The 67,852-nt window shown below is 47.7% G+C and overlaps 1 protein-coding gene and 4 gene segments (V, D, J or C); 4 read left to right on the top strand and 1 right to left on the bottom strand.

The window, feature by feature from the left end:
• The first annotated feature begins 6,924 nt into the window (after positions 1 to 6,924).
• On the top strand, positions 6,925 to 7,745 carry LOC134524452 (T cell receptor beta variable 14-like). The segment is given in 2 exon segments: positions 6,925 to 7,011; positions 7,421 to 7,745. Coding segments are annotated over 2 exon segments (357 nt in total).
• Positions 7,746 to 26,244: 18,499 nt separating this feature from the next.
• On the top strand, positions 26,245 to 27,090 carry LOC134524463 (Ig kappa chain V region 3381-like). The segment is given in 2 exon segments: positions 26,245 to 26,346; positions 26,756 to 27,090. Coding segments are annotated over 2 exon segments (357 nt in total).
• A 1,315-nt stretch (positions 27,091 to 28,405) lies between these two features.
• LOC134524444 (T cell receptor beta variable 14-like) lies at positions 28,406 to 29,322 on the top strand. The segment is given in 2 exon segments: positions 28,406 to 28,505; positions 28,915 to 29,322. Coding segments are annotated over 2 exon segments (357 nt in total).
• A 3,102-nt stretch (positions 29,323 to 32,424) lies between these two features.
• Positions 32,425 to 47,557, bottom strand: LOC134524424 (trypsin I-P1-like). 2 transcript variants are annotated; one of them, XM_063354472.1, is made up of 5 exons: positions 47,359 to 47,557; positions 35,448 to 35,616; positions 34,586 to 34,839; positions 33,698 to 33,834; positions 32,425 to 32,954 (listed from the first exon to the last, which is right to left on the bottom strand). In XM_063354472.1, exons 1-5 carry the CDS (start codon positions 47,381 to 47,383, stop codon positions 32,805 to 32,807), a joined length of 735 nt encoding a protein of 244 aa, XP_063210542.1. In that variant the 5' UTR covers positions 47,384 to 47,557; the 3' UTR covers positions 32,425 to 32,804. The 2 variants fall into 2 exon arrangements, with proteins under 2 accessions (XP_063210542.1, XP_063210533.1); XM_063354463.1 differs by lacking the exon at positions 47,359 to 47,557 and adding an exon at positions 36,083 to 41,429.
• Positions 47,558 to 55,055: 7,498 nt separating this feature from the next.
• LOC134524436 (T-cell receptor beta-1 chain C region-like) lies at positions 55,056 to 63,429 on the top strand. The segment is given in 5 exon segments: positions 55,056 to 55,120; positions 59,058 to 59,393; positions 59,781 to 59,798; positions 60,873 to 60,979; positions 63,097 to 63,429. Coding segments are annotated over 5 exon segments (492 nt in total).
• Positions 63,430 to 67,852: the final 4,423 nt, after the last annotated feature.

Raw genomic sequence — 67,852 nt, 5'->3', positions numbered from 1 at the left:
GCATGAGGCAGGGAAACAGAGCTGATGCTGGGGGGAAGGATGGAATGCACCTCATCAGAGACACACTGAATTTCTGTGCTGCCTCTGTTTGTGCTGATATTGCCAGTACATCATCTGTGCATCATCATGAGGAAAATGTTAGCCACCTTGGAGAGGCAGAAAACGATCCCCACTTTTCTAGAGGCAAATGGGAGGAAAACTTCAATGTTAAGCATATCAGAGACTCCAGAGAGACCTACACACTCTATTCAGCTCGGGCTGTCTTTCTCCGTACCGTGCAGCTGTGTCATACCTGCAGAGCTGTAGCATGCCCATGCATGAAGCCCTTCCCAGTAACGCAGACTGCAGTCTCCCAAGCACAAAGCCAGGTGGCCCCAAGAATGAGGTGTCTCAGAAGTCTGATATATCAGGGTAAAGTCTCCCACTTATAGACATACGCCCACAGAATGAATAGACCCCTGTGTGCGCTCAGAGTCCAGAGATCTGTTCACACCAGCTGTCTGGGGACAGGCTTGCTCACTAATGACATTCTTGCTCCTCTGGCAGATTTTATCTTTCCTTCTCTGACACTTTTTTTTATTTGCTCTTTTTGGCCCTTTTTTTTGATCTTATGAGGATTTGCGCCCTTCTTCTGCATGAGGTGGGAGTACCAGCAGGGATCCTAGCCCATTGCCATTTCTTCTCTTTGCCTGTCACCAGGTAGAGCTCCAGGCACAGGCTCCGACAGTTCCTATGATGAGGGAAAGGTGCTGCCAGCAGCGCTGGGCATGGTGGAGACCTCTGTCATTTGTTGCCTGGGTTCCTTTCACTCTTGCCACTCTGCCAGCTGCGCATCCCTGCGCCGAGTTTGCCCCATTCAGGAGAGGCCATGTGGCTGTCCCCCTGGGCAGAGACACCCGAGGGCGCTGTGGGGAGGACGGCAGTGGCTGGAGTCCCCTGAGCCTGTGAGCAGAGCAGTAGAGCGGTGTCACTGGTGGAGCAGGAGTGAATGAAATCGCACTGTACAGCTGCAGCACCAGGCTGAGACAACCAAGGGTCCCCAGCTGGGTCCCAGAATCATCAGAGGAACAATCTCTGGAGGAAGCTGGGCTACTGCCTGTCAGCAAGGAAAGTGGAGGGAGAAGCCACCCTAGCCCCAGTCCTCAGCGCCTCTTCGGGGCTCATTGAGAGGGCTTTAAACTAGATCTGAAGGGGGGTGGGGATGGTACTGGGCTTGCTGGTGAGGTGCCAGGGTGTAGTTGCTCAGCGCTCGTGGGCCAGTGTGCCAGTATTTCTGAAAGCCAGAAGGCACACCACATCTCAAGGGTCAAAACTGCACACCACATCTCAAGGGTCAAAACTACACACACAACTCCCTCTCTGAAATGCTTATACACCAATGCACGCAGCATGGGGAATAAGCAGGAAGAGCTGGAGGTCTGTGTGCGGTTGCGGGGCCATGATCTCATTGCAATTACTGAGACATGGTGGGACAACTCGCATGACTGGAATGCTGTCATGGATGGCTATGTCCTTTTCAGGAAAGACAGACCAGCAAGGCGTGGTGGTGGAATTGCACTCTATGTGAGAGAGCATTTGGAATGCATTGAGCTCTCACTAGGGGCGGATGAAGAGCGGGTCGAGAGCTTATGGGTGAGGATTAAGGGACAGGCAAATATGAGGGACACTGTTGTGGGTGTTTATTACAGGCCACCTGATCAGGATGGGGAAACTGATGAGGCTTTCTACAGACAACTGAAGGTAGCCTCGCAAGCGCAGGCCCTGGTTCTCATGGGGGACTTCAATCACCCCGATATCTGCTGGGAAGACCACACAGCCAGGCATGCACAGTCCAGGAGGCTCCTCCAGTGCATTGATGACAACTTTTTGACACAGGTGGTACAGGAGCCAACAAGGAGAGGAGCACTTCTAGACCTGGTACTGACAAACACAGAGGGATTGGTGGAGGACATTAAGGTTGGGGGCACCCTAGGTTGTAGTGATCATGAAATGATTGAGTTCAGGATCATGGGTACTATCCACAAAACAACAACAAGAAGTAAAATTACAACCTTGGATTTCAGGAGGGCTAACTTTGACCTCTTCAAGAAACTGCTTGGAGAGATCCCGTGGGCTAGGGCTCTGGAAGGCAAAGGGGCTCAAGAAAGCTGGTTGATATTCAAAGACCACTTCCTCCAAGCTCAGGATCGGTGCATCCCTAAGAGAAAGAAATCGGCCAAGGGACGCAGGAGACCTGCATGGTTGAGCAGGGAGCTTCAGAAAAAGCTCAAGTGGAAGAAGGAAGTTTATAATAAGTGGAAGAAGGGACTGACCCCTTGGGAGGATTACAAGAATGCCACCAGAGCGTGCAGGGATGAAACAAGGAAAGCCAAGGCCGCCTTGGAATTAGACCTGGCTAGGGACATCAAGCACAACAAAAAGAGCTTCTACAAGTATATTGGAAGCAAAAGGAAGACCAGAGAAGTTGTAGGCCCACTGCTGAATGAGGCAGGAGTCATGGTGACGGAGGATGTGGAGAAGGCAGAGTTACTGAATGCCTTCTTTGCTTCGGTCTTTTCTGCTCGGCCCAGCCCTCAGGAGTCCCAGGCATTGAATAAAGTAACAGGGAAAGAAGACGGCTTCCCTTGGGTTGAGGAGGAGCAAGTGAGGGACCAATTAGATCATCTAGATATTCACAAGTCCATGGGCCCTGATGGGATGCACCCGAGAGTGCTGAGGGAGCTGGCAGAAGTCATTGCTGGGCCGCTCTCCATCATCTTTGAAAAGTCCTGGAGAACAGGCGAGGTGCCTGGGGACTGGAGGAAAGCCAATGTCACTCCAGTCTTCAAGAAAGGCAAGAAGGAGGAGCCGGGGAACTACAGGCCGGTCAGCCTCACCTCCATCCCTGGAAAGATGATGGAACAGCTCGTTCTGGGTGTCATCTCAAGGCACGTGGAGGAAAGGAAAGCAATCAGAAGTACTCAGCATGGATTCACCAAGGGGAAATCATGTCTGACTAACCTGATAGCCTTCTACGATGGCATGACTAGATGGATAGATGAGGGGAGGGCGGTAGATGTGGTCTACCTTGACTTAAGCAAGGCGTTTGACACGGTCTCCCACAGCATCCTCATAGGGAAGCTTAGGAAGTGTGGGTTAGATGAATGGACAGTGGGGTGGATAGAAAACTGGTTGAAAGATAGAGCTCAGAGGGTTGTGATTAGGGGCACAGAGTCTAGTTGGAGATCAGTGACGAGTGGTGTTCCCCAGGGGTTAGTACTGGGTCCAGTCCTGTTCAATATATTCATCAATGACCTGGATGAGGGGATAGAGTGCACCCTCAGCAAGTTTGCTGATGACACCAAGCTGGGTGGGGTGGCTGACACACCGGAAGGCTGTGCCACCATACAGAGAGACCTGGACAGGTTGGAGATCTGGGCAGAGAGAAACCTTATGAAATTCAACAAGGGCAAGTGTAGGGTGCTGCACCTGGGGAGGAACAACCCCATGCACCAGTACAGGTTGGGTGCTGACCTGCTGGAGAGCAGCTCTGTGGAAAGAGACCTGGGAGTCCTGGTGGACAACAGGATGACCATGAGCCAGCAATGTGCCCTTGAGGCCAAAAAGGCCAATGGCATCCTGGGGTGCATCAAGAGGAGCGTGGCCAGCAGGTCGAGGGAGGTCATCCTCCCCCTCTACTTTGCCTTGGTGAGGCCGCACCTGGAGTACTGTGTCCAGTTCTGGGCTCCCCGGTTCAAGAGGGACGGGGAACTGCTGGAAAGGGTGCAGCGGAGGGCTACAAAGATGATTAGGGGACTGGAACACCTCTCTTATGAGGAAAGGCTGAGGGATTTGGGTCTCTTCAGTCTGGAAAAAAGACGGCTGAGGGGGGACCTTATCAACACTTATAAATACTTACAGGGTGGGTGTCAGGAGGATGGGGCCAGGCTCTTTTCAATGGTGCCCGGGGACAGGACAAGAGGCAATGGGCACAAACTTGAACATAGGAAGTTCCACCTACACATGAGGAGGAACTTCTTTACCCTGAGGGTGGCAGAGCACTGGAACAGGCTGCCCAGAGAGGTGGTGGAGTCTCCGTCTCTGGAGACATTCAAAACCCACCTGGACATGTCCCTGTGTAACCTGCTCTAGGTGACCCTGCTCTGGCAGGGGGGTTGGACTAGATGATCTCCAGAGGTCCCTTCCAACCCTATGATTCTATGATTCTATGATTCTTCTCCCTCATGCCTCCGCCTTTGGGCCACACTCTTCAAAGGCATTTACCTTCCTCTCCAACTCCTCTCCCCAGCTCTGCTGAGCCAGGGCTGGAGGGAGCCCTGCACACCCCCACCTCCACCCCCACACCGAGTGACCCCTCATATACCTATAAAAAAAGAATGAGCCATGCCTGGGGGAGAGAGGGAAAATGCCTGGGGAAATGCAAGGGACCTGTGTGTGTTCTGCATAGCTCATGTCTCCAGCTCTCGAGGACTTCAGAAGCAGAAGGGGAACTCTCAGCATTTCTCTGCCTTGCACGCACTCAGACTCCCATGCAACCTCAGCACGGTCCTATCCATGCAACCCCCCTTCTCCCCTCCCCACGCACACACCCACCGCCCCCCATCTCTGCAGGGTTTATAGTTTCCTGTGACTGTGTGTGTCCTTCCCCACTGTTCCCAGCCAGCCAATCCTTTCTCATCTTTCATGTCCTGCCCAACCCCAGTATGTCTAATATGTCTCACCCTCCTCACCCAGGGCTTCCTCTTCCCATGTCTCTGGGCAGCGACAAAAGGCAGGTCCCTGAAAGGACAGGGGCTTTCCCCGCATGGCTCCCTGCTGGTTCTTTGTGGCCATGCTGGCCCCTGTGGGTAAGTGATCTCAAGTCACCCCTGAGCACCTACAGCGATTCCACTGCTGCTGTCCCAGCTGCATCCCCGCTTGCTGGCAGAGCTCCATTCCCCAAAGCTCCCAGTGCTGAGGACGGGCACTGAATGCCGTGGGCAGGAATCCCTGAATCTCCTGCAAGGGCTGTCTATTTTTTCTTCTGTGCTCAGCCCCCACATGGTTCATGTTTTGGACACAAACTGCCCAGGAATGTTTCTTGCCTCTTGGAGAGAGACTGGAAACTCCCCTGCTGATGGGAAGAGCTGTCCCATCCCTTCCACTGCTCCTTAATCTGTCCTGTTCCTTCCCACCCTCTTCTCTACAAACCCACAGTGCCCAGTTAAAGCTTTTCCATTTTTTCTCGTCCTCAATGTTCCTCCTTTTCTCTTCCAGTGCTGCCTCTGGAACAGTCCCCAGACACAGTGATACGAGAAGGCCAGTCCGTGAGTCTGAGCTGTTCCAAGAAGAAATCCACCAGCAGATATATGTCCTGGTACAAGGTTCCTTTGGGGAAGGACTCCAGGCTGATCTTCATGGCTTCAGCAGTAGAAGGTGGTAAAGCAGATGTGGAGGAGGATCTCCGCAGCCGTTTGAAGAGCAGTGGGATACAAGGAGACGCGATGACCATCTTGATCGAGCATGCCTTTCTGAATGACTCTGGCACGTATTACTGTGCTGAGAGTGAAACACAGTGGGTAGGCTGCTGAGGGAGCTGAGCGCAAACCTGCTCCTGCACAAAGGGGACCTGCTTTCCTCCTCGTCAGAGCTGCACAAGGCGGGATGATCCCTTTCCACTCCTTACCTCCTCTGCTTCCTAGCCTGCCCTTCATCCTCTTCTCAGACTCTGTGAGTTTATTTGTCCTGCTTTCTCTCCATGCCACCCCACTCCTCCTTGCCTCTGTCTCCGTTTAGCTCTCATTTCCATTATAGCCACTTCCCTCAACACTTCTTCCCCTCTCTGACTCCTTTCCTACCCCTGCCACCTTTTTTCTGTCTCTCCTCAATCTGCACTCTGCAGACCTCCTCTCATTTAACTCCAGGCAACCCTGGAGTTCATCATTCTCACCGTCACACAGAAAGGATGTTTGCATGAGAGGTTCTTGGTGCACCTTTAGATAAAGGCAAGGCCAGGCACGTGGCGTAAGAGCTGTTAACCGAGCGGGAGCTGCCCACGTCCTGCTCCGTTACAACGACCTGCCTGAGGTTATCCTGTGGCTAGGGAGAAAAGAAGGCTGTGGAAAGAAGGCTGGGAAAAGCAGCCAGGAAAGGGGGTCCTGGCCTGCCTTTTTCCTGCCCCTCCTGGTCCCAGGATGAGAGGTGTTCTGGGTAGGGATAGCATGGGGCAGCTGAGACCTCCATGGCTCTCTGTCCTTTGTGATGTCCTGGAACATTCCCAACTCTGCTGCAGAGAGTAAGAGAAACAAAGTGCAGTGGGATTCATAGTTCCCTGCAGGAGAGCAGCGGGAAGCTGCAGGTACAGTTTTGCTCTTCAGAGAACGGGATGGGGGAAGAGTTTCACTGCAAAGCCCATGAGAGCCCTCAGCAGGCAGAATGCTTGGGCTGTTGTGGTGTCTTTCCTGGTCCTGCCTCCCACTGATATTAATTGCTGTGCTCAGAGTACCGCAGAGAGAAAAAGTAGCCTCACACAGTCAGTGGAAAAAAGTAATAAAAAGAAGATAGAGCTATGGCTGGGGGAGAGAGGGAAAATGCCTGGGGAAGTGCAAGAGACCTCTGTATGTCCTGCATAGCTCATGTCTCCAGCTCTCGAGGACTTCAGAAGGAGAAGGGGAACTCTCAGCATTTCTCTGCCTTGCACGCACTCAGACTCCCATGCAACCTCAGCACGGTCCTCTCCATGCAACCCCCCTTCTCCCCTCCCCACACACACACCCACCGCCCCCCATCTCTGCAGGGTTTATAGTTTCCTGTGACTGTGTGTGTCCTTCCCCACTGTTCCCAGCCAGCCAATCCTTTCTCGCCTTTTATGTCCTGCCCAACCCCAATATGTCTAATATGTCTCACCCTCCTCACCCAGGGCTTCCTCTTCCCATGTCTCTGGGCAGCGACAAAAGGCAGGTCCCTGAAAGGACAGGGGCTTTTCCCGCATGGCTCCCTGCTGGTTCTTTGTGGCCATGCTGGCCCCTATGGGTAAGTGATCTCAACTCACCCCTGAGCACCTACAGCGATTCCACTGCTGCTGTCCCAGCTGCATCCCCGCTTGCTGGCAGAGCTGCATTCCCCAAAGCTCCCAGTGCTGAGGATGGGCACTGAACGCCGTGGGCAGGAATCCCTGAATCTCCTGCAAGGGCTGTCTATTTTTTCTTCTGTGCTCAGCCCCCACATGGTTCATGTTTTGGACACAAACTGCCCAGGAATGTTTCTTCCCTCTTGGAGAGAGATTGGATACTCCCCTGCTGATCGGAAGAGCTGTCCCATCCCTTCCACTGCTCCTTAATCTGTCCTGTTCCTTTCCACCCTCTTCTCTACAAACCCACAGTGCCCAGTTAAGCCTTTTCCATTTTTTCTCATCCTCAATGCTCTTCCTTTTCCCTTCCAGTGCTGGCTCTGGAACAGTCCCCAGACACAGTGATACGACAAGGCCAGTCCGTGAGTCTGAGCTGTTCCAAGAAGAAACCCTCCAACACCGAAATATACTGGTATAAGCTTCCTTTGGGGAAGGACTCCAGGCTGATCCTGGTGGTTTCTGCATTTGTCGGTGGTAAAGCAGATGTGGAGGAGGATCTCCGCAGCCGTTTGAAGAGCAGTGGGGTACAAGGAGACACGATGACCATCTCGATCGAGCATGCCTTTCTGAATGACTCTGGCACGTATTACTGTGCTGAGAGTGAAACACAGTGGGTAGGCTGCTGAGGGAGCTGAGCGCAAACCTGCTCCTGCACAAAGGGGACCTGCTTTCCTCCTCGTCAGAGCTGCACAAGGTGGGATGATCCCTTTCCACTCCTTACCTCCTCTGCTTCCTAGCCTGCCCTTCATCCTCTTAGGCTCTGTGTGTTTATTAATCCTGCTTTCTCTCCGTGCCACCGCACTCCTCCTTGCCTCTCTCTCCGTTTAGCTCTCATTTCCATTATAGCCACTTCCCTCAACGCTTTTTCCCCTCTCTGCCTTCCTTTCTCTCCCCACCTTCTTCTTTCTGTCTCTCTTCAATCTGCACTCTGCAGACCTCCTCTCATTTAACTCCAGGCCACCCTGCAGTTCATCATTCTCACCGTCACACAGAAAGGATGTTTGCATGAGAGGTTCTTCTACCTAAGGTGCACCTTTAGATAAAGACAAGGCCGGGCACGTGGCGTAAGAGCCGGTACCGAGTGGGAGCTGCCCACGTCCTGCTCCGTTACAACGACCTGCCTGAGGTTATCCTGTGGCCAGGGGGAATGTGCAGCACAGCACAGGCCTGAAGGCCATGTTGCAGGTGCAGCACAGCACAGGCGGGCGCGGGCGCGGGTTCACTGTTTTGTGCATCACTGACTCCTCCATCTACAGTGGTCTCTGGGTCAGGATCACTGCCTTCCACCCCCTCATCCTCACACAGTTTACCTTTCCCAAGGATATATCTAAATTCCAGATTACGTTAGCAAGCTGTGCAGCTAACAGAAGGTTTCCTGATGGGTTAGATCATTATCTCTGTCTTAACACACACCGGTGCGCAGCACAGGCCATCATGGGGCTCTCCAGCAGGTTCCCACAGTGCAGCTTCCCATGCTGACAGACGGGCTTCTCCAGCCCTAAGCACAAGGCCCAAGAGAGCAGGCGTGCCCCGTTTGACATCTCTAACTCCTCGCATCCCATGTGCCCTGCAGGGCTCCCAATGCCCTGCCCTGCCGCCTGCGCACCCCAGGGAACACCATGGGAAATGGAGACCCTTCCCATGGGCACATCAAGCCCAGCCTCCTCTCAGCTGGAGTGCTGCGGGTATTGTGGGGTATTGTGGGGTTTCTTCCTGTTGCCTGCACAGTGTAGCCCACCCTCTTGGTTCTTTCTCCCTTTTCTTTTGAGGAAGCTGGGGTCATTCCTGAATCTTCTACAGGCATTTTTGTGCTAATGAATGCGGTGGGATTTGCTTGGACCTGGAACAGAGGGTGTGGGAGCTGCTGGCATTGCTGCACCCTTCTGCATGGACACAGGGGTACATCTTCTCTGCAAAGCCCATGACAGCCTTGAGCAGCCAGATCCCTTGCTCTCTTGTATGGGCTGTCCATACACTGCCGTGCATTGCTGGGCCCACAGCATGGCAGAGACGTGCAGAAGCTCTGTCAGGCCTCTGACACACAGAGAGGGTGTCAGTGTGGACACAAAGCAAGTCAGATCTTGCCAGCAGTGATTTCTCACAGCGTTGGGTTGGTGAACCGTCTGTGCCCGAAGTAGAGAAGAAGACAGGATTTTCTCCAGCTCTGCCCATCCTCGTCCTGCTGCTCCTTTGCAGAATGCTCCAGAAAAGAGAGTGTCATCTCTTCTCTGGCATGGAGAAGGTAAGTCTGTACCAGCCTATCCCATGGTGAATAGCCTTCTCCTCAGAAATTGCTCTGTGGTGCAGTCTCTGAAGAGGCAGTCCCAGTGCAGAGCCAAAGGCAGCCTTTTCTCTCCTTGAGATGTCCCTTTGGAGGAAGAGAGGAACAGTTACAGAACTCCTCTCTGGCATACTACAGTAGACAGCAGGGTGAGAGGTCAGCAGCCTTTCCCATTCCTGGGCAACATGACAAGCAGCACTGGGATAAGCAGAGAAGATTCCACGATCCCAGCTCGAGTCCTGAACTTTGGGCTCAGCCCTGCCCTGAGATGCGGGGAGAGTGAGGTCTTCAAGGAGACCTCCCTCTCCACCTACCTGGTCCTTCTGTGTCTATGGTCTGTATCCCCCACAACAGGTTCATTACTCTTTGCACATTCTCTAGAGCATCACCGCAGCCTGACTCACCACTGCCCTGGGCTGGGTGCATTTTCACCTGGGCTTGTTGGAGAGGCCTTGGCCCCACTTCATGACCCCATGCAGTGCTTTCAGTCTGGTTGTAGGAAGGGACAACATTGTTTGCTTCTCAGCATGAGAAGAATGTGAAGTCTGGGTTCCCAGCACACGGGAAACTCTGAAGAGTAACACAAGGAGCAAAGCAGGTGTCTCACCACCACCTCCCACCCCCAATCCCAGGAGTGAGGAGGGACCGCAGCCGCATGCTGGCTGCCCATGGCCACCTTTCTGTTCCACCATTGTGCTGAAAGCTTTTGAACTCCACCCATGGAAGCTCTTGCCATGGAATGGTAAGGGTGGTAGATGGGGATGGAGGTGGAGGGGTATGGGTGTGGGGCTGTGTGTGCTCCCTGCTTCCCTAGGGCATGGGGGATCTTGACCTTTCCCCAGACCCACTCTCGGAATGACATGAACACACAGAGCCAGTCCCCAGGGATCCATGGAACCAAGATTTGACTGTCCCTATGAGCATCAAGAACACTGGACATTTGGAAGTAGATGCGATCCGTGTGAGGGAAAGGAAGTCTCCTGTTTGACCAGAAATAACCCACAAGGAGGAGGCAGGCATTAGATGTTACCTTGTTCTATGTCCTTGAGGGGGAATTCCTGAAGATCTTCTTCCTACTACCCTCACCCCCAAATAATCATTCTCACGGGGAAGTTTTCTTGGCACGGTCATTGGATCTCTACTCCTAGTCTAATGCCAAGGGTAGGTTTTTCTCCCTTCAGATCTCTCTCTGGAGGAAAAAGGTGCATTTCACAGAATCACAGAATCACAGAATCTTCAGAGTTGGAAGGGACCTCTAGAGATCATCTAGTCCAACTCCTCTGCTAGAGCAGGATTACCTAAAGCACATCCCTCAGGACTGCATCCAGGCGGGTCTTGAAAATATCCAGAGAAGGGGACTCCACAACCTCCCTGGGCAGCCTGTTCCAGTGCTCTGTCACCCTCACCGTAAAGAAGTTTTTCCGTGTATTTGAACGGAACTTCCTATGTTCTATCTTGTGCCCATTGCCCCTTGTCCAGTCACTGGGAACCATTGTAAAGAGCCTGGCTCTGTCCTCCTTAAACCCACACTTTAGGTGATTGTAAACATTAATCAGGTCCCCCCTCAATCTTCTCTTCTCCAGGCTAAAGGGTCCCAGCTCTTTCAGCCTGTCCTCATAAGGGAGGTGCTGCAGTCCCATAATCATCTTGGTTGCCCTTCGCTGGACTCGCTCCAGTAGTTCCCTGGAGCAACTCCTCTCTGTCAAGCTACAAGCCACGCCACGAGCGTTATGTCAGCAGCCTGCTTGGTGCCTGGGGCCATGGCATGCACAGCATAGGGCTGAGCAGAGACAACACCACGCTGTGGCTTGTGGGGTCAGGGCCTGTGAAGTTCCAGGGCGTCTGGAATGGCGTGTCAGCTGTGGGACAGCGAAGCAGAACCCGTGCCCCATATCTCTGTGTCCTTTGCGTAATACTTCTTTTCTGGAGATCTCAGCTGATGCCAAAGGAAGAAAGGGAAAACCCCCAGCATCCCCCCTGCCCTGCCTCAAACCCAGGCTCCCATCCAGCCCCATCATGTTCCTGTGATTGCACGCATAATCACACACACACACAGACACACAGCAAGACACCTGTGCAGGATTCATACCACCTATTGCTGTGTGTGAGTGTTCTCTCCCACTGATCCCAGCCAGCCATCTCCTTTCTCACATTTCAGGTGCTCTCCCACTGCCTTGCCCACCCCCAATGTCATGCCTATCTTCCTTCCTCAGCATTTCCTCCACACACGTCTCTGTGCCTGTGCTGCCTGTGCTGCCACCATGGGCAGATTTCCATCGCTGACTGCTCCTTTCTTCTGATTTCCTCCCCATTTCAAATATTGACATTTGCTGTCAGCTATTTCTCCTGGTCTTTCACAGACAGATGAGAAACTTGCCCATAGCTTTTAAACCCACCCCATCTCTTACCCCTGCTAGATTTTGTGGTTTTTTTTTCATCCCCTTCCTCCTCACACCATTTCACCTTCTGCCTAGACTCCCGCTACTTTTTTCTTTTGTTTTTCTTTTGTCCCGGCAGTGTGGGCCCTTCAACAGCCTCCTGATGTAGTCATCCGAGAGGGAGGAGCTGTGACTCTCAGCTGTTTCCAGATGGGAACCACACGCCCCTACATGCCATGGTAGGAGTAGGCTCAAAGAAAGGATGCCATACTGCAGCTGGTACCATACTGCAGTGTGTGGAGTGGAAAGGGAAAAGGCAGAGTTTGAGGACGAGTTTCAGAATGCCTTCAAGAGTTGTGGGAGTATGCGATATTGCGTGTCCTTTTCAATAGATTTTGCCTCAGTGAATGATTCTGGCACATATGACTGCGCTAGGATACACCTTGATTCAGATGCTGAGGCAGCTGAGCACAAATCTCTCTGTACGTGCAGCCTTCTCTCTGTTTCTATAGACAGCAGGGTAGACAGTGATGAGACGGGGTTACTTCCCAAGGCAGATGAGAGTCTGAATGTCTGGGATGTGCATCAGGTATTGTCTCTGTGGAGAAGGTAGGACCTTGCAGAGTGCTCAAGGCCAGCTGCGCTTCCTGCAAGCACCCAGAACCACTGGAAAAGCTGAGGACGGTTTGTGGAGGGAAAGAACCTCTAGATGTGCATGAGGCAGGGAAACAGAGCTGATGCTGGGGGGAAAGATGGAATGCACCTCATCAGAGACACGCTGAATTTCTGTGCTGCCTCTGTTTGTGCTGATATTGCCAGTACATCATCTGTGCATCATCATGAGGAAAATGTTAGCCACCTTGGAGAGGCAGACAACGATCCCCACTTTTCTAGAGGCAAACGGGAGGAAAACTTCAATGTTAAGCATATGAGACTCCAGAGAGACCTACACACTCTATTCAGCTCGGGCTGTCTTTCTCCGTACCGTGCAGCTGTGTCATACCTGCAGAGCTGTAGCATGCCCATGCATGAAGCCCTTCCCAGTAACGCAGACTGCAGTCTCCCAAGCACAAAGCCAGGTGGCCCCAAGAATGAGGTGTCTCAGAAGTCTGATATATCAGGGTAAAGTCTCCCACTTATAGGCATACGCCCACAGAATGAATAGACCCCTGTGTGCGCTCAGAGTCCAGAGATCTGTTCACACCAGCTGTCTGGGGACAGGCTTGCTCACTAATGACATTATTGCTCCTCTGGCAGATTTTATCTTTCCTTCTCTGTCACTTTTGTTTTCTTTGCTCTTTTTGGTCCTTTTTTTTTGATCTTATGAGGATTTGCGCCCTTCTTCTGCATGAGGTGGGAGTACCAGCAGGGATCCTAGCCCATTGCCATTTCTTCTCTTTGCCTGTCACCAGGTAGAGCTCCAGGCACAGGCTCCGACAGTTCCTATGAGGAGGGAAAGGTGCTGCCAGCAGCGCTGGGCATGGTGGAGACCTCTGTCATTTGTTGCCTGGGTTCCTTTCACTCTTGCCACTCTGCCAGCTGCGCATCCCTGCGCCGAGTTTGCCCCATTCAGGAGAGGCCATGTGGCTGTCCCCCTGGGCAGAGACACCCGAGGGCGCTGTGGGGAGGACGGCAGTGGCTGGAGTCCCCTGAGCCTGTGAGCAGAGCAGTAGAGCGGTGTCACTGGTGGAGCAGGAGTGAATGAAATCGCACTGTACAGCTGCAGCACCAGGCTGAGACAACAAAGGGTCCCCAGCTGGGTCCCAGGTCCCAGGGAGAAACAATCTCTGGAGGAAGCTGGGCTACTGCCTGTCAGCAAGGAAAGTGGAGAGAGAAGCCACCCTAGCCCCAGTCCTCAGCGCCTCTTCTCCCTCATGCCTCCGCCTTTGGGCCACACTCTTCAAAGGCATTTACCTTCCTCTCCTACTCCTCTCCTCAGGTCTGCTGAGCCAGGGCTGGAGGGAGCCCTGCACACACCCACACCGCCCACACAGAGTGACCCCTCATATACATTTAAAAAAAGAATAAGCCATGGCTGGGGGGAGAGTGGGAAAATGCCTGGGGAAACGCAAGGGAGCTCTGTGTGTCCTGCATAGCTCATGTCTCCAGCTCTTGAGGACTTCAGAAGCAGGAGGGGAACTCTCAGCATTTCTCTGCCTTGCACGCACTCAGACTCCCATGCAACCTCCGCATGGTCCTCTCCATGCAACCCCCCTTCTCCCCTCCCCACACACACACCCACCGCCCCCCATCTCTGCAGGGTTTATAGTTTCCTGTGACTGTGTGTGTCCTTCCCCACTGTTCCCAGCCAGCCAATCCTTTCTCACCTTTCATGTCCTGCCCAACCCCAGTATGTCTAATATGTCTCACCCTCCTCACCCAGGGCTTCCTCTTCCCATGTCTCTGGGCAGCGACAAAAGGCAGGTCCCTGAAAGGACAGGGGCTTTTCCCGCATGGCTCCCTGCTGGTTCTTTGTGGCCATGCTGGCCCCTATGGGTAAGTGATCTCAACTCACCCCTGAGCACCTACAGCGATTCCACTGCTGCTGTCCCAGCTGCATCCCCGCTTGCTGGCAGAGCTCCATTCCCCAAAGCTCCCAGTGCTGAGGATGGGCACTGAATGCCGTGGGCAGGAATCCCTGAATCTCCTGCAAGGGCTGTCTATTTTTTCTTCTGTGCTCAGCCCCCACATGGTTCATGTTTTGGACACAAACTGCCCAGGAATGTTTCTTGCCTCTTGGAGAGAGACTGGAAACTCCCCTGCTGATTGGAAGAGCTGTCCCATCCCTTCCACTGCTCCTTAATCTGTCCTGTTCCTTCCCACCCTCTTCTCTACCAACGCGTAGTGCCCAGTTAATGTTTGTCCATTTTTTCCTCTTCCTCAATGATGTTCCTCCTTTTCTCTTCCAGTGCTGTCTCTGGAACAGTCCCCAGACACAGTGATACGAGAAGGCCAGTCCGTGAGTCTGAGCTGTTCCAAGAAGAACCCCTCCAACACACAAATATACTGGTACAAGGTTCCTTTGGGGAAGGACTCCAGGCTGATCCTGGTGGTTTCTGCATTTGTCGGTGGTAAAGCAGATGTGGAGGAGGATCTCCGCAGCCGTTTGAAGAGCAGTGGGATACAAGGAGACGCGATGACCATCTCGATCGAGCATGCCTTTCTGAATGACTCTGGCACGTATTACTGTGCTGAGAGTGAAACACAGTGGGTAGGCTGCTGAGGGAGCTGAGCGCAAACCTGCTCCTGCACAAAGGGGACCTGCTTTCCTCCTCGTCAGAGCTGCACAAGGCAGGATGAACCCTTTCCACTCCTTACCTCCTCTGCTTCCTAGCCTGCCCTTCATCCTCTTCTCAGATTCTGTGAGTTTATTTGTCCTGCTTTCTCTCCATGCCATCCCACTCCTCCTTGCCTCTCTCTCCGTTTAGCTCTTATTTCCATTATAGCCACTTCCCTCAACACTTCTTACACTCTCTGCCTCCGTTTCTCTCCCCACCTTCTTCTTTCTCTCTCTCTTCAATCTGCACTCTGCAGACATCCTCTCATTTAACTCCAGGCAGCCCTGGAGTTCATCATTCTCACCGTCACACAGAAACGATGTTTGCATGAGAGGTTCTTCTACCTAAGGTGCACCTTTAGATAAAGGCAAGGCCGGGCACGTGGCGTAAGAGCCGGTACCGAGCGGGAGCTGCCCACGTCCTGCTCCGTTACAACGACCTGCCTGAGGTTATCCTGTGGCCAGGGGGAATGTGCAGCACAGCACAGGCCTGAAGGCCATGTTGCAGGTGCAGCACCGCACAGGCGGGCGCGTGCTCGGGTTCACTCTTTTGTGCATCACTGACTCCTCCATCTACAGTGGTCTCTGGGTCAGGATCACTGCCTTCCACCCCCTCATCCTCACACAGTTTACCTTTCCCAAGGATATATCTAAATTCCAGATTACGTTAGCAAGCTGTGCAGCTAACAGAAGGTTTCCTGATGGGTTAGATCGTTATCTCTGTCTTAACACACACCGGTGCGCAGCACAGGCCATCACGGGGCTCTCCAGCAGGTTCCCACAGTGCAGCTTCCCATGCTGACAGACGGGCTTCTCCAGCCCTAAGCACAAGGCCCAAGAGAGCAGGCGTGCCCCGTTTGACATCTCTAACTCCTCGCATCCCATGTGCCCTGCAGGGCTCCCAATGCCCTGCCCTGCCGCCTGCACACCCCAGGGAACACCATGGGAAATGGAGACCCTTCCCATGGGCACATCAAGCCCAGCCTCCTCTCAGCTGGAGTGCTGGGGCTATTGTGGGGTATTGTGGGGTTTCTTCCTGTTGCCTGCACAGTTTAGCCCACCCTCTTGGTTCTTTCTCCCTTTTCTATGAGGAAGCTGGGGTCATTCCTGAATCTTCTACAGGCATTTTTGTGCTACTGAATGCGGTGGGGTTTGCTTGGACCTGGAACAGAGGGTGTGGGAGCTGCTGGCATTGCTGCACCCTTCTGCATGGACACAGGGGTACATCTTCTCTGCAAAGCCCATGACAGCCTTGAGCAGCCAGATCCCTTGCTCTCTTGTATGGGCTGTCCATACACTGCCGTGCATTGCTGGGCCCACAGCATGGCAGAGACGTGCAGAAGCTCTGTCAGGCCTCTGACACACAGAGAGGGTGTCAGTGTGGACACACTGTGGGCCCCACTTCCTGCCAGCAGTGATTTCTCACAGCGTTGGGTTGGTGAACAGGCCGTGCCCCATGTAGAGAAGAAGACAGGATTTTCTCCAGCTCTGCCCATCCTCGTCCTGCTGCTCCTTTGCAGAATGCTCCAAGAAAGAGAGTGTCATCTCTTCTCTGGCATGGAGAAGGTAAGTCTGTACCAGCCTATCCCACGGTGAATAGCCTTCTCCTCACAAATTGCTCTGTGGTGCGGTCTCCCAAGAGAACTCTTGGGGGTCCCGGTCCCAGTGCAGAGCCAAAGGCAGCCTTTTCTCTCCTTGAGATGTCCCTTTGGAGGAAGAGAGGAACAGTTACAGAACTCCTCTCTGGCATACTACAGTAGACAGCAGGGTGAGAGGTCAGCAGCCTTTCCCATACCTGGGCAACATGAGGAGCAGCACTGGGATAAGCAGAGAAGATTCCACGTTGCAGCTTGCGGGCTGGGAGCCTGAGTGTGAGGCTGCTGGAGAGAAGACTCAGCTGAGGGGCACACAACAAACATGCATCCCTACGCTCTCTTTCTCTTCCCTTCGTTTGGTGCCTCCTTGTGCATCCCTGTGCCGTGCACGCACTCCGGCTGCCACACAGCCCCATCCTGCTCCTGTGATCACCCCTGTCCCCCACCTCTGCCTATACACACACACAGACACAGCAGGAAGTGCGTGGAGCAGGGTGGATGCACCTCATGCCTGCATGCAGGTGTCATTCCCCGCTGTTCCCAGCCAGCCAGCTGCCTCCTCACACTTCAGGCTCTCTCTCACCGCCCTGCCCACCTGCAAAGAGACACGTGTCTCTTCCTCTCCCAGCCTCTCGTCTTGGCACGTCTCTGTGCCTGTGCTGCCACACCGGGCAGGGTGCTGGAAGGAGGTGGCCTTTCCCCATGGTTCTCCTCTGGTTCCTTGTGGCCGTCCTGGTCCCTGTGGGTAAGTGATCTTCTCTTCCACTTGAAGAGCTGCCCTGGAGCCGCTGCTGCTGCCTCAGCCGTGTGCCCAGTTGTTGTCAGTGCCTCATTCCCCAAGGCTTCCCGGGGGACGATGGGCAATGAACGAGGTGAGCTTTTCCTCAACCTCTAAACTCAGAAAACTCTACACATCTACAAACGTGCTTTTTTCTATCCCATTTTAATACTTCAATTGAGAGTACCGAAGTAATTGTTTTTCATAACAAATTTGTCATTGTCTTTGAAGCTGGTTTGTGTTTTTTTTTTTTCTCCTGTGTGTCTCAGCGAAACGGGACACTGTCCCATAGAGCTTGCTGAGATTCTTATGCCACCCCATCTCCTTCAGTGTGTTTCACTCCTCACATCTCTTCCCTTCTCTTTGCAGGCCAGGCCCTTCAGCAGTCGCCAGACAGTTTTCCGAGTGGGAGACTCTGTGGTTCTGAACTGTTCCCAAAAGGACAATGCATATTCAGCCATGTCCTGGTACAAGTTCCCACAGGGAAGGATGCCACTCTGCAGTTGGTTGTATATTCGGTGGAAGGTGGCAGGGCAGAGATTGAGAAGGAATTCAGAAATCACTTTTGGAGTAATGGGACTAAGGGCTACCGCTTATCTGTGGCGATAGATAACGCGGTACTCAATGACTCCGGCACATATTTCTGTGCTGAGGGAGGCCCACAGTGACTCAAAATGCGGAGCAGCATAGCACAAACCTTTCCATGCAACGAGGGATGTGCCCCCAGCACACACACAGAGCCCTGTGTTTGACAGTAGATCATTTTGTCTTGGTTCACCCAGCCCTTTCCTTCTCCATCTGCTGGAAAGCCAAGCCAACCTGGAGTTAAATCTGGCAAGGGATTCAGGGTCTCCTGGGATTGCTCACACTGTGGTTTCCTAGAGTACAGGTGCCTCGCTGGTAACCCAGGGCTCAACACACTGCTGTACACGAGGGGCTCTGAGTTGCAGAGTACTGGCAGGACCATGCCACTGAGGACTTCTATGTGTGCACTGGTCCCTTGGCCCCAGCAGTCTCCAGGGAATGGGTACGCTGTTGTGTTCGCTGTTGTGTGCCATGGTCCTTGGGTCACGCCACTACCTTGTGACCTGAACATTCGGATGTATGCCATATAGCCCAAGTCTCAACGGTATTCAGGATGGAGCGCAGCTCTGTAGGTGAGGAGCCCCAGGCCATAAGGTGCTCTGTGGCAATAACCCACCATACCCTTGGCTCTGCTAGCCAGAATGGAGGTGTCAGGGCCAGGAGGGGGATCATTCCTCCACCGGGCTTGATGAGAATGCAGGGGAGCATTAGGTGCAGCCTCTCGTTCCCTGGAGGGAGCTGAGGATGAGTTAGAGACAGAGTCTTCTTGGAGCTCCCCATGAAAAGACTGAAAAGCGATGGCACAATCTGTGATGGGGAAATTCTGCTGAGGCAATGTCGTGGTTTAGCCTCAGATGGCAACAAAGAACCACGTGCCGCTCGCACGTGCCTTCCTAATACAGGAAGGATCGTAAGAAAAGGCAAGACTCTTGGGTTGGGACAAAGGCAGTTTAACAGAACAGCAAAGGGAACAGGCAAACAACAACAACAACACGGATAGGGGAATATACAAACGCGATTACGGAACCACCGCTCCCCACCGCTCGCCGACCGGCTGGACCCGGGATGCCCCAGCCCGCTTTTAAGCAGCAACTTCCTGCCCCCTCCCCCGGCAGCTCAGGGTGGGCGTGGCTCACATGGCATGGAATACCAGGAAAAGTTAACCCTATCCCCACCGGAACCAGGACAGGCAGGGGGACAAATTCTTTGCCAGAGGAGTGTGGCAGCCCAGGGACAAGGCCACAAGGGCTTTCACTTGAAGGAGAAGTTTGCATTTAGGGAGACTTTCCCATGTGCCCTGGTTCATGCCCTGAGAGACCTGCTCCAATTTTAGAGACAAACCTTATGTGGAATAAATACTAAATTGGCTAAGATACACAAAAGTACAGCATTGTTCACACATTAAGGAAAACTATAAAATCAAGAGGCTTCTGAGGTAGAAAATAGCCGCAGCTGGCATGAAGGACACAACATCTGTGGTTCCCTGATAAGCTACATGAGGTATGGGACGGGATGCAATTATTCCGTGGCTTTACCTTATGATGTATAGCGGATACGGGAATGGGATGATACCGTGAAACAGATAAGCTGCCAATTAGCTGCCCGCTAGATGCTCAGAGCCAACATTTTGTCAAATTTTGATGAAATGCTGTCCTTTGCGCGAACTTTGCTCATTATAATGTCATTATAATACCAAAACACACCTCCATCCCGAAGGCTACCCGCCTCCAAGGTGCAACCACTCCTTCTTGAGTCTGCGCCCTGAATTTCTCGTAAACTATACCTTTAATTGTGAAGCGAGAGAAATTTACACCAATCATGATAAAAGCATGTATGACTAAAGTCACTCAAACTCCACCCTGAAGATAACAAATAGTATAAAAATAGCCCGAGAGAGGGGGATACCCAGGGAAGACACCATCATAAAGAATTACATCACTGACTTCTGGGATCAGTCAACGGGCTGAGCCTCTCTTCCCCCCCATAAGGACGCCTTTGGGTAAGACTTAGATTATACCGAGTGCTTCCTCGGGAAACTTAGAAATTTCTCTAGAGACTCTTTTTTCTACATTTAGAGCCAGGCTGTATCGTTTATAACTGTCGCGCGTTTTGTATATGTAAAAATACTTTCATTTGCACGTGCTTTGCAGACAGTGTATTTATCACCGGCAATCCTAAGAACCTATATATCTGTTGTTTACATAAACTGCACTTTTTTAAGTAGCTAGTCGTTTTGGTTTCTCACTGAACGCGACCAAAGACTCAAGAGTGGCCGTGCTAGTTCATGAGCATGACTAGACTGAAGGTGCAGTCCACTGTTAGTGTATCCAAATCGTAATAGTTTAATACATATTAAAAGCGATTGGACTGATAGTGCTGAATTGGGCATCACTCAGAATTTAAACCTAGCCGCACCTAGCCTCCCACCTTGGTGAGGAGTGTTAGAACGCAAGGGGGTTTATCTTCTGCCAAAACCGCTTTGCCCCTTTTCACGCAACACCTTACCTGAGTGCAGGGCAGACTGGAAACCCTTGGATACCACCCCCACCACCCCCCAAGTGCTTCCGTCAGCCTTTGGTGTATTCCCCAGTGCCCTACGTCTTTCAAGAAAAATGGGGGAATGTTTGGGTGAGAGGGTCTTTGCGGTACTCACGTAGACTGCTGGTTTCCCATTAAAGTCCTGCCAAGAAAGACAAATGTGTGTTAATGCTGTCTGGTGATGGGAGAAAGGGATAGAAAGTTCCTCTCTGTGGAAGGAAGGTGCCCTCTGTCCCTTTTCCCTAAGCAGACTGTTTCACTGCTCAGGTGTCCCAGGTGAAGACCTTTGCTGAAACCAGTTCTGGGGTTCTTAAAAAGCCCTGTGACTTCAAAGAGATTCTAGTGGGGTCCCATCACACAGGATTCCAGCCTTAGATGAGGTCCCCAGGATTTGTCCAAGATGAGTGTCTTCAAGGCTTGACTTTCATCCAGTGCTCCTCACTCCATCACATGGAAGAGCTCAGCTGCCTTTCAGCCCCTGAGGCTGCACTCCACTCTACCTGGAGGACTCTGGACCAGTCCAACCCAGCCTGAATGTCCTCACTCCCACTTCCTTTTGTCCCTTGGTCCGGATGGGATGGGTGGCCTTTCTGTGTGTCTTGAGTCAGGAGGTGGGAGCAAGGCCTGGGGTCTGTCTCAAATACCTGCCACTTCCACCCTGTCATGTTGACCACAATCCTGCTGTTGAACCTGCCCTTGCCCTGGGAAGACAAATGGCTGTCAGCCTTTGCCCAGCGTGAAGCAGGGGCCACTCTATGCTCCTGCCCAGGGCCAGGGCTCATCTCTGTGCCCAAACCTCTGCCCGCTCAGGTCCAGCCTGGGAAGTGACTGCTCTGCAGTAACTCACGTCACCAGGTTATAGGACACAGATAGCTTTCCCAGAGACGGAGAGGTCATAATCCATGTGGGGATTAATCCCGTAACCCCCCTGGGAACTAATCCCATAATCCTTTTTTGATTAATCCGATTATCTCAATGAAAAGAATTCTGTAATGCCATTGAGCAGTAATATCATAGCCCCCCTGAGGTTAGTCCCATCACCTCAGTGAGGATTTATTCTGTAATCCCAAATGGCATAAACTCTGAAATCCCATTTGGGATTATTCCCAAACCACACATGGGAATTAAGCAGGAAATTGCAATGTGATTATGCCCACAACTGGATTCTACTTATGTCCTAATCCCAGTGGGCAAGAATCCCATCATCCCCACCAAGAGACAGAAGCCAGAAATAATCCCCAGAGAGAGACCATCCACATTTTTCCCGAAGGAAGAATCACAGGGCTACAAATGGGGTGGGTGAGGATGCCTAAACCTATTTGTGCACTTTGGTATGGAAGATACGAGGGGTTAATTTTTGTGCCCACAGCCTCACTGGCATCCAGACTCCCAGCCCCACAGCCCCAACCAAACCGTGGATTTCATCTAAGGGGTTCCAGTGGACTCAGGAGAGAGCTCGCCAAGAGCACTTAAGTGTCCCAGGGCTTTTGAAGCAGAAGATGTACCTTTGCCCGTTCGCATCATCCTCTCCCCACGCCCGGACACCCAGAGCACAGGCTTTTTATTTGACTTGCTTGGATAGTTCTGGAATGTGGATACACTAGTTATGGCTTCCCTGTGTCTCAAACTGGCCCTGCCCCAGCTCGAGTCCTCAACTTTGGGCCCAGCCCTGCCCTGAGAAGAGGGGAGAGTGAGGTCCTCAAGGAGACCTCCCTCTCCACCTACCTGGTCCTTCTGTGTCTATGGTCTGTATCCCCCACAACAGGTTCATTACTCTTTGCACATTCCCTAGAGACTCACCCCACACCCCCCCATCATTGCCCTCTGCTGGGAGCGTTTTCACCTGGGCTTGTTGGAGAGGCCTTGGCCCCACTTCATGACCCCATCCAGAGCTGTCGGCATGGTGGGAGAAAGGGGTCAGTTAGTTTGCTTCTCGGCTTGAGGAGAATGTGAAATCTGGGTTCCCAGCACACGGGAAACTCTGAAGAGTAACACAGGGAACAAAGCAGGTGTTTCACCACCACCTCCCACCCCCAGCCCCAAGAGAGGAGAGGGACCGCAGCTGCATGCTGGCTGCCCATGGCCACCTTTTTGTTCTGCCATTGTGCTGAATGCTGTTGGACTCCACCCATGGAAGCTCTTGCCATGGAATGGTAAGGGTGGTAGATGGGGATGGAGGTGGAGGGGTATGGGTGTGGGGCTGTGTGTGCTCCCTGCTTCCCTAGGGCATGGGGGATCTTGACCTTTCCCCAGACCCACTCTCGGAATGACATGAACACACAGAGCCAGTCCCCAGGGATCCATGGAACCAAGATTTGACTGTCCCTATAAGCATCAAGAACACTGGACATTTGGAAGTGGATGCGATCCTTGGGGGGGAAAGGAAGTCTCCTGTTTGCCCAGAAATAACCCACAAGGAGGAGGCAGGCATTAGATGTTACCTTGTTCTATGTCCTTGAGGGGGAATTCCTGAAGAGCTTCTTCCTACTACCCTCACCCCCAAATAATCATTCTCACGGGGAAGTTTCCTTGGCACGGTCATTGGATCTCTACTCCTAGTCTAATGCCAAGGGTAGGTTTTTCTCCCTTCAGATCTCTCTTTGGAGGAGAAAGGTGCATTTGTGCAACTCCTCTCTGTCAAGCTACAAGCCACGCCACGAGCGTTATGTCAGCAGCCTGCTCGGTGCCTGGGGCCATGGCATGGACAGCATAGGGCTGAGCAGTGACAACACCACGCTGTGGCTTGTGGGGTCAGGGCCTGTGAAGTTCCAGGGCGTCTGGAATGGCGTGTCAGCTGTGGGACAGCGAAGCAGAACCCGTGCCCCATATCTCTGTGTCCTTTGCGTAATACTTCTTTTCTGGAGATCTCAGCTGATGCCAAAGGAAGAAAGGGAAAACCCCCAGCATCCCCCCTGCCCTGCCTCAAACCCAGGCTCCCATCCAGCCCCATCATGTTCCTGTGATTGCACGCATAATCACACACACACACAGACACACAGCAAGACATCTGTGCAGGATTCATACCACCCATTGCTGTGTGTGAGTGTTCTCTCCCACTGATCCCAGCCAGCCATCTCCTTTCTCACATTTCAGGTGCTCTCCCACTGCCTTGCCCACCCCCAATGTCATGCCTATCTTCCTTCCTCAGCATTTCCTCCACACACGTCTCTGTGCCTGTGCTGCCTGTGCTGCCACCATGGGCAGGTTTCCATCGCTGACTGCTCCTTTCTTCTGATTTCCTCCCCATTTCAAATATTGACATTTGCTGTCAGCTGTTTCTCCTGGTCTTTCACAGACAGATGAGAAACTTGCCCATAGCTTTTAAAGCCACCCCATCTCTTACCCCTGCTAGATTTTGTGGGGTTTTTTTCATCCCCTTCCTCCTCACAGCATTTCACCTTCTGCCTAGACTCCCAAGACTTTTGTTTTTTTTCCTTTCTTTTCTTCTAACACCGTGGGCCCTTCAACAGCCTCCTGATGCAGTCATCCGAGAGGGAGGAGCTGTGACTCTCAGCTGTTTCCAGATGGGAACCACACGCCCCTACATGCCATGGTAGGAGTAGGCTCAAAGAAAGGATGCCATACTGCAGCTGGTACCATACTGCAGCGTGTGGAGTGGAAAGGGAAAAGGCAGAGTTTGAGGACGAATTTCAGAATGCCTTCAAGAGTTGTGGGAGTATGCGATATTGCGTGTCCTTTTCAATAGATTTTGCCTCAGTGAATGATTCTGGCACATATGACTGCGTTAGGATACACCTTGATTCAGATGCTGAGGCAGCTGAGCACAAATCTCTCTGTACGTGCAGCCTTCTCTCTGTTTCTATAGACAGCAGGGTAGACAGTGATGAGACGGGGTTACTTCCCAAGGCAGATGAGAGTCTGAATGTCTGGGATGTGCATCAGGTATTGTCTCTGTGGAGAAGGTAGGACCTTGCAGAGTGCTCAAGGCCAGCTGCGCTTCCTGCAAGCACCCAGAACCACTGGAAAAGCCGAGGACGGTTTGTGGAGGGAAAGAACCTCTAGATGTGCATGAGGCAGGGAAACAGAGCTGATGCTGGGGGGAAAGATGGAATGCACCTCATCAGAGACACACTGAATTTCTGTGCTGCCTCTGTTTGTGCTGATATTGCCAGTACATCATCTGTGCATCATCATGAGGAAAATGTTAGCAATCTTTGAGAGGCAGACAACGATCCCCACTTTTCTAGATGCAAATGGGAGGAAAACTTCAATGTTAAGCATATCAGAGACTCCAGAGAGACCTACACACTCTATTCAGCTCGGGCTGTCTTTCTCCGTACCGTGCAGCTGTGTCATACCTGCAGAGCTGTAGCATGCCCATGCATGAAGCCCTTCCCAGTAACGCAGACTGCAGTCTCCCAAGCACAAAGCCAGGTGGCCCCAAGAATGAGGTGTCTCAGAAGTCTGATATATCAGGGTAAAGTCTCCCACTTATAGACATACGCCCACAGAATGAATAGACCCCTGTGTGCGCTCAGAGTCCAGAGATCTGTTCACACCAGCTGTCTGGGGACAGGCTTGCTCACTAATGACATTATTGCTCCTCTGGCAGATTTTATCTTTCCTTCTCTGACACTTTTTTTTCTTTGCTCTTTTTGGTCCTTTTTTTTTGATCTTATGAGGATTTGCTCCCTTCTTCTGCATGAGGCGGGAGTACCACCAGGGATCCTAGCCCATTGCCATTTCGTCTCTTTGCCTGTCACCAGGTAGAGCTCCAGGCACAGGCTCCGACAGTTCCTACGAGGAGGGAAAGGTGCTGCCAGCAGCGCTGGGCATGGTGGAGACCTCTGTCATTTGTTGCCTGGGTTCCTTTCACTCTTGCCACTCTGCCAGCTGCGCATCCCTGCGCCGAGTTTGCCCCATTCAGGAGAGGCCATGTGGCTGTCCCCCTGGGCAGAGACACCCGAGGGCGCTGTGGGGAGGACGGCAGTGGCTGGAGTCCCCTGAGCCTGTGAGCAGAGCAGTAGAGCGGTGTCACTGGTGGAGCAGGAGTGAATGAAATCGCACTGTACAGCTGCAGCACCAGGCTGAGACAACCAAGGGTCCCCAGCTGGGTCCCAGGTCCCAGGGAGAAACAATCTCTGGAGGAAGCTGGGCTACTGCCTGTCAGCAAGGAAAGTGGAGAGAGAAGCCACCCTAGCCCCATTCCTCAGCGCCTCTTCTCCCTCATGCCTCCCCCTTTGGGCCACACTCTTCAAAGGCATTTACCTTCCTCTCCTACTCCTCTCCCCAGGTCTGCTGAGCCAGGGCTGGAGGGAGCCCTGCACACCCCACCCCCACACAGAGTGACCCCTCATATACCTATAAAAAAAGAACGACCCATGGCTGGGGGAGAGAGGGAAAATGCCTGGGGAAATGCAAGGGACCTCTGTGTGTCCTGCATAGCTCATGTCTCCAGCTCTTGAGGACTTCAGAAGCAGGAGGGGAACTCTCAGCATTTCTCTGCCTTGCACGCACTCAGACTCCCATGCAACCTCAGCATCGTCCTCTCCATGCAACCCCCCTTCTCCCCTCCCCACACACACACCCACCGCCCCCCATCTCTGCAGGGTTTATAGTTTCCTGTGACTGTGTGTGTCCTTCCCCACTGTTCCCAGCCAGCCAATCCTTTCTCACCTTTCATGTCCTGCCCAACCCCAATATGTCTAATATGTCTCACCCTCCTCACCCAGGGCTTCCTCTTCCCATGTCTCTGGGCAGCGACAAAAGGCAGGTCCCTGAAAGGACAGGGGCTTTCCCCGCATGGCTCCCTGCTGGTTCTTTGTGGCCATGCTGGCCCCTATGGGTAAGTGATCTCAACTCACCCCTGAGCACCTACAGCGATTCCACTGCTGCTGTCCCAGCTGCATCCCCGCTTGCTGGCAGAGCTCCATTCCCCAAAGCTCCCAGTGCTGAGGATGGGCACTGAATGCCGTGGGCAGGAATCCCTGAATCTCCTGCAAGGGCTGTCTATTTTTTCTTCTGTGCTCAGCCCCCACATGGTTCATGTTTTGGACACAAACTGCCCAGGAATGTTTCTTGCCTCTTGGAGAGAGACTGGAAACTCCCCTGCTGATCGGAAGAGCTGTCCCATCCCTTCCACTGCTCCTTAATCTGTCCTGTTCCTTCCCACCCTCTTCTCTACAAACCCACAGTGCCTAGGTAAAGTTTTTCCATTTTTTCTCATCCTCAATGTTCCTCCTTTTCCCTTCCAGCGCTGGCTCTGGAACAGTCCCCAGACACAGTGATACGAGAAGGCCAGTCCGTGAGTCTGAGCTGTTCCAAGAAGAAATCCACCAACAGATATTTGTCCTGGTACAAGGTTCCTTTGGGGAAGGACTCCAGGCTGATCCTCGTAGTTTCTGCATTTGAAGGTGGTAAAGCAGATGTGGAGGAGGATCTCCGCAGCCGTTTGAAGAGCAATGGGATACAAGGAGACGCGATGACCATCTCGATCGAGCATGCCTTTCTGAATGACTCTGGCACGTATTACTGTGCTGAGAGTGAAACACAGTGGGTAGGCTGCTGAGGGAGCTGAGCGCAAACCTGCTCCTGCACAAAGGGGACCTGCTTTCCTCCTCGTCAGAGCTGCACAAGGCGGGATGATCCCTTTCCACTCCTTACCTCCTCTGCTTCCTAGCCTGCCCTTCATCCTCTTCTCAGACTCTCTGAGTTTATTCGTCCTGCTTTCTCTCCATGCTACCCCACTCCTCCTTGCCTCTCTCCCCGTTTAGCTCTTATTTCCATTACAGCCACTTCCCTCAACACTTCTTCCCCTCTCTGACTCCTTTCCTACCCCCGACTTCTTCTTTCTGTCTCTCCTCAATCTGCACTCTGCAGACCTCCTCTCATTTAACTCCAGGCAGCCCTGGAGTTCATCATTCTCACCGTCACACAGAAAGGATGTTTGCATGAGAGGTTCTTGGTGCACCTTTAGATAAAGACAAGGCCGGGTACGTGGCGTAAGAGCCGGTACCGAGCGGGAGCTGCCCACGTCCTGCTCCGTTACAACGACCTGCCTGAGGTTATCCTGTGGCTAGGGAGAAAAGAAGGCTGTGGAAAGAAGGCTGGGAAAAGCAGCCAGGAAAGGGTTCCTGGCCTGCCTTTTTCCTGCCCCTCCTGGTCCCAGGATGAGAGGTGTTCTGGGTAGGGATAGCATGGGGCAGCTGAGACCTCCATGCCTCTCTGTCCTTTGTGATGTCCTGGAACATTCCCAACTCTGCTGCAGAGAGTAAGAGAAACAAAGTGCAGTGGGATTCATAGTTCCCTGCAGGAGAGCAGCGGGAAGCTGCAGGTACAGTTTTGCTCTTCAGAGAACGGGATGGGGGAAGAGTTTCACTGCAAAGCCCATGAGAGCCCTCAGCAGGCAGAATGCTTGGGCTGTTGTGGTGTCTTTCCTGGTCCTGCCTCCCACTGATATTAATTGCTGTGCTCAGAGTACCGCAGAGAGAAAAAGCAGCCTCACACAGTGAGGGGAAAGTAATAAAAAGAAGAAAGAGCTATGGCTGGGGGAGAGAGGGAAAATGCCTGGGGAAATGCAAGGGACCTCTGTGTGTCCTGCATAGCTCATGTCTCCAGCTCTCGAGGTTTTCAGAAGCAGGAGGGGAACTCTCAGCATTTCTCTGCCTTGCACGCACTCAGACTCCCATGCAACCTCAGCATCGTCCTCTCCATGCAACCCCCCTTCTCCCCTCCCCACACACACACCCACCGCCCCCCATCTCTGCAGGGTTTATAGTTTCCTGTGACTGTGTGTGTCCTTCCCCACTGTTCCCAGCCAGCCAATCCTTTCTCACCTTTCATGTCCTGCCCAACCCCAATATGTCTAATATGTCTCACCCTCCTCACCCAGGGCTTCCTCTTCCCATGTCTCTGGGCAGCGACAAAAGGCAGGTCCCTGAAAGGACAGGGGCTTTTCCCGCATGGCTCCCTGCTGGTTCTTTGTGGCCATGCTGGCCCCTATGGGTAAGTGATCTCAACTCACCCCTGAGCACCTACAGCGATTCCACTGCTGCTGTCCCAGCTGCATCCCCGCTTGCTGGCAGAGCTCCATTCCCCAAAGCTCCCAGTGCTGAGGACGGGCACTGAACGCCGTGGGCAGGAATCCCTGAATCTCCTGCAAGGGCTGTCTATTTTTTCTTCTGTGCTCAGCCCCCACATGGTTCATGTTTTGGACACAAACTGCCCAGGAATGTTTCTTGCCTCTTGGAGAGAGACTGGAAACTCCCCTGCTGATCGGAAGAGCTGTCCCATCCCTTCCACTGCTCCTTAATCTGTCCTGTTCCTTCCCACCCTCTTCTCTACAAACCCACAGTGCCTAGGTAAGGTTTTTCCATTTTTTCTCATCCTCAATGTTCCTCCTTTTCCCTTCCAGTGCTGGCTCTGGAACAGTCCCCAGACACAGTGATACGAGAAGGCCAGTCCGTGAGTCTGAGCTGTTCCAAGAAGAAATCCGACAGCGCTGCTATATACTGGTACAAGCTTCCCCTGGGGAACGACTCCAGGCTGATCCTCGTAGTTTCTGCATTAGAAGGTAGTAGAGCAGATGTGGAGGAGGATCTCCGCAGCCGTTTGAAGAGCAGTGGGATACAAGGAGACGCGATGACCATCTCGATCGAGCATGCCTTTCTGAATGACTCTGGCACGTATTACTGTGCTGAGAGTGAAACACAGTGGGTAGGCTGCTGAGGGAGCTGAGCGCAAACCTGCTCCTGCACAAAGGGGACCTGCTTTCCTCCTCGTCAGAGCTGCACAAGGCAGGATGAACCCTTTCCACTCATGACCTCCTCTGCTTCCTAGCCTGCCCTTCATCCTCTTCTCAGACTCTGTGAATTTATTCATCCTGCTTTCTCTCCATGCCATCCAACTCCTCCTTGCCTCTCTCCCCGTTTAGCTCTCATTTCCATTATAGCCACTTCCCTCAACACTTCTTCCCCTCTCTGCCTCCCTTTCTCTCCCCACCTTCTTCTTTCTCTCTCTCTTCAATCTGCACTCTGCAGACCTCCTCTCATTTAACTCCAGGCAGCCCTGGAGTTCATCATTCTCACCGTCACACAGAAAGGATGTTTGCATGAGAGGTTCTTCTACCTAAGGTGCACCTTTAGATAAAGACAAGGCCGGGCACGTGGCGTAAGAGCCGGTACCGAGCGGGAGCTGCCCACGTCCTGCTCCGTTACAACGACCTGCCTGAGGTTATCCTGTGGCCAGGGGGAATGTGCAGCACAGCACAGGCCTGAAGGCCATGTTGCAGGTGCAGCACAGCACAGGCGGGCGCGGGCGCGGGTTCACTCTTTTGTGCATCACTGACTCCTCCATCTACAGTGGTCTCTGGGTCAGGATCACTGCCTTCCACCCCCTCATCCTCACACAGTTTACCTTTCCCAAGGATATATCTAAATTCCAGATTACGTTAGCAAGCTGTGCAGCTAACAGAAGGTTTCCTGATGGGTTAGATCATTATCTCTGTCTTAACACACACCGGTGCGCAGCACAGGCCATCATGGGGCTCTCCAGCAGGTTCCCACAGTGCAGCTTCCCATGCTGACAGACGGGCTTCTCCAGCCCTAAGCACAAGGCCCAAGAGAGCAGGCGTGCCCCGTTTGACATCTCTAACTCCTCGCATCCCATGTGCCCTGCAGGGCTCCCAATGCCCTGCCCTGCCGCCTGCGCACCCCAGGGAACACCATGGGAAATGGAGACCCTTCCCATGGACACATCAAGCCCAGCCTCCTCTCAGCTGGAGTGCTGCGGGTATTGTGGGGTATTGTGGGGTTTCTTCCTGTTGCCTGCACAGTTTAGCCCACCCTCTTGGTTCTTTCTCCCTTTTCTATGAGGAAGCTGGGGTCATTCCTGAATCTGCTACAGGCATTTTTGTGCTAATGAATGCAGTGGGATTTGCTTGCACCTGGAACAGAGGGAGTGGGAGCTGCTGGCATTGCTGCACCCTTCTGCATGGACACAGGGGTACATCTTCTCTGCAAAGCCCATGACAGCCTTGAGCAGCCAGATCCCTTGCTCTCTTATATGGGCCTTCCTTGCGCTGCCGTGCATTGCTGGGCCCACAGCATGGCAGAGACGTGCAGAAGCTCTGTCAGGCCTCTGACACACAGAGAGGGTGTCAGTGTGGACACACTGTGAGCCCCACTTCCTGCCAGCAGTGATTTCTCACAGCGTTGGGTTGGTGAACAGGCCGTGCCCCATGTAGAGAAGAAGACAGGATTTTCTCCAGCTCTGCCCATCCTTGTCCTGCTGCTCCTTTGCAGAATGCTCCAAGAAAGAGAGTGTCATCTCTTCTCTGGCATGGAGAAGGTAAGTCTGTACCAGCCTATCCCACGGTGAATAGCCTTCTCCTCACAAATTGCTCTGTGGTCAGTCTCCCAAGAGAACTCTTGGGGGTCCCGGTCCCAGTGCAGAGCCAAAGGCAGCCTTTTCTCTCCTTGAGATGTCCCTTTGGAGGAAGAGAGGAACAGTTACAGAACTCCTCTCTGGCATACTACAGTAGACAGCAGGGTGAGAGGTCAGCAGCCTTTCCCATACCTGGGCAACATGAGGAGCAGCACTGGGATAAGCAGAGAAGATTCCACGTTGCAGCTTGCGGGCTGGGAGCCTGAGTGTGAGGCTGCTGGAGAGAAGACTCAGCTGAGGGGCACACAACAAACATGCATCCCTACGCTCTCTTTCTCTTCCCTTCCTTTGGTGCCACCTTGTGCACCCCTGTGCCGTGCACGCACTCAGGCTGCCACACAGCCCCATCCTGCTCCTGTGATCACCCCTGTCCCCCACCTCTGCCTATACACACACACAGACACAGCAGGAAGTGCGTGGAGCAGGGTGGATGCACCTCATGCCTGCATGCAGGTGTCATTCCCCGCTGTTCCCAGCCAGCCAGCTGCCTCCTCACACTTCAGGCTCTCTCTCACCGCCCTGCCCACCCGCAGAGAGACACGTGTCTCTTCCTCTCCCAGCCTCTCGTCTTGGCACGTCTCTGTGCCTGTGCTGCCACACCGGGCAGGGTGCTGGAAGGAGGTGGCCTTTCCCCATGGTTCTCCTCTGGTTCCTTGTGGCCGTCCTGGTCCCTGTGGGTAAATGATCTTCTCTTCCGCTTGAAGAGCTGCCCTGGAGCCGCTGCTGCTGCCTCAGCCGTGTGCCCAGTTGTTGTCAGTGCCCCATTTCCCAAGGCTTCCCGGGGGAGGATGGGCAATGAACGAGGTGAGCTTTTCCTCAACCTCTAAACTCAGAAAACTCTACACATCTACAAAGGTGTTTTTTCTATCCCATTTTAATACTTCAATTGAGAGTACCGAAGTAATTGTTTTTCATAATAAATTTGCCATTGTCTTTGAAACTTGTTTGTGGGTTTTTATTCTCCTGTGTGTCTCTGAGGAACAGCACACTGTGCCATAGATCTTGCTGACATCCTTATGCCGCCCCATGCCGTAGTTCAAGGCTATGTTTTTGCGTCCCCTTCAATGCATTTCAGTCCTCACATCTCTTCCCTTCTCTTTTCAGGCCATGCCCCTGTTGAATTTCATAAGGTTTCTCTCCGCCCAACTCTCCAACCTGTCTAGGTCTCTCTGTATTGCAGCACAGCCTTCTGGTGTGTCAGACACCCCTCCCAGTTTTGTATCATCAGCAAACTTGCTGGGGGTGCACTCCATCCCTTCATCCAGGTCGTTGATGAATATATTGAAGAGGACTGGAACTGGACTGGAAGAGGACTGGGGACTGGTCCATGAAGAGAACAAGCCCTTAGCAAGAGGTTGTTTCATTCCCAAGTGGAGCTTTCGGAGAGGTTCCACTAAGGAACGTTCAGTCATATAGTCGGGGGTGGGGGTGAGAGTGGGGGCGATGGGGAGCATTTGTGCTGCTGCCTGCTGTTTTCTACAGTAGGAGTCTGCTGCCTGTATGATTCAGCGCACTCTGTCGGCTTTTTTAGGCAGTTTTGTAGCACCTGAGTAGATGCTGATAAACAGAAAGGATGGCTGCCTGCAACTCACTGACAGGCTCCTGAAGATGAAGCTGAAAAATGTTGCAAGACCCTGCTAGTTGAGAGGCACTACAAATATTAAATATTTTCCCCGGAGTGACATTCCCTGCCTTTGCCCTCCATACAAATGGCTTATGGAAGTACCCAGAGAAATGTTGCACAAAGAAGGGGTGCCTGAAAGTCTTTATTTTTTGATAATTTTGGTGTGTCCAGTCCCAAAACGGAAGAAAATGATGAGGAGAAGAAACAGGTCACATCATAGAATGAGAGAGAGCGTCTCAGTTGGCAGCTATAGTGTCTTGGATCCAGGAGACGTAGTTGCAAACCTTAGTGTAAACTCCGGGATAGCCTCTCTGCGCACATCCAATACCCCAGGAAACAATGCCCTGGAGCTGCCCATTGCAGACTACTGGACCGCCGGAATCCCCCTGTGCACATAAAGGATACGGATATTCAGCAAATGAGAGGAGCGTGAAGTGATGAGCCAGAGATCCCAGAAATCACTGACAGTCGAGGGAGCTCCGTTGGGCTTTTTCTGCACTGAAGTTCTACAGAGGTCATTTCTGATTACCACTCTACACCTGATGCTCCTGTGCCTTACTTTAGCTCCAAGGGCACCGCAGCTGAGGATGAGTAAGCTGCCTGTTTTGGATGGATGCAGTCCTTGGCAGACGCTTAGGATATGGGTGTCTTAAACATTATTCTGCCAAATAACTCCGTGGAGCTTGGCACATGTAAAATGCAGACCAGTTGTCAGGTGTGTTCGTTTTCCAGATTACCCGGATCTTGGAACAGGCTATGTAATTTTTGGTGAGTCCAAACCTAACATTTGTGTCCTAAGCTCTGAAGTCACCGTGATTACTACTGATTCTCTGGTGCAGCACTCCTCCCTTTTCAATAGCCCAAGGTGCAGGAGGTGGCATAGTCTGCTCGTGGAAGTTTAGGGCAGAGGTATTGGCCGTCTCAAAAAGGGGCAATGACCGACAGAGTGGGAAAAAAGCTAGCCTCACTCAGTAAGCAGCTTTCACCCTAAGTCTCTGCTGTTGTTCTAAAAATACGACATTCAGACACGCCAGTGCAGTGAGAGTAGCAGATTCTCTAATGCGACGGCCTCTTCTGCTGGCAACAGGCAGGAGAGAAACATATGGGAAAGGAGAGACAGATGTTTTACCTGGCAGGAGTCTTTCCCTCCCTCCAGGAATCCTACACACATCATATTGTTGGTAATTTGCCGAGGGTAGGCATCGCTGCACTCTTTTGCGGAGAGTACGGGAGCCTTCAGGCACTGCAAGGTGTCTGGAAACAAATCTAGAAGAAAATAGAGAGAGGTGGTTGATGACATCTCTGAGTTCATTTTGGAGCCCGGAGGAGATCTTCCTTATCAGAAAAGTAATGACTGAGCATCCTGTTTTAGTGGTCGTCATTTTTCCTCTGAACGGTAATCACAGCATGGATTCCTTTTGTTCAGATGGAACTGCAGCCACGTTAATTTTTCTGATACCTAGACAGTCATCAACTGGCAAGCGTGGTGCCACGAGCTACTCTTGTAGCCCATATGCTGGAGGAAACCTGCGCCTCAGGAAAACCATCCTCTCCTCTGGTGCAGGTTTTGTTGTCGTCGCTGGATTAGACACCAGTCAGCATTCACACCTCTGACCATTGGCGTAAGAGAACGGAGCTCTCTTGTAGTAATTTGAGATCCACAATCACAGATTTTGATCTTGTTCTCAGAGCACTGACAACTCTATTGGCATTAGTTAAATTGCCAGTGCTTGGCACTGCACAGCTGATAGCGCCAGGCCACAAAATTTAGGGCGGAGTGAATATGCTGGTGACTCGAGTGATTCCATGTTCGTACCACAGAACAAGAGGAAGGACCTTATAAAGGATTTCCTTCAAAGCAGTTAAATTGTTACCGTCCTATACGGACTCATCAGTGAAAAAGGCCCGTCCCACAGCACTTCTCTGAGCTTTACCCTGCACAGTTTGGAGTTAATTGTGGAGCCTTAGAGCGTCTCCTGGGCCCTTGCGATGCTGTACATTCCCACAGAGTACTCACTGCCATTGCTGAGTGTGTTGCCCCAGCCAGAGATGAGGCACGTGGTGCCTGTGGTCACACAGCTGGTAGGCAGAGGAATTGTTTGGACAGCTCGGTTGAGCTGGGCTGGTACGGAAAGCTTGATGAGCATAATGTCATTGTCCAGTGTTATGGAGCTGAAGCGAGGGTGGCGGATGACTTTAGCTGAATTGATCAACTGCTGTGTCGATTCTGTGAGTTCCAGGTTATGTTTCCCGAGCTGCACTTGGATGCGCCTGGAAAAGAGAAGGAATGGCACGTACTTTACTGCTACCGCCTGCTTATGAGGAACCTCCCCGTCACCGTATGCGCTCGCTGCAACATCGCTACTGTGGGAGCTGTTTTCATGCAGGTCATCTTTCTTGTCCTGCAACACGTCCTGGGGATCCACACTGAGATCTTACCCACTCCCAGCACAGCTGATGAGTTTCTGCAGGTTCCTTTTGTTGAGCTGGGACGAGTCGGATATATAACAGTGCTTTATACAAACATTCTGGAAAAAGGCAAACTGCTGTCACCCTGACCTCATTGCCTTTCCTGTTCTCCGGTGACTAAGTTGTAGCAAGATTCATGCAATTTGTAAGAAGTCACAGCCCGTAACTCATTGCTCGATTATCACATTGCCATTTCAGAAAGTGCTCTGCATTCCCAGAAGCATTTGCAGAAGTGGAAAAGCCCTCATGATGCCTCAGCCCAGCTTCCTGAACGAGCCACCCATTCCTTGGTTGTCCCCTGTCAGAACAAAGTCCCTTCCACATTTGGATCTCACAGCTCAGACTTCCTGCTAGAAGCGAACTGGAAGAAAGAAGTAGCTTTAGGGAAGAATATAGTTTTTTGTACTCACGACTTGTAGCAGTGGGCAGCCGACACAACCCACTGGCTGCTGATGAGGGAACCTCCACAGAAGTGATACCCAGAATTCAGGGACACCTGGTAGGGGACAGAGTTCTCTGCACAGGTGTAGCCTCCCACGATCTTGTCATCATCATCGTCAGCATTGACGGGGAAGGCAACTGGGAGATAAGAAGTGGCATATGTCAACATCTGGCATAAGGAGTCTTGTCCCCCTGCGACTGACTGAAGCGTCTCACTTGCAGGCTGTACTTCTCTAAAAACTCACAGCATCAGCGGGCAAGCACGCGGCCATTGTCCAAAACTTTACAGCAGCTTTAGGACTTCCTGGCCAGCGGTGTTACCTTCGTACTTGGTACTCCTTAAGGGAGAGACAGTCTTTTTTTGAAGCTGACGCACACATTTCAGTAGTGCTGGGACGAGAACCCCTATGAAGGCTTTCGTTCCTCATTTTGTGACACAAGCAATTGTGAACGGACACAGTCAAAAGAAGTTGCAGTGCTGTGCCGTAAAGTTTGTGCAAGTTGAAACTGGACTTCCCTTTCCCCCAATAGACTGCCCTGTAAATTTGCTCAGAAAATGGGCTTCCTTACAACTCACAAAAGCACAAGTACAAAACATACTCACCAGCCACCCCAACAAAGGTGAGAAACAGTATGAATTTCATGATCTCGACACAGCCTCACGCCCCGACTGGTGGACTGCAAGTGTGAGCTGCTAGAAATACATTTTTTGAGATGGCCTTATCTCTAGTCCAAGGTTTTCTCCGGAGAAAAAGTACACAGTGGAAAATTTGAAGATCCAAATGTGGTCATTAACAGGCACAGGCAGAAAGTAAAAATAACATATCAGTTAATAATAAACCTTTCCTAAGATAGAGAGCTATTTCAAATTATTTCAGAGGGCAGCCTTCAACTTAAAAATACCTTTGGGCTTTGGAAGGTGTGTAGTTGTTTGTCTATCTCATTCCTATACGCAGCACCTGTTGAGGGCACCCCTCAAACCCCTTTGAGATTCCTCTGCACTGATGGTGTCATTATTAAAAATGTGTATTTTTACTGGAAGCTGAATATTGTAGGTAATGGACAGTAATACTATGCATTTAGATTTAAATAAACAAAACAAGACATACGAAGCAAAGCAAAACAAAACACCCCCAAACCTCTCAGTGTTCATTTGTTAATTGTATTTTATCAAATTCCTTTTCTTGATTTATGTATGTGTTCGCGTGTGTTTTTATCATATAGAACACAGTGTTTCCCCAAATAAAATGATTCAAAAGTAATTTCAATGAGGATGAAAATGTCATCACTAATTAACATTAATTAATGTCATTCATTAATGACTTGGATGATGGGACAGAGTGTATCCTCAGCAAGTTCGCTGATGATACCAAACTGCGAGGGGTGGCTGACGGTCCGGAGGGCCGTGCTGCCTGGACAGGCTGGAGAGCTGTGCAGAGAAGAACCTAATGAGGTTCAACAAAAGGAAGTGCAAGGTCCTCGACCTGGGGAGGAAGAATGCTAAGCACCAGTATAGGTTAGGGGTGGACCTGCTGGGAAGTAGTTCTGAGGAGAAGGATCTGGGGGTCCTGGTAGACAGTAAATTATCCATGAGCCAACAATGTGCCCTTGTTGCCAAAAAGGCCAATGGAATCCTGGGCTGCATAGGGAAGAGTGTGGCCAGTAGGTCGAAGGAGGTCATTCTCCCCCTCTACTCTGCACTGGTGAGGCCACAACTGGAATACTGCATCCAGTTTTGGGCTCCCCAGTTCAAGAGGGACAGGGAACTACTGGAGCGGGTCCAGCGTAGGCCAACTAAGATGATTGAGGGACTGGAGCATCTCCCTTATGAGGAAAGGCTGAGAGAGCCGGGACTCTTTAGCCTGGAGAAGAGAAGGCTGAGGGGAGACCTTATTATGGCATACAAGTATCTAAAGGGTGGGTTGAAGGAGGATGGTGCCAGGCTCTTTTCATTGGTTCCCAGTGACAGGACGAGGGGCAACGGGCACAAGTTAGAACATAGGAAGTTCCATTCAAATACACAGAAAAACTTCTTTACAGTGAGGGTGACAGAGCACTGGAACAGGCTGCCCAGGGAGGTTGTGGAGTCCCCTTCTCTGGAGATTTTCAAGACCCGCCTGGATGCAGTCCTGAGTAATGTGCTCTAGGCAATCCCGCTTTAGCAGGGGAGTTGGACTAGAGGATCCCGAGAGGTCCCTTCCAACTCTGAAGTTTCTGTGATTCTGTGATTCTGTGAAAAAACTATTCTGTGCCTACCCCCCTCCCCCCTTCCAAGTTAAATAGCTCAAATGTGGGAATTCTCACCACATCTCTTTGAAAGCATTTCTCTCACCTAATCTTTATGATAATATTGGCCGAAGTACCAAAACATGTATTTTTTTATTTAGCTTTGGAATGTTCTACAGATACTAATTTTTGCCACGGAAGAATTTCAGTATAACATTGATGCTTATGCATGTAATGTGTATGAACAAAAATACTGTGAACACAAACAATTTCAGGAAAATCCAGTAATTCAGCATTTGAATTGGGAAGCTTGACCATACCTGCCTTTATCTTGGTACTTTTTTTCTTTTCCCTTGTTACTTATTTAACCTGTTCTGGTCTTTAACAGATCAGTTCTTCTCAACAGCAGGAAAGGCATCATATAGGGCCGGCTGGTGATCTCCTTGAAGAAAAGGTCTCTCTGAAACTCTCTAGGCTACTTGCTTAAGTCACCAAGAGGACAGTACTGACCTCTTCCCAGGCTACTGCCAGAGCTCACGGCAAAAGTCCTGGGTCACAGTTCCTGTGGTTCTTGTGTTCCTAAGTCCTTGATGTCAGATATCTAGTGAACATGCCTCACCCGAGTCCCTCCCATTCTCCTATATTCCCCTCTGTAAAAGGGGCCCCTGCTATAGAGGCTCCCATGTATTCCAGAACTCCAGGGTGTGTGCCAGCAGGGCAGCTCCTGGAGGATACTGATCTCAAATGAAGGCAAAGGGCTGTTTTTGATGCACAGCTCAGGGGTCATCCAGCAGACAGGCTGCTTCAGAACAGCCCTTCAGGCCTTTCAGTGGGAACTGTGAAGGATGAAGAGAATCCTTTGCATTCAGGATGAAATTGGAACATCTCCTGCCGTTTCTGCTTCCTTTCTTTAAGATGACGAATCCCTACCTGGAATGTAAATACCCTCTTCTGCTCAATGCTGCTGAACATCCCACAGACCCATTGCAAGGTTTTTTTCAGGGTCTTTCAAAAAATACGCTCCAGGGATACATCTCCAGGTGCAAACAAGTCTCTCATTTAATGCAAAGCTGCAGCTCCAGGGGCACAGGAAGAAGGAGGATCAGTGAGTGGAGGGCAGCTGTGTTAGATACCATCAATGGCCAAGCAATGGCACCTTGCATTTCTAGAAATCCATGTTCCTAGTTCAAGTATTTCAGTCAGATGTATCATCACTGGACTCAGATAAAGTAAATACATTTGTCCAGGCTGATGCAAGATCCTGGGAAAGGGAAAGGTGGTGAGAACATGCGCTGACAGAGATAAAACTTCCGAGGAGCATAAAGCAGAGGAGTTTCTGAGGCTAGTCCTTGTACATCTTACAGACCTTGGTGGTGGAGGCACCACTGATTCTCTTTTCCCAAGTCTCTCTCTTTGCCTGGGAGGAGCTGGTTGAAAGATGTCCCATCTGACCTACGAACATCAAGTCCCCAGTTGCTCAAGTCCAGGAGAGCATCTGGGAAGGGTTTTGCGTTTCTGCTCTTTGCATCTATAATTGACGATCAGGGACAGGCTCTTGGTTTATGATGTTCCAGTGCAGTGGTCTCCAAAGAGGGGTGCATGCACCCCTGGGGGTGCACAAGATGATGCACTGGGGTGTGGGATGGAAACATTAGAACTTCAATATTGTATGTATATAATTATCAATTACTAAATATACATACACTGGGGGTGCATGTTCAAAAACATTTTACTGGTAAAGGTGCGTGATCAGAAATGTTTGGAAACCACTGTTCTAATGGTTTCAACAAACACCTTACATGTTCTTTCTTACATTCTGCTATAACGTCAGCCTCCAACTCTGCAGAGCCTTCATGATCTCTCTGGTTTCTTCACTAACAGGGCTTACTTCCAACCTTTCTCAGCCCTAGCTTCCCCCCAGCAAATTAGAACTCTTCTGACACTCTCAACTGCATTTGCCAGTTTCCATTTCTCAGCCTACACGTATGTGCACCCTGTGCTTTCCGCAGTTAATTCCACAGTTTCCAGCAGTTAATTCCACAGTTTTCAGCAGTTAATTGTTGCGGGGTAGGGGAGGTCAGCAAATAAGGGGCGCTATCTTTCTGTGCTTCCGTATCAGGACTTGCTGCACTTCACTTTGCATTCCCTAGATTCTTTGTACCAGGTCAAACCCTTTCCAGGTGAGATCAGCTCATGCTTCTAAATTTTTCTCCTCGGGGTGACTCAGGTGTCCCAGATGTATGCATTGGAAAACTCCAAGGATTCATGTCATCAGGAACTGAGTGTGCTCTGAAAGGTCATCCCAGTGTCCACACCAAGGTCTGCAATTACATTGCTTGAATCAAAGAAACCATTGCAGCCTAGTGACATGTTGATGACTGGCTCCTTGGCCACTACCCTTCTGCCCTATCACTCCTCTTAAGATAATAGCACAAATAAAAGTCTTACTTAAAGACCTTACAGATATTTTCTCTGGGAATTGATGAGCACCATACAAAAGTGGGGTTCCCTACAGCCCTACACCAGCTCCTTCTGACCTTTCCCTTCTGTTCTTGTTTGGGTGTGAGTGCTGGGAGCAGTGGCCTAGAGCTGCTGGGCCAGCAGGCAAAGGGATAAGGAATTGTGAACCATCTAGAAAGTCTTCTGAGACAGGTTCCTCCTTTTCTTTACTCCTGGCCCTCTTACTGAGAAAGGGAGGAGAAGGAGCAGGTCCCTAGAGAGGAGGTTCCTACAGCAGTGGAGCGGAGTCCTCTTTTGCTCCTGCCAATGGTGAAGTTATCTCACTGGTACTGTGACAGCTTTGATGGTGGTCATTACAACTATGGTGGTGGGTCAAACAGTGGTCAGAGACCACAGGCACAGAGCAGTCAGGCCACTGGCAACAGCTGTGATCAATGATCATCATCTTTCCTCTTCACTTCCGCAGGGACACCAGGATCTAGCAGGTAACACAGACTAGTTGCTAAGGAAAGGAAAACAACAGCAAGCAGGTGCAGAAAAGGTCTGTGACCTTATAACAGTGTAAAGCATGGGAGAAGATCAGTTTAGAAAGGAAGCATGGGGACTGGAAGGGAGGAGAGGGCAGGGGCAGCGCTACCCGCATATTTGTGTTTACTCTTCTGCTATTCTGGTTTTTGTTTTTGGAAGAAGGAAAGTTATGCCTTCTTTCAGAGTGCATGGGCTCAGGAAGAGGTCCTGGAGGACTGTGGGCCAGAGGCACTGTGGGAATAACAAAGTGAGGAGAGACCATAGTACTGGGGAGAAGGGTAGGAAATTCATGAGAACAGTGGTCCCACATGCAGCCACAAGTGGATATACAGCCTCAGCCTTTGAGGTGGGAAACAGACTGTGTCCCAGGAATCTTCAGCAAATGGCTGGACCAGAAAGGAAAGGAAGGGCCCTGCAAGGACATAGCAGACGGGGGAGATCAGATTTTAAAGTATTTATTTCATCCACCTCATCCAGTACATGATCGGTAGAGAGCAGACAGAAAAACTTCCCCTGAAGGGTCTGTGCACCCCAAACCTGTGTAAACTGGGCCACTACTGGGCAATTTTAACATCTCCAAACCTAGAAACTGCCTCTTTGCTGTGACAATACAGGATGGAGAGTTTGGGAAAGAAAAGGGAGGACAAATAGGGACTGGAAAAAGTGTAAAGATGGTGAGGTGGAAAGTTAAGTGGTCTGAAAAATCTGGGGCAGAAGTTTAGACGTGGCAGCCAGTGAGGCTGGCACAGTGAAATAGAAGGGATGAGGAAGGGGAATTTGCACCAGACAAGCAGACACAGCTGGATTAGAAATGGAATTAGAATGGACTGGTTGGAGATGAGAGGTGTGAAAGGAGCAGCACAGGTCTGAATGGGCAAGGGATCTGAGATGACAAGCCTGAGGAGGAATGATTTCTTTAGGAATTGTCTGTCTATCTGGACTTCTGTAAGGCCTTTGACATGGTCGCCTACAACATCCTTCTCTCTAAATTGGAGATGTACAGACTTGATGGGTGGACTGTTGGGTGGATGAGATAGGATGGTCACATCCAGAGGGTAGTGGTCAATGGCTCAATGTCCAAATGGAGATCAGTGACAAGTGGTGTCCCTCAGGAGTCTGTATTGGGACCAGAACTGTTCAATTCTTCATCAATGATAGAGACAGGGGGATGGAATACACCCTCACCATGTTTACAGACCACACCAAGCTGAGTGGTGTGGTTGACACACCTGAGGGACTGGATACTATCCAGAGGGACCTGGACAGGCTCAAGAAGTGGGCCTGTGTGAACCTCATGAGGTTCAACAAGGCCAAGTGCAGGATCCTGCACCTGGGTCAGGGCAATCCCTAGTATCAATACAGGCTGGGGGATGAAGGGATTGAGAGTAGCCCTGCCTAGAAGGACTTGGGGGTACTGGTGGATGAAAAGCTGGACATGAGCCAACAATGTGCATTCATAGCCCAGAAAGCCAACCGTATCTTGGGCTGCACCAAAAGAAGACTGGCCAGCAGGTCAAGGGAGGTGATTCTGCCCCTCTGCTCTGCTCTTATTTGACCCCACCTGGAGTATTGCATCCATCTCTGGAGCCCTCAGCACAGGAATGACATGGACTTGTTGGAAGGGGTCCAAAGGAGGGCCACAAAAATGATCAGAGGGCTGGAACACCTCTCCTATAAGCACAGGCTGAGAAAGTTGGTGGTGTTCAGCCTGGAGAAGAGAAGGCTCCGAGGAGACCTTATAGCAGCCTTTCAGTACTTAAAGGGGGCCTACAGGAAAGATGGGGACAAACTTTTTAGCGAGGCCTGTTGCGATAGGACTAGGGGTAATAGCTTTAATCTAAAAGAGGGAAAATTTAGACTAAATATAAGGAAGAAATATTTTGCAATGATGGTGGTGCAACAGGTCACCCAGGGAGGTGGTAGAGGTGCCTTCACTGGAAACATTGAAGGTCAGGTTGGATGGGGCTCTGAGCAACCTGATCTAGTTGAATGTGTCCCTGCTTATTGGAGGGGAGGCTGGACTAGATGACCTTTAAAGCTCTCTTCTATTATATAAACAAACAGGTGGACCTACAGAAACTTTCTGTACCAGTGTAGGCTACTGAAAGAAACTGTCCTGACACACCTTAAATCCACCAAGATTTAAGAGTCTTCTGATGGTAATTGCACACAGTCACCATTGATCTGGACACAGTCCTAGTCCTGACGTTAAATACTAAGCCTATATGTAGCTCTGAAAATGGGCTGCCAGTGCCTTCCTTGTGTTACAACAGCCAATCTTTGCTTGATGCTCTGTTTCATGCCATAAATTTCCAAATCCAGCACAAAACTTTGCTAAGCCATTTCTTATTGTTTCCAGATTTTGTTGAAAACTCTTCAGTAGGAAGCTTTTCCTTGTTCTTTTGGTTCCCTTCCACATAGGCAGGGTACCTCAGCGCTTTCCTCATTGTCACATTTCTTCTACGGTCTCCTTTTCCCTTAAGGAGCAGATCTCACTGCTTTCCTTGAGGATCACTGTTAGGCTGGGCTGAATCTGATAGTCTGACAGAGGGGAGGCTGCCCCAGCTCCATGCCGCCTGACCCAGCTGATAGCAAGGCTGAGAATGTACTCCCACTAGACACGCACATATACAATGCATATATACACGTATACGCAGCCAGCCACACAGATCAGGGCAGACAGACACACCTACCACTCACACAAACAGAAACAGCACCAGTGGCCTCATCTTGTGTCCCTCTCTGGCTGAACTGGATGAAGGTTTAACAGTGGGAAATACGTGTGCATCCTTTCCATAGCTGTGCTTAGACACTGAGTCTGCTCAGTAGCTGCCCCTGTATCCCAGTCACCACAGTACCCAAGCCCTGCAGCCTCACTCCAATTGCTGGTACGCGCACACAAACACCAACCACACATGCACGCACACCCCTCTCCCCAGTAGGTGTCTGAGACTCCTCTGCTCCCTCTGGTTGCCACCTCCCACTGGTCTTGCCATTAGAAACACAGACACACACCTGGAACCTAGGTCACTTCACTTACTTGCCAGCTGGTCTGCCTTCATGTGCACTAGTGAGCACACGCACTCACATGCCCTCCTTTGCCCCAGCTGCTGGCATGACAAACACGTGGCCACTCTTACCTGACTAGCACTTGGACCTCCATACACAAAACACATGCGCTCAGAACAGACTATCCCTCCCTCAGGGAAATACTAGAAATAGAATTTAATGAGACATACACTGAGCTGAGGAGGCACAAGGCATAGCCAGACAAGCATACTGATGAGAAACCTGTTTACCTGTGACTGGCCCCTTCTATAACTTTATTCCTCTATTTTCCTACATCTGTTCTTCCCCAAATCCAGTAGTTCAGGGTCTGATTTGGGAAGCTCAACCATAACTGCCTTTATTTTGGTACTATTTTGTTTTCCCTTGTTACTTCTTTATTCTAAAAAGAAAATAGATTGAAAGAATTAGATGTTTTGAATGGAAAAACAGAAGGGCTGCCAATCTAGCCACTCTTCAGAAGGCAGCAACATGTTAAGCAATTCCTGAGAGACACGCTAGAGGTCCTGAGTTACATCTTCCAGATACTTCCTTCTTTTGGAGAGTGTGCAATCATTTTTTTTTGTTTCCTGAGACAGAAAAGTTACTCTCGATAAAAATCTTCATCCTGGAATAAGTAATACATTCTAGTGCATGTGACTGAAGAAGAATGTGCAGCCCAGCTGCAGTGAAATGATTTTTCCTTGTCTCAGAGTTCTTACACAGCATAATCCTAGAATTAATTCCCACAGTCTCCGTAGTCTGTTTTATTTCCCATCAAGTCTCTGAAATAGTGTCTCCCTCCAGGACTTGAGGTTGAAAAGGTTTCTAACAGACATGTTAGACTTGTCATGACAGACAATAATCAAACTAAAAATCCTGTAGTTTCTCCATGCACAAGACATGTAGGGGTGATTTATGGACATTCATCAAAGAAGCAGTGTCCCATGGAACATTGCCCATGGAAGTGTCTCAAGTTGTTCCATCCTAGCAGTAATGTGAAAGGGCAAAATGTCAATAAATTCAGATGGAGTACAAGACAAATCAAGACAAGACTTCCACGAAAGATAAAAAAGAGCAGGTGTGGGGAGTAAATGGTAAAAATATGCATCCAAGGATAATCTGTGTCAAAAATATAAAAGAATATAAAGGCATATTAAATTTGGTCAAATTCATTTGCTAACTGCTGTATTGACTTTGAAAGCAGTGCAAAAATTCAAAGAAAAATGTAAAAGATACAGAAGGTAATTAAAAAAATGTTCTGTATTGTCTACAATTCCTTGACAAGTCGCTGAAACTGTAATACATCCAGCCTTGGCCTCAGCCTTGCTGGAGCATGGGTAAGGAATAATTTCTCCTGAGAAAACCTGCAGTGACAAGAACTGGCAGGGACTGAATGGGAGCCATGGTCAAAACCCTCCTTCTCATATGGTAAGTGTCCATGACACTGGAGATCATAAAAAAACTTTTATAGATCATATAGAATATATTTTCTTTCCTGTCTGGGAAGAAGCTGTATCTTTTCAGGTAATTTCTGTTAACTTCTTAAAAAAGCAGAATTTAAAAAGCGAGACAAGGAACTTTCATTACCAAAATTTTTGTCATTCACACTGCTCTGAATCCTGGTATGACCCTAGGAACTCAGCCTTAAGCCCAGAGAAAGTACAATATCACCAGGCTCACAGACAGAACATGGCTCTTCTACAAAGAGGGTCAAGGGAAAATATGAATTCCTCTAGACCTTCAGGCAAATATCAACAAAACGGGAAGAAAAAGAGAAAACCTCAGTAATATTGCTTACTGTTTGGAAGATGCAATATCAGGATTACTGAAGAAGATCATTGAATATGTATATTTCATTCAAAGTACTAGTGAGAAAAGAATCAGCTAATGATATAAGTTTTTTGAATCTTAGATATACAGAAAAGATCAGAATGGTACAGGTTAAGACAAGGCTAACTAGGAAGTACTTGGCAGACTAGAAATAACAGACTGTTCATGAGGCTAATGTCTAACCACAGTTTTTGCTTTCAGAAAAAAAAGCTGGCAGAGATGCCTTGCTTTTTGTAATTAGGAAGTGAATTAGAACTCCCAAGAAGATTAAACTGCCGGGAATATGCTTCCCTGATGACCGTAAAACTGAAGAAACTAAGATGTGATTCAAAACGATTTTTGTGCCTCCGCTATCTGTGTGTATTATATTTGCTTCTGTCTAACATAAGTTCTGAGTTGTGAGGTATCGTCTTTCAGGGACTAAGAACATCTCTCCAGAAGGAAACAATATATGCTTACATTTACTGGAATAAAGCCTTCTGGAAAGACATCCCAAGTTACATACACAGGTGTAAATGAGTCAAAAAATCATTTATGATGCCAATATTCCCAGGTTTTCATGGCTGACAGATCCTATTCACAGACACGGATGATGATGGAATAACAGGCAGTACAATATTCAGCCAGCAACTTACTGGTCTGCAAGCAATCCCACACTTTTGTCAGCAGCACCGAACACTGCCTGTCTTGTTGAAAGGCTAAAGCAAAACTTACAGCCACATGAATACTTCGCTTTTCTTTTAATGGCTCACCAAAGAGGGTATCAAAGGTTGACTGTCCCTTCTCTCTTCTCTGCCCAAGCTTGATGGAAAAATGAGAACAAGGGGAGGGGCATCCGTCTCTCTAGCCTCTTCTCTCTTGACTCACAATGATCAGTAACACAGTGTTCTGGGACAGCTGAGAGGCCATGCTGACTGTTTTGCTTGCTCTTTTACCTGGTGAGAGACAACAGATCCATCCGCACCATGGCTCTCCTCCAGGCCATGCAAGGCTGGCGTGAGGTAAAGGACCCTTTTTGTCCATCATCCTGGCTTCATCTCCCTTTCTCTTTTTCTCTCTCACTCATGCAGGTGCTGGGGTTGGAAACCTCATCAAGCAGTGGCCAGAAGAAACCCTTAAGAGGTCTGGAGAGACTGTTGACATCTCCTGCTACCAGAATTTTACCACGCTTGCCTATATGTTATGGTACAAGCAGCCTCCAAGAAATGGTCTGAAGTTAGTAGCCACTATTACTGCATGGTTGCAGAGCTCTTATGAAGAAGGTTACAGTGAGGCCAAGTTTGGCATAAGCAGAGACAATAATGATTACTCTGTGATGACAATCAAGAATGTGACATCCAGTGATGCAGCCATGTATTTCTGTGCTGCGAGTGATCACACAGTACAGCGAGGGGATTGAACACTAAGATAAAATCCCCACCTTGCCTGAGTGAGAGACGGAGTCTCTGAAAAATGTGTGCAAGACATATTGGAAAGGGGCAGAGGAAGAGCAGAAGAAAGACAAGGAAGACGTGGGGCAATAGAGCCAGGACATTTTGGAGGGAAAAGGGACAGAAAAAGCAGTGCAGCAGCATCTAGATTCGAAGACAAAAAGCCTTCAGAAATACAAACCCATAGATCAGCATTAAGAATTGAGGCACTACTGATGTGGTTAGTGAAAGGTAGCAGATAGTTCTTAAGATTGGTGCTACAGAAGCAGAGTCATGTTCTGGGCCACTAGCTCCCCATGGACCTCACCATAGCACCAAGAAAAGAGTACAAAGCAGAAGGAGAATTCAAGCTTCTTACACATACTGATGAACTGATGATCCATCCGGAGACAGAGGTGCCCAACGAGAGATTGATTGGTGTGGGAGGAGAGCCCAGCCTCTGATTGTGGACATAGGAGGACGGCACCAGTACAGGTGGGAGGAAACAGGCATACCTTCCATTGTGGAAGGGACAGTCCCTTGGCAGCTTAATAAGCAATAGTATGCCCTGCAGCACTTCTATTCACGTCCTCACCACACCGCTTAATTGCAGGAACCCTCTCTTCCTTGCCACAGAAATGCATACGGTTCTGAGCTGAACTGAGGCAGCTCTTCTCAGAAAACCTCGTGGGCAGAGAAAGGAAACCACAAAAAGCTGCCGTCACCTGGTGCTCCCCTTGTGAGAGACAGTTGAAGGCAGAAATCACCTCCCATTGTGCTTCTGTCTTCATTGCTTGCAGAGATGAGCTTTTGATGAACTAATTGCTCTCCAGTGATGGGCCTGGGAAAAGTGAGGGCAGGGTATTATTAGGGTTTCCCTACCTGCCATTGCCTGTCTGTGCTCCTGTTTTCACAACATAACCTAGAATTTACCTTTTCTTCAAAGAAAGGGGAACAGCACATAAAAGAGCAAAAGCTATCTGTAAGAAAGTATGGCTATACACTTCTGTATTTTGGGCTTCTGTTTTTAGGTCATGTCTTTGACAGACTGCATACCATCGAGCACAGACCAATTGTTTGTCTCATATGCTTGTATGGAAGACATAGCATATGAAGCACATAACTATCACAGGCAGCAAATGCTCAGTGATGTGGGAAAGCTGGATATGCTGAAATGAAACATATTATTTGATTAAGCAAAAAAAAAAAAGAGTGGGAGCTGATGGGAATAGCTGGTGAGAGCAAGGAGTGGGAATCAGCTGGGAGTATGTCCTGTAAAAGATCCTCACACTCCATTTCACCAAAACTGCTGGGAGACTTTTGTGCTGCCAGGATAGATCACTTGATTTCATGCCAGGGTCCTAGTCTCCTGATCGACCATACTACATAAATGTTACTTTGCTTCCAGGCTCTGCTGTAAAAGAAGCTAAAATGGTCTTGGTTAGGGAAATCCAGACACATGACAGAAACTTCATTCATTGTAGTCTCACCCTGGACACAGTGGAGGCTCTGAAGAGGCTAAATCTAGTTGCATCCCAGACTTACTCCAGTCCTCCAAAGACATTTTTGAAAGAGTCAGCTTCACGCACCGCTCCTTGCACAGCCTGGTAGCCAATATTCCTCTGACTCCAGGAGCAGCTCAGCGATGAGCGTAATACACCATTCCTTGCTGCCAGGGAGCACCCATTTACTCCGCAGAACACTCTTAGGTCCCTGATCTACTCACTGTTCATATCAGGCTACAGACAAACAGCAGGGAAGCACTGGGAAAGCATTGTCTCTCACACAGCAGAGACACACTGAGTTCCTTATTCTCTTCAGCCTCTGATCTTAGACAAAGACCAAACACATTCACTCTGTTGCTGTCTGGAATTATTACTGGTGATTCAAATGCCCTGTGAAAGTTTCAGGAAAAGCAGTTTATGATGGAATCATTAAGGGATATAAGCACCGTGGTGGTAACTTTGGGAGTGACATTTGGGTGATTTTTTTAGATTATTTTTGTTCTTTTTTAATAAATTACCAGTTCCTGAAAATCGTAATGTTAGAGTCCTAGCTCAGACCTCTTGCTTAAACACTGAAAACCAACTTTACCAGCTCTGGGAACACAACAGAGGAAGGATCCCTTTCTATTTCTCAACTCTTGGGCTTTTTTAGTTTAGAGTGGCAAATGCAATTTTAAGGCCCTTTGAAAACAAATTTATCAGCAGCTTTCAATGTTCAACAGATTAATGAGCTTAATTATTGACCGGTCACAGCTGTGCAATTTCCAGGTGGTAGTGGAAAACCACAGAGATCTCTAGTGGTCATTGCCATCTCAAAATTATGCAGTCACAGTTCTCTAATCCAGCTCTGAGATATAATTTTCTCCTACGCAGTACTTCTTTTGCCAGCATGAGGTGGCACTGCACAAAAAGCAGCTATTCTAAGAAGTTTTGCATGAAATAGCTACTCTCTTTGCTGCACTCCCTGTCCTCATATTTATTCTTCTTCATCTCCTGCTGTAGAAGGTGGCAGGGGAGCTGTAGGTACGGAAACCATTGTCAAAAGTACTTATTTTAGATATTCAGCAGTGAAATCTCAGGCACATCTGTGTAAACAGCCATATATCTGTAATGAATAGTACGTTGTCAATAATAGCCTACCTGCAGTCTAGAGGTTATGCTAGCTACTCAAAAGATAGGATGATGGAAGAAGAGGATGTGTAAAGTCACACCACTATGCAGATAATGATGCTATACCATGTGATGTGGTCACCCTGCAACTACTATGAGGGTTTTGCAGAATCACAGAATAACAGAATCACAGAATGGTTGAGGTTGGAAGGAGCATCTGAAGATCATCTTGTCCAAACCCCCTTCTCAAGCAGGGCCACCAAGGGCCAGTGGCCAAGGACTGTGTCTAGACAGCTTTTTGAGTATCTTTAAGCACTGAGACTCTACAGCCTCCCTAGGCAACCTACTCCAGATCTCAGTCACCTTCACAGTAAAAAAGTGTTTCCTTGTGCTCAGAAGGAACCCCCTGCATTTCAGTTTGTGCTCATTGCCTTTGGGCCTGTCACTGGGCACCGTTGAAAAGAGCCTGTCTCCATCCTCTTTGCACTCTCCCTTCAGGTACTTATATACATTATATTACTTATATACTTATATACATATATATTAACCAGAGCCCTCCTGAGCCTTCTCTCTCTAGGCTAAACAGTCCCAGCTGTCTCAGCCTCTCCTCCTGTGCGACGCGCTCCAGTCCCTTTGTCATCTTTGTGGCCCTTTGTTGAACACTCTCCAGATTGTCCATGTCTCTCTTGTAGTGAAGAGCACAGAATTGGACACAGTACTCCAGGTGTGGCCTTAATAGTGCTGAATGAAGAGGAAGGATCACCTCCTTCAAATTGCTGGCAAAACTTTGTTTAATGTAGCCCGGTACACTATTTGCCGCCTTTGCAGCAAGGGCACGTTGCTGGCTCATGTTCAACGTGCTGTCCACCAGGAGACCCAGGTCCTTTTCTGACAAGCTGCTTTCCAGCTGCGTTGCCCCCAGCATATATTGGTTCATGGGATTATACCTCACCAGGTGCAGGACTTTGCACTTCCTCTTGTTGAACTTCATGAGGTTATTGTCGGCCCATTTCCCCAGCCTGTCAAAGTCCCTCTGGATGGCAGCGTGACTCTGTAGTGTACCAGCCACTCCTCCCACTTTGGTGTTGTCTGCAAAATGATGCTGAGGGTATACTCTGCCCTATCATCCAGATCATTAATGAGGATGCCAAACAAAGGTGTTTCCCAGCACTGCTGCAGTTTCTCAGGTTTCCTGTGAGACAAGAACTGACTCAGAACAGAAATAATAGGACAAATAACCTTGTGTTAATCATTTAATACAGGTATTGGGTTGGGAGAAAAGATGAACATTTGGGAAACAATATTTTTCTTTAATGGAACAACTTGGGTGCAAATCAATGGCCTCTAACAAGAAGCTTGAGTAGATAGAAGCTGGAAGAGAAGGGAAACAAAGGAAATGAAATAAAGGAAATATACATACGTAGGATGGCATAGGGATGTGTATTTGGTCTGGCTGGGATGGAGTTAACTTTCCCCATAGCAGCCCTCATAGTGCTATGCTTTGTATTTGTAGCTAGAAAGGTGTTGATAACGCACTGGTGTTTTGGCTACTACTGCTGAGCAGTGCTCGCACAACATCAAGACTCTCTCTCTGAACCCATCCCCTCCACCGCCCACCCTGCCCAAAGGCCACTTAGGCTGAGGATGCAAGAGAGGCTGGGAGGGGACACAGCAAGAACAGCTGACCCAGTGCAACCAAAGGGATATTCCATAACTTATGATGTCATGCTCAGCAATGAAATGCTAAGAGAAAGGAGGAGGAGAGGAGAGGGGACATTCGCTATTAAGGCATTTGTTTTCTGGAGCAACTGCTGTGTGCACTGAGGCCCTACTTCCCAGGAAGTGGCTGAACATTGCCTGCTGATGGGAAGTAGAGAATAAATATTTTTGTTTTCCTTTGCTTCTGCACACTGCCTTTGCTTTTTCTTCATTAAACTGCCTTTACCTTGACCCATGAGGTTTTTTTCATCTTATTTTCTTCCCCCTCACCCCCAATCCTGCTGAGGAGGGGGAGTGACAAAGGGGCTTGGTGGGCACCTGGGAGCCACCTAGTCAGCCCACCACACGATGTGATTTTATGCATCCTCTCCTTCCACCATCTTATCTTTTCAGCAACAAACATACCCTAAAAAGGGTCTGTTGCTTAATTTTAGAGGTTCATGGTCAAAAGTACTGAATATTTATGAAAAGAGCTTCCTGGTGTCCCTAAAAGAAATCTGTAAAGCTCAGGGCATCTCTGTAGTTCCGTCTGCTTCTTTGCAGCTGCTTCTTCTGTAAATTCTAAAGAAGAATCTAGGACTGATGTAAGTGATACGATCACTACTTTCCTGTGAAATTCCCCCACTAAAATGATAGCATTGTTAGAAATGGTCTCTAAATGTAAAGGCTCTAAATGTCTCTTGCCTGCATATTGTGACTTTTCCTTGTTGTCTGAAGTTTTACACAACTCGGCCCGTGAAGGCTCCTATGAGAGACATGGAAATAAAAATCGAGGAACTGTCTTTCCGCTCTTCTTTTCCTCTCACTCATTTGAATTCATGGCCCAGAAGGCCTTTCATTTTGACAGGTTGCAGGTGAACATTGAAGTGGGACAACACTGGTCTCTGCTGGCATGTCTTGGAAATTGCTTTATGAACATGCCCTGAGGAGATGTTAGCACCACATAGAAACACTCCTTCAAAATTAATATAGAGGTGATTTGCCTGTTTTTAAATGAAAGGCACCATATTGGAGAGAGTCTATTAGCGATAGTAAGGACAGTAATGGAGGTATAGACTGCAGAAGGAGACAGGATAATCTTAAATGAATTTTCGTAGAATGGTTTTAAACCCAGAGTAAACAGTGCTGAGACCAGAGGCAGACTAAGACCCAGGCAAACAAATAATATCACACTATTAGTGTTATTATTTAGGCAGAGCCAGACAAATAAAATCCTAAATGTATTTTTAAAGGGAATTCAATCTAACCAAAGACAAATGTCTGCAGTCATTCACATAACTAGTGACTTAAGCACACAGTTTTGCTGTTGTTGAAGAGAGGATACTGTAGGGGCACCTGAGATCACTGGTCCAATATCTTACCTTCTGTAGTCTTATGTCTTGGTCTTAAATGTTTCATCTTAGCCTATGTTTCTCATTCTTTTCCCTGGGACACTAATAGCTGTTCCCAGCTGAATAGGCTGTATGAGAAATTATGGGTTCTTCGGTGATATCTGAAAACAAGAGAAAATAATTTCTGATTTTCCTAGTAGAATTAACTTGTTTTGAAGCATTGTGTCCTGTACTTACAGCCTATTTTTTATATCAAGACAGACTGAAGTGAAACCATTAAAGAGCAATATGAACAACATGTTTACTGCAGGTACTTGGTCACGTTGCTGACTATGTGCTGACCTTTTATGTAAGAAGACTAGGCCAGAATGGGCTGCGTATGCCCCAAACCTAAACTGGTTTGTTCATGTGCCTGTCTTTCCCTGTATTGCCTCAGTGTTTTCTGGTACACACCGCCTCAGTGGCACGGATCTTTCCCTCTTGGGAGTTGCATCATATCTGGACAAACCTATGGGGGGAAAAAATACAGTTTTGTGTCTCCATTTAATTATGTGTAAGGGAGGGAGATAAAAGTATCCTGTTACTTGTCGCTGCCAGTCCCCAGCTCCTTCAGAGGGTCTCCAAAATGAAGGCATGCTCTTACTCCTAAATGAAGCCTTTTCATAGTCAGGGTCACAGGCACTGGGGAGAAGCTTGTACTTCTGCTTCCTGTACTTCTGCAGTCAGAGGAAAACAAACTTAAGAGTTCAGCATCCTACTTCCCTCCCTTGCAGAGCAACTGTTACAAGTGCAGCACCGACCAAAGAGGATATTCACAATCAGGCCAGGCTACAAACAGAAACACCAGTCTGTACTAAGCAAATCAGACCAGTTACAGTGGGCTTGAGGTCTGTTTATCATCCTGGGGCAGAAGAAAAAAGCATGGGAAGGAAAGCAGCATAAACACTGTCATGAAGTTACCAAGTGAAAAATAGTTGCATCTAAAACCAGCCAATAAAAGAAAAAAAAATTACTTCTTTGTCTATAGGAGAAAAATGTTGGGATTATAAATTCAGGGGTAATGCATACACTAAGAGGTAATTGGACTACCACACAGAAGCAGTAATGGCAGAGGAAGGATGTGGCCTGTGGTTCCCATGGGGTGACAAAATGGGAGGGCGGAGCCATGGGTGGGATCGTTTTTGTACGAGGTTCTATCATTGTGGGGACAGGTAGCCCACAATGATACATTCCCCAGGAGGCCTTTACAAAAACCCAAATGTGCAAAAGCCTTGTGGGAGAGTGTGTTAAGGCAGCCACAGAGAATTCTGCAGCACAGCAGGCACGTTCTGTCTTGTTTTTTCTTGACAGGCCTGGGATGCTAGGACTTACTTTCATCTTCTGAGAACTGAGCCTGCTCTCTCTGGAAAACAAGCCAGGAGATTCTGAGACACTGAAATGAATTTCAGCAAACCAGGTTGACTGCAAATGCACCTAAAACCTATCGGAGTACGTGAAGCAGAGAATTAGTATTTTTTTCTGATGTGATAATGTTTGCAATAGACCACAAAATGGTTCTTGTGTGATAAAAGGGTTAGAAAAAGAATTCTGATGTGTAGCAGGTATCTCTCAGATGCAGTATATAAAACGTGTTGGGGTTTTCTCTTTTAATAAGCCTCCAGTGTCCACTGACTGACTCACGCCTGTGAGCACAAAGGTTTTCTCTAATCCTTCTTCACACTGTCTCACTGCAGTTCTTCCTAGTTGATGTCAAGGGTTTGTCTGAGACCAGCCAACTGATTCTTCTGGACTCTCCTTGTTTGGATTACTTTTAACCTATCAGAAAACTGAATGGGATCCTGAAAGACTACTCCAGATGGATGGCCTACCATTGAGGGGAAAACAAATGGAATGTGAACTACTAAAAGTAGTTCAGTGCCACAAAAGCGAACCGCCTATATGAAAATGCATGTGACTATGACAACCACAAAGCAAGTATTATTTTATTATTAACTCCACAAGTTACAGAAAGGAAGGCTTCCCAATGCTTAAAGTACAAGACTGATAGTAAGGAAGCTCTAGTTGTAGAGGAATTTTATTTCTAGACAATGACATCCTATGTGGTACTTCTGCATGGTTTACTACATCTGCAAAATTAGAATAGCAGGTAATATCAATGTGACAACATTAGAAAAGGGTTGTAAAATAACTTGAGGTGAAATGTAGACAGTAAAAATAAGTATCAAAAAACTCCGGGAAATGCTTTGATAAAGGCTAGAGATTACACAATGGGGATTTCAAGCTGATTTTCTGCCAAAGCCCTTCATACAGACATTGAGGGATCTTTGTGATTCCAGATCCAATAAACGTTGCTTAAGCTTCTATTTCCTTAAGTCAATTGCAGTGCATCCCTTTTCTTCGTTTATGATACAACATTTTGTCACTGTGACTACCAATAACCTGATTTTCGGCAATGGCACAAAACTTACAGTAATGGGTAAGAAATTTTTGTTTTCTCTTTTAAGTCACTTCAAATCCCAGGTCTTTTCTTTAGAGAGCTTCACTTCAATCTTATTCTCCCTTTCATTATTAAACTGGTGTTTTCCTGATGTGCTAGTAACCCAGTCTACTTTGGAGAATACCTAAGTTTAGTACCCTAGGTAGGGGCACACATTTCACTTTGGAGAACTGAATGAATGCATTTTCAGTGAATAAAAAGTTTTCCATAGAAAGAACGAGGATGAGGACTGGGTTAAAAAGTATGCGCATATCATAAGTATATTGTCTTAATAAATTGACACCTGCAAAAATCACTGTTCCCCAAAGTATAGCTATTTTCCATAATCCTAGTTCTCCTGGGACCACAGGTGATTAAGGACAATTCAATGAAAGGGTATTTGGCTGGGAAGAACTGAGTTACATTTACACTTTGGGCAGGTCAAGAAAACCAAATAAAGACTCCACAAACTTAAATTACTCTGTGTCTTTTCAGGGTAAACTAAAGCAAGTGATAAAATTCAATGTCCATAGGAAATATTCAGTGATCGGTACATTTTTTTGAAATCCAGTGTGAATCTGAAGTGCCTGAGCTGATTATCCCCCATTGACGATAAGACAATTATGCAGCTAACTTCAATAATAATAGCTAAGAGACTAGAGACAATAAAAGCAGAGAATTCCTTCCAGAGAAGGAGAAAGGGAGGGATATTTAGGAACTGCTACAATGGGGAGAGTGGACCAGGGTCCTGTGTTATATATTGCAAGTTATTTTGTAAGTCAAAAAAAAAAGACGTGTTTTACAAGAGAAGAATATTCACGATGTTGAAAGGAAATGAGGAAATTAAGGAAATGAGGAAATTAAGGAAATGAGGCTGTTAAGTTGAAAATAAGCAAAGAAAATTACTCTATCTGCATATGGGAAATATTTTCTAAGAGTACACCTAGATAAATACATAAACATGATCTAAAGAAATGGCAAAATATGCAACAACCGATTCACCTAAGCCTGAAGAAAAAGGGCTCTGGAAGAGGTATTTCTGAGATTGATCTCACCTGGTTAGACACACAGATGTGGTGGTGTTCCCTTAAAGACCTTTCTTTTTTTTTAAAGGGACCATAAATTAATGTACTTTGTATTTCTTCTTTTGGTGGTATAGCATGAGGGTAGGGTTAGTCCACAGGTTTGGCTCAGAGGACTGAAAGTAGAGGAGAGGTTTTTCTGCAGCTGCAAAACAGTGTGAATAATAACAAACTCGACTTTGGCAGTGGGACAAAACTCACCGTCATAGGTAAGACAGAAGTCACATCTCCGTGATATATACGACACTGGTTTCGGGGACAAGAGCGTTCTTTGTTAACAGCATAATAATGATAATTTTTCATATGGCCATGAGGACGTGATTAGTGCTTTATTGGTTGCTTATTAAAATGAGATGTGCTAATGTGGAAGCGTAGGATTTGCAGGCATGACTTTTCAGATCCTTGTCTCTGTTGCTTTTGTCTTCCCTTACTGGGAACTTCATGAAGAGAGAAAGGAAGAAATAATTCTGTTTTTCCCATTCTCCAAGAAAACATTATAGGGGTTGGGAATGAAAGATCGTTCTTTGGTCTGCAAATTTTTGCAGTTCATCAATGTAACAATCAAAAGCAACATTTCGTAGGTAGAGTCTGGATTCTTGTGTCCGCTGAATCAGGCAGGGACAAAGTAGTCTTGCTGGTACTTTGCCCTCTGCTCCATAGATGGTGGGCAGGCTGCCTAAAGTTGCGTTAGGACACTGGCTTTCATGACTTCTAATTCTCAGAAAGGACTATGTTCTTTTTCTCTCAGTGCGCTCCTCTCCTCTATTCTTTCTCTTTTTCCGTGTTTGCTTTCTCTGCGTTCTCCTCTCCCAGGAAAGGATTTAACACCACCTATATCAAGGCATTTTGGAATCACAATACAAAATAACCTTTTCCATCTGCTACTGCCATATCTGATAGTAAACTGTAGAAATACACACACGGGTGCCTGCTCCTTTAAGCAAGGAACTAAACGGCTGGCAAGAAGAGCACAATGATACCATGGGTTGTAGTCTGACCATGTACAGCTGTGCTTTTCAGCTGCACAGCTTACCTTTGGAGTTGGCACTGTGCTCAGGGTTATAGGTAAGTAGCCGTGATTGACCCAGTGCTCAATGTGGAGGACACTTGAAAATTTCCTTTGTGTTAAAGATACGTAGCATATACGCAGATGATTTTAAAATGAGAGTAGGAGTGAAACATAACAAGAAAACATGAAACTCACCTTGCCATGATGGGAATGGATGAATTGTGGTACTTTTTCTCATGAAGGAAAGCAGGTGTGACAGGGAATGCATGACTTTATGTGTGAAAGTGATTAAGCATTGCGCCAGTGTCTGCCATGAACACTGAGGAAGGTCAGAACAGAATAGGCTGTTGATAACACTTTTTTCTGATTGTCTCTGTTCTTGCTTGTACCAGTCTCCTTATTCCATTTCAAGCATGCTCATTTTCTGGCTTTCTTTATCTTTCCAGTAGTTTTTTCATTCTTCCTGTCTGTCTTTTTTTACTTGCCTTCCTCTTTGCCTTTTTTTTTTTCAAGTCTGCTAAATCTCTCTCATTTTTCTTTTGTGTCCTCCCTATCTGTTTCCATGTCTTTACTCATTCGCCGTTTAGGCTATGAGCCAATGAACTCATCTCAGAGATACTTTTAGGGTACGAAAAAATTCATAAAGCCACGTACTAGAAGGGAGCAGTAAAACTGATCAATCTCTCCTCATATCCACTGGAAGGAAAGCAGTGCAGTGCTGAACCTTCCAGGGAGTTGTCTCCATTACTATCTAGAGTCTGTACAAGCTCACACATTTCACAGAAGCACCCCAGGGATCTTTGTAGAGTAAGCACTGGCATCTAGAATTTATAGTGCCTTCACATCGAGAAAAAGTAAGAGTCTTATCTCTGGATCCATAGTTCTCTCTGTCTTTCTGTTTCCACGTGCCCTCTGCAGACCTGGTGGGTTTGTCGTGCTAGACGAGTGAAAAGGCACTCTAATAATGTATATGGGGAAAAAAAAAAAGGTGGCTTTCAGGGTCTCTGCCTAGCTTCTGTGTAACATCTTGTTGCTTTGTACATCCTTTTGACTGTAGAAGCCTGTTGTCTCTGGTCTTATATGTACGTATTAAACACTTTCAGACAGGGGACAAATTTTGGTTTGTGATTGTATAAAATCTTGCATCATTTTGGAAAGATATGTCGTCTAGGATGAGAGTTTATCATACCCAGGATAACCTAAATAATAAATAACATAAAGAGGTATTTCATAGTCTTAAAGGAAAAAGGATGGCAAGGTAAGACCTAAAGCAAAAATTGTCCCAGGCAGATTCAAATCACATACCAAAAGTGTTCTTCGCTTCAGACAATGAGAAAGATTAGCTCCTTCCTTCCAAGTCACCTCTTAGGTGGGGGGGTCCAAGTAGGTTATCACATGGCAGTGTAATTCTGAACACTGCAATAACTGTCATGTCTTACTACATATCCAGGAATATAATGCAGTCGGTTGAAGATGCTTGTGCATTGTAACACAGACTCTTATCTATTAGTACAATATTACAAATACAGGCCTTCTAGCATTACTGGGTACTTCTCTGCCTACCTGTTTGCTCAGCTTCTTTTCAGCTTTCCTATTCTTCTGGCAGAGACAATACAATTCACTCATGTATTTCTGTAGCCAGACCTTTTATGTTCCTGTATAACGAGTGAAGACAAATGCTGTAAGTTTCCTGGTGTCTACCTATCTAATAGATATTAATCTAATAGACAGTTGTTAAAAGGCCATATATATCAGGAGTCACACAGCATAAACATAGCACAGTTTTAAGGGGTTTCTGACTGAAGACAATGAAGGAGTCTCTGAGCCATGTTGCTTTCTGTTTTAGGGAAGAATGATGAAATCATACCTCCATCTGTGGCCATCTTTTCCCCATCAAAGCAAGAGATCCAACAGAAGAGCAAGGCCACACTGGTATGCCTGGCCTCTGGTTTCTACCCTGACCACCTGAATCTGTTCTGGAAGGTGAATGGTGCTAAGAGGAGAGAAGGGGTGGGGACAGATGAGTTTTCCACAAAGAATGGGAGTACCTACTCATTGACAAGCCGACTGAGGATCTCAGCCGAGGAATGGTTTAACCCTTTGAACCGTTTTGAGTGTGTTGCAAAATTTTTTAAGAATGGAACACTGGAATCGATACACAAATTAATCAACGGTGATGCTGGTGAGTAAAAAATGCGTATCACCATGCTGTACAAACTAGAAATCACAAGTCAAAAGGATGTGGGTTATGATGTGAAACACATCTATATACAACTTCTATAGAGGGTTGTTATGGCACAAATATATATGTAATAATGTAGGTATTTGCATATGTCTCTTCATATTCCTGGGCCTCTGTATCTCCATTATCATTATACATCTATAGTTTTTCAAAGGTATCTTCAGATTTTCACTGAGAAATCTCCGTAATATAGTAAAATGTATAGTCTAATAAAATATATAGTATAGGAAAATGAATCAGGCAGTATATTGTAAATTGAAACTTCTAAAATTTGTGTTCTGTTTGCATTGAAGAGAAACATGACTTCAGTTCATTTTTGTCTTTCAGGTTGTGCAGTCACGGAAGGTATGTGCGTCTTTTTACAGGCAAATGTCTATGTATTTTAATTCTAGTTTTACTGAGGCTAAGTACAAGGTGTGTGAGATTTCTACTTCAAGAATAACTTGTACTTCGTCATCTAAGTGATTTGTATGTTAGATTAAAAAAAAAAAGACTTCGGGAGAGTTGTATGGCCATGCTATATGTAGCTGTGTTTTGGGTTTTTTAGCTCTTCTTTATGATTCCCTTTCTCAAATAACAGAAGAAATTGTGGAACCTTCCTATAGAGTGTAATTTTCTCTTTTTATCTTCTCCTCCAGTCCTTAACACTGGCTTCTGTTGGGAAGCTGCTTGCTCAGACATAAAAGAAAAAATTCATACATAGCCAAGGGATTATGATATCAAGATTCAGAATCTGGAATTCTGAATATTTCTTAGTATCAAATTCAGAATATTTCTCATTACAAGTCACATTCACCCCCAAACTGTGATGATATCCATATTAAAAACTATGTTTCTTTCGTCTATGTATACATATTTACATGCTCTTGTTTTTCACCAACTTCTCTAATGCTTCAGGAATCTTAAGGCTGAACCAAGATCAGGCTGGTGTCTCAAGACTACTGCAATTCCTTAAGAGTGAAAAATCTACAGGAATAAAAGTTCTAGATACTATGTTATTCTGGGCGATATAAAGCTTCCTTGATATATCAGCAGCACTCACAAGACTACTGACAATAACAAGTGAAAAATGTCCATATCTTGTGATTAAGCTTGAGTTCCTAAAAGGGGATTCACGCGAACAGCCTAGTTTTCAGTAAATGTGGCACACAACGGTTAAACATTTCCAGTCACAACATACTTTCTTAGCATAAAGCCAACCTCCGTCTTTTCTAGACTCCCTGTCTCTTTTGGTTCTTTGAATCACAGTGTTCTTTCCCATTACCTACAATCTCGTGTCAATGGAGCCATGCATTTGGCTCTAGTTCCTCTGTGTTGCTTGGCTAAAGATTTCAAGGGTTCTTATTTGATTAAAGCTACATTAGGTCTGGTGTTTTGTGATGATAATAATTCAATACACAAATGATGCTTGATTTGCAGGGACCTACCTGTGGTATGGAAATTCCCTGAAGCTCACTTACCTGATTCTCTGTGGCAAAGCCTTGGTCTATGCAGTTTTGGTGAGCAGTCTGGTGTGGACAGCCAAGGTAGGCTAGTGTTCCACTTGAAGGTTGAGCTTACTCACTAGTACAAGGATCAGTGGATACAGAGTAAATCTATTCTCAGCTGTGGCGTTGTTCTCCATGGGCTTTACTGGGCTTTGTGCAGGCTAGTTAGAAAAATCACAAGTGATGAGTTTTCTATTATTGTTTTACCATAACTCAAATAAAATCAATACTATCTGTCAGAGAAATTCTTTCTCAAAATACTCTTCAAACACACAGAAAAAATGAGAATTAATGACAACTTCTCCAGAAAGTAAAGAAGGGAAATATCAGATATATCATACTTTTCAGTAAACATTGAAAAGGGACTCATGCCTGCAGTAAAAGTAATAATCAGCATTTTTGAGGACATATGTGGGATAAATCTGAACAGAGATTTACATAGAACAATGGCATAAATCTGAAAAAATGGGAGAAGTTTTACTAGCTACCAGGGAATACTTTCTATCAGTAAGTTTCTCATATGGCTGAAAGATACTCCCAGTGAGAGTAGTAGAAACCTCAGTACTTGTTCCTTTAAAAGCAGGACTAGTACGCGTATTTGAAAAGTGACCTGGTAGAGTTGAGAGTGAGTATGAACACAATCTCAATTATGTTTTTGCACCCTTTTTCAAGGATACTAAGAGGGAGTAGGTTTGTACTTTACTGGATCACAATCATAGAATCACAGAATGGTTTGCGACTTTTAAAAATCATCTGGTCCAACACCCTTGCCATAACAGGGACATCTTTCACTAGATCAGGTTACCCAAGGGCCCATCCAACCTGACCTTGAACACTTCCAATGCTGGGGCATCCACAACTTCCCTGGGCAACAAGTTCCAGTGTCTCACCACCCTCATCATAACAAATTTCTTCCTTATATCTAATCTAAAGCTACCCTGTATCAGTTTAAACCATTGCCCTTAGTCCTGTCCCTACAAGCCTTGGTAAAAAGTCTCAGTCTTTCTTATAAGCCCCCTTGTATTTTGAAAGGCCACAAGAAGGTCTCCCCAGAGCCTTCTCTTCTCCAGGCTGAACAACCAGAACTCTCTGAGCCTTTCTTCATAGGAGAGGTGTTCCATGCCTCTGATCATTTTTGTTGCCCTCTTCTGGACCCACTCTAACATGTCCATGGCTTTCTTGTGCTGGAGGCCCCCAGAACTGGGTGCAGTACTCCAGGTGGGGTCACATGAGAGTAGGGTAGTGAGGTAGAATCACCTTCCTCAACCTGCTGGCCATGCTTCTTTTTATGCAGCCCAGGATACAATTGGCTGTCTGGGCTGCAGGTGCACATGGTCAGCTGGCATAAAATTTGTCATCTACCAGTATCCCAAAGTCCTTCTCCACAGGGCTACTCTCAAGCCATTCATCCCCCAGCCTGTACTGATCCTGGTGATTGCTCCAACACAGGTGCAGAACCTTGTGCTAGGCCTTGTTGAACTTTATGTTGTTCACATGGGCCCACTCCTCAAGCCCGTTCAGATCCCTCTGGATGGCATCCTTTCCCTCAAGCACATCAACTGCACCACTCAGCTAGGTGTCATCTACAAACTTGATGAGGGTGCACTCAATCCCACTATCAATGATATACTGATGAAGGTATTAAATGGTATCAGTCCCAGTATGTAGCCTTGAGGGAAACCACTTTCTACTGGTTTCCACTCGGACGCTGAGACATTGACTGTAACTCTTTGGGCATGGTCATCCAGCCGATTCCTTACCCATGTAACAGTCCATCCATTAAACCAATCTCTCTCCAATTTAGCAGCAAGAATGCTGTGGGGGACTGTATCAAAGGTTTTACAGAAGTTCAGGTAGATGATGTCTGTAGCTGTTCCCTTGTCCACTGATGCAGGCACTCCATTATAGAAGGCCACCAGATTAGTCATCTAACACACAAAGTTGTGTGTAAAGATATTAGTTCCATATGTAAGTAAATAACTTGTACAGGTTAAGATGTTTCTCCCCACAAAGGGGAGAAAGCATGGAGATACAACATGGTCATTTCTATTAATGGTCTCAGGAGACACAATAGTTGGGACACTGATAGATGATTATTGTATTTGTTCCTTTTGCTTTTTTAAAAAATTTTTTTGTTCTGTTTTGTTTTCAATTAGGGTGGTGGCAAGTTGTATAGAGAATAAATGAAGAGTCCTCTTCATCACATCAGCAGGAACACAGCAAATTATACTTTCTAACTTTCCTTAGCAAAGAATCCATGCATCTGTCTAAAAAATTCTGAATATTATTTCTTAGTGATTGTCTGTCCCCCTCCTGTTATTTCCACTTTGTTGTAATCACTGATGGGTTTTCCCTGCACTTCGACATCATATTATATTGTATTGTATCATGTCATATTGTATAGTATCATATGTTTTAAGCAGACACCTTTATAATGCTCAGAGGCTGAGAACGCAGCTCCTTGAATTAGGAATAAAGTTTTAGCTTATTTTCCATTCAAGAAACATGAGTTGTTTTTTTTTAATTTGGTCATTTGTAGCAATAATGTCCTACAACACAAATTCCAGTGATGTGTAGTATCATAAGGAACTCGCATTAAAGAACATTCACTGACAATCCTTATAGGAATAGCTTATCTTTTAAGAGAACACTAGAAGGCTCATCCAGTACTTACACTGTGTACCAACAACTGGAGTGGGGCTGCAGGCTTCAGAGGGTTGCACACTCCAGTGCCAGCGACTGGGAGGGTGAGCACCCAGGGCCAGCTAGCAAGCAGACTGCGTGTCTAAGGCTAGTTTCTGGGAGATCCATAGTGTAGAAGCATGGGTCCCAGTGTGCATGTGGGTGTGGGAGGTAACTGGAGGACCGTGGAGTTTGTGGAGGACCGGTTGCTGGGTAGACTCAACGTCTAAGGCCAGTTACTGGGATCCAGCGTGTGTGTGTGTGCATGAGCGAAGGCATGCATGAGGTTTTGTACCTGTGAGTGAGGGGGTCTGTACCAGGCAGTGGTAGGCCATGGGGGCTCAAACCTCCAGGTCGGTTTGCACAAGTGTTGCTGTCTGCAGTGACCGATGTGGCTGGCTGTGTGTACACGTATACTTGTATTGTGTATGTGTTTGTACGCCTGTTGGCAGTACTTCCCAGATGAGAAGTGACACCCTTTCAGGAGAGGCACGTTAGCTGCTTTTTCTCTCGCTGTGTTCTTCCTCAAGATAAGCTTGGTAACAGCACCAGGCTCATGGTGGTAGCGAAGAAACATTCGGTGCATAGATTAAAAGTCACCTGTCAGTTAATGCATTTGTTTGTTTGAAAAGGGTTTGAGGATAGATTTGAGGGGAACCTGGTATGTCTTTTTTAATGTCATCGTCAGAAAAAAGTATATCTTAGTGCTAGAGGAAAGATGAGTATAATCACATAAAATGGAGTAATTTTTCCTGCTCTGTGCTTGTCACTTCTTTAATCTCCTCGAAACACTTCAGAACAGGAGAGAATATCATATTGAACAGAGATTTATTTTGTATTCTGATTACAACTATTACTTATGTAGTTTCATGGCTGTTTCAAACAAAAAGGAGAACTCTTTTCTTAGAGACTGCTTTTTGCAAAAATGCCTTTGTGGGTCTCAAATTCACAAGGCATGAACAAAAGGAGCATTTTTTGATATCCTCAACTAAACAATTTAATGTCCTTCAATAATTCATATAAAGTCTTAGCATTTGCATCCCCACTAAAGGAGAAAATTTGAGTTGTTTTCTCCTTTACACGAACTCAAAGAACACAGAATAACAGCCTTAGCCATTTGGACTTTTATCTGCAAGATTTTAGCAATTTTAGCAATAATTTTTATCTGTACTTACACAGAGCTACTGCAGTTTGGAAGAGGGACGAAGCTGACTGTTACAATTAAGAAAACGTTTACAAAGTGTGTTTGAAATAAAAAAGGAAAGCCAGAAAAAATTTTGTCTTTCAATTATTTCTTTTTATACCTATATTTTCTATTTTACTCAACTCATGTTTAAGTTACTCTGTGTATCAGTGAGAGAGGTGATCATTCTTACAGCTGCAAATGTTATTTTCATAAATAATTTTTGCTACATTTGCCCTGATTGTAAATGACTGTCTAGGTCATTTTTGCTTTTGAAAGATTCAAGGAAATAGACAGAGATACGGAAGAAGTGGAAAAAAACCAAAGAGAAACACAGACACAGTATGAGTGGAGGAGACCCTAGAAGAAAGATGTTGTTTTCATTCTTGAAATAAAACTAAAAAGCTGGAAATAACTTGTAGATCAAGGCACTAATACTATATTCAGGAACTGAATGATAGATTAAGGGACAAATTAAAACTCTAATTATGTATTTTACGAGGAGGAGGAGGATTGACGGCAAGGAATTGCTGTCTGAAAATTCAAGCAAATGACTAACGTACTTGAGAAATAGCATTTGAAACAAATGGAGAAAAGGATGTAATCTGAAGTGAAGGAAGCAAAACCGGTTGGTGAGCGAGTTCCATGCCAAGTGTGACATGGAATAGGGGACAATTATCTGTTGGCACAAGCCAGGGTCCTAGAGTCCCAAGAACAGAAAGTAAACAGCTCCCCACTCCTCCCAGTTGGTCAACTCCTGTGTCCAAAATTTCCTAGATCACAGAAGACAGGGAGGGGAGAGAGGGAAGAGAGGAATTGATGGAGGCTTCTTTTTCCTTGACCCTTTTAAAATCTTAACACTGTTACAACAGATATGTACTGTTTTCTTGTGGTTTTCCTCTCAACTTCAGACAACAGACCTCGGTGACTAAACTGAGTGATAAGTAGAAGCTGACAGCAAAACTGAGTGCATCTGTCAATTCTCTTTCACCCTCCTTGACAAACATTTTTGTTAGCACATGCCAGAGGTACTGACCTTCCTGTGGGAGACAGCATTTGCATATCTGAAGGAGCATCTCCCAAGAAATATGTATAGTATAAATTATTTCTGGTGACTATGATAAAATTTTACCTTGAAAAGGACATCTAGTTTCGGGTGCCTCATCGCTTGAAGCAGACAGACCGTTAATTATGGGAGAGGAGAAAACATATTTTGTGGGTTAAGCACCTGATCATTGTATGAATTATAGGAAGGAAAGTGCATGGGTAAGGGATTTCCAATTAGGTCTTTCAGAATTAAGTAAGGGATGAGGGCAAATGTCAGGCTGCGTGTTTACACTTCAGTCTGCTGGACTGTGAAATGATACGTTATATGATGGCAAGTGGCCTAAAAAACAGAAAAGTCATTGTCTGGGACACTTAACAGCAAGGGTTTTGCAAAATCCCATGCCCAAAAGCAGTATTTGTAGGTTCATGGGTAAAAGGATGCCTAACACCAAAACAGATTAAATGAAAATATATTTTTGTTAAGCTTGAAAGAAAGGGAAGCAAAGAGAGTGAAGGACTGCAAGGATCTTCCCTGTGGTCCTGGTATTTCAATGCTGTAGACATTATCTAAGTGAAATAGCATACTGCAACTCCAGGATTGAGGAGTACAGCTCTTTCAGAGGTGGGGAATCTTTCAGGATTGGCTTTTCTAGGTATGATAGATTAGGAAATAGAAATGTTGCTCTAATAAGGAGGAGAAAGAGCTCCTCATACAAGTTTTATATGAAGGTCAGCAATAATACTGTATTTTGAAAACGGAACATGGCTCACTCTTTGAGATACGAAAAAAAAAAACTGCACTGGAGGGGTTTGAGTCAGCAGAGCTTGACTAAGAAGGCTAAAGACGGTGTTTCAGGAAAGACAGGTCAAGAAACGGGGAAAGAGTAGGGACCATGAAGAAGAAGGGGACAAATTAATGAACTGAATTGTTATTAAATTTCCCCTGTGATAGGGCAATTTGTCAGATTAATAAAACTGTGGAGAAAGCTAGGAAGCAAGCAAGCTTAATGGAATAAACTGAAGGGAGTGAGAAGGATGAGACAAGACTAAAGAGACCTCAAGTCACGTAAGTGTATCCTGGAAGAATATATGCTAACTCTACAATGTGGAACTCCCAGACATTCTACTCAGTGTTCGCTGAGATGAACCGTGTGACTGACCAAGTCTTTTCCCCAGAATTAAACTGCCTACAGAATGAACTAATCATTAGGATTCCCTTTTATTCCTACAATCTATCTTCCACTGTCACATCCAAATGGAATGTGTGTCCATGAAAAAGGCAGAAGAAGTAGGACTGGGAAGGATGTAGTGGTATTCATAAGGAACTGGCAAAAGATGTGCAGGCTGGAGGGAAAGAAAGTGAGAGTGGGTCCAAATGAAAGAGACTGAATCTTAATATATATATATATATATCACGACTCCTAAAAATTGTGAGGATATTGATGTCAAACTATAGCACCAGACAATAAAATGCTTCACTAATGACAGAGAAATCAGGGGTTGTTTTTATGCTATGATCCAAAGAATTATTAGAAAACAATGCAGAATATTTAATAACCAAGTACTATTTAGACAGACTGATATACCTTCTTTTCAGCATACCTTTGGCTACTACTCTGCAAAAAAATGGTATTTGAAGGTTTAACATCACTGGGCAGCAGCCCAGGACAGGTGTGAGCGGTTTTGATATTACACTGTGAGGTTGCACTCTGCCAGTTCCAACTCTGTCTGGAACACATTAAGATCAATATAATCTACAGGGACATTTGCTAAAAATGTCTGCATTTATCAAGCCTATCAAAAAAATTGTGATCAATCTTGTTCTCACACATAGACTTTCAGAGTGGTTACGACACAGCTTGGTCAAAGTGAATAGGGGAGAAACTATAGGTGTTTTGGAGTAGACAAGGTACATTTCGGACAAGTGATACAACTAAACAGTTGAATGTAAGAAAGAAATATGGTACCAGAGAGTTCCTTTAAGATTCTGGAATAAAAAG

This window comes from Chroicocephalus ridibundus, chromosome 1 (assembly GCF_963924245.1).
Source record: "Chroicocephalus ridibundus chromosome 1, bChrRid1.1, whole genome shotgun sequence".
Taxonomy (NCBI): Eukaryota; Metazoa; Chordata; class Aves; order Charadriiformes; family Laridae; genus Chroicocephalus; species Chroicocephalus ridibundus.
This window is presented reverse-complemented; position numbering and strand designations above follow the sequence as displayed.

What these genes read in the sequence shown, in the direction of transcription:
- LOC134524424 (XM_063354463.1), bottom strand. Translation starts at nt 36,122, where the DNA reads ATGAAATTCATACTGTTTCTCACCTTTGTTGGGGTGGCTG. An exon ending in CACCTTTGTTGGGGTGGCTG is followed by an intron (nt 35,617 to 36,082) that starts GTGAGTATGTTT and finishes CTTATCTCCCAG; the next exon opens with TTGCCTTCCCCGTCAATGCT. An exon ending in GCTGCCCACTGCTACAAGTC is followed by an intron (nt 34,840 to 35,447) that starts GTGAGTACAAAA and finishes TCTCTTTTCCAG; the next exon opens with GCGCATCCAAGTGCAGCTCG.